This window comes from Moschus berezovskii, chromosome 26 (genome assembly GCF_049115385.1).
Source record: "Moschus berezovskii isolate FMDL1 chromosome 26, NW_MosBer_1.0, whole genome shotgun sequence".
NCBI lineage: Eukaryota > Metazoa > Chordata > Mammalia > Artiodactyla > Moschidae > Moschus > Moschus berezovskii.
This window is the reverse complement of record NC_142485.1, coordinates 40,787,161-40,859,249: the sequence shown is the minus strand read 5'-3', so window position 1 is coordinate 40,859,249 and position 72,089 is coordinate 40,787,161.

The following is a 72,089-nucleotide window of genomic DNA, read 5'->3' as shown; positions in this document are numbered from 1 at the left end:
TACTAGTTTTGCATAGTTTTCCCATCAATGGTGACTAAAGTCTATCTAAGAACCATGAGAAAGTGGTCATTAACCTTTCAGCCGGACACAAGAAGAGAAGATAAGCTAAGGAAAAAAAAAAAACTAAAGAAAGGTATAAAAATGAACTGAATATGGCAGAAGTTCTCTGAAATTATTGAGGTGAGTTAAGAATTGAGAATAATCGAAGACTATGCATTCTGGTCATTCAAGTGTCTCTGTGATTTCCTTGCTGTGGCTGCAGACTTTATGAATGAAGGAGGGTAGAGATTTGTGATCAGATATGCAGACATATATTCTATTTTCTGCTTCTTTTACACGACCTCAGACTCAGTCTGCTCTTCCATAGAATGATGATAATATCTGCCTTCTACATAGTGGGTGCAAATGAAGGGTCAGTATTGCTACTATTTTTATACGTAAAGGACTTGAGATGTTTCCTTAACCCCCAGATATATATACCTGTCTATCCTCAAGTTGTATTTTCTTAATGCTGAAAAATAGTAAAATAGTTCAATCTTCATAAACTCAGTGTGACTTCTCTTAGAAGTCACCTCCAATTCTTCCACATCATGAGGAAAAACGTGCAATGAGAACCCTGCTGTATATGTACAAGATGCTGGAGTGATCCCTTAAGGTCAGGGTTACATCTCACAGGACACCGGACCTCTCTCTGAGTCAGGATTCCTCATTTCTCATTTGAAACCAGGCCACTGTGACATTCAAGTCATGTTAGGGATGCAAAAACATTTTAAAAGTATAAAGATTATTTTTACATTTCTATTTGGAATTATTGCTGAAGAATAGCTTGGCAACATGTACTGGTATAAACCAGTCGGTTGAAGAATCCACTAATTATATAAACTTGATCTGAAAAATAAAACAGATCCAAAGAAACACAACTTCCCCCACAAAACACTTAGGTACTATTTCAAAATTCTCCAAGCCAGGCTTCAGCAGTATGTAAACTGTGAACTCCCAGATGTTCAAGCAGGTTTTAGAAAAGGCAGAGGCACCAGAGATCAAATTGCCAACATCCGCTGGATCATGGAGAAAGCAAGAGAGTTCCAGAAAAACATCTATTTCTGCTTCAATGACTATGCCAAAGCCTTTGACTGTGTGGATCACAATAAACTGTGGAACATTCTGAAAGAGATGGGAATCCCAGACCACCTGACCTGCCTCTTGAGAAACCTGTATGCAGGTCAGGAAGCTACAGTTAGAACTGGACATGGAACAACAGACTGGTTCCAAATAGGAAAAGGTGTACGTCAAGGTTGTATATTGTCACCTTGCTTATTTAACATATATGCAGAGTACATCATGAGGAACGCTGGGCTGGAAGAAGCACAAGCTGGAATCAAGATTGCTGGGAGAAATATCAATAACCTCAGATATGCAGATGACACCACCCTTATGGCAGAAAGTGAAGAGGAACTCAAAAGCCTCTCGATGAAAGTGAAAGAGGAGAGTGAAAAGGTTGGCTTGAAGCTCAACATTCAGAAAACAAAGATCATGGCATCTGGTCCCATCACTTCATGGGAAATAGATGGGGAAACAGTGGAAACAGTGTCAGACTTTATTTTTTTGGGCTCCAAAATCACTGCGGATGCTGATTGCAGCCACGAAATTAAAAGACGCTTGCTCCTTGGAAGGAAAGTTATGACCAACCTAGATAGTATATTAAAAAGCAGAGACATTACTTTGCCAACCAAGGTCCGTCTAGTCAAGGTAATGGTTTTTCCCGTGGTCATGTATGGATGTGAGAGTTGGACTGTGAAGAAAGCTGATCGCCGAAGAATCGATGCTTTTGAACTGTGGTGTTGGAGAAGACTCTTGAGAGTCCCTTATACTGCAAGGAGATCCAACCAGTCCATTCTAAAGGAGATCAATCCTGGATGTTCATTGGAGGGACTGATGCTAAAGCTGAAACTGCAATACTTTGGCCACCTCATGCGACGAGTTGACTCACTGGAAAAGACTCTGATGCTGGGAAAGGTTGGGGGCGGGAGGAGAAGGGAACGACGGAGAATGAGATGGCTGGATGGCATCACCCACTCTGTGGACATGAGTTTGAGTGAACTCTGGGAGTTGGTGATGGACAGGGAGGCCTGGCGTGCTGTGATTCATGGGGTCGCGGAGAGTCGGACACGACTGAGCGACTGAACTGAACTGAACTGAACTATTTCTTGAGTGTTTCCATGGCAACTTACTTTCAAAAATCTCATACTATATACTCACAACATATGCAGTGTTATAGATGGTCAACTTTCTTTTGTGCATGTTCTAAGCGCACCATGGAATTGCTTAGTGTAATATGCAAAAACAACATCACTGTGTGTCCCTGGTAATCACGATAACTCCTACATTATCTTCTATGTGTGTTTGTTGCTCAGTCTTGTCCGACTCTGCAACCCCATGGACTATGGCTTGCCAGGCTCCTCTGTCCGTGAAATTTCCCAGGCAAGAATACTGGCGTGGGTTGCCATTTCCTTCTCCAGGGGATCTTCTGGCCTAGTGATAGAACCTGAGTCTCCTGCAATACAGGCGGATTCTTTACCAGCTGAGCCACCAGGGAAGTCCACACTCTCTCCTGATGCCCCTGCTATTCAGAAAAGTAGGAAAGTTCACAAGATTGCCGGGAGAAATATCAGTAACCTCAGATGTGCAGATGATACCACCCTTATGGCAGAAAGTGAAGAGGAACTAAAGAGCCACTTGATGAAAATGAAAGAGGAGAGTGAAAATGTTGGCTTAAAGTTCAACATTCAGAAAACTAAGATCATGGCATCTGGTCCCATCACTTCATAGCAGATAGATAGGGAAACAATGGAAACAATGTTAGACTTTATTTTGGGGGGCTCCAAAATCACTGCAGATGGTGACTGCAGCCATGAAATTCAAAGACACTTGCTCCTTGGAAGAAAAGTTACGACCAACCTAGACAGCATATTTAAAAGCAAAGACATTACTTTACCAACAGAGATCCATCTAATCAAGGCTATGGTTTTTCCAGTAGTCATGTATGGATGTGAGAGTTGGACTATAAAAAAAGCTGAGCACCAAAGAATTGATGCTTTTGAACTGTGGTTTTGGAGAAGACTCTTGAGAGTCCCTTGGACTACAAGGAGATCCAACCAGTCCATCCTAAAGGAAATCAGTCCTGAATATACATTGGAAGGACTGATGCTGAAGCTGAAACTCTAATACTTTAACCACCTGATGCAAAGAACTGACTCATTTGAAAAGACCCTGAGGCTGGGAAAGATTGAAGGCGTGAGGAGAAGGGGATGACAGAGGATGAAATGGTTGGATGGCATCATCAACTCAATGGACATGAATTCGAGTAAACTCCATGAGCTGGTGATGGACAGGGAGGCCTAGTGTGCTGCAGTCCATGGGGTTGCACAGAGTCGGACACGACTGAGCCACTTAAGTGAACTAAGTACAAACGAGGAAATGGTGAAACTAATTTTTTCAAAGAAAGAGCCATATCAGTTTTGCTTAAATTCTGAGCAAAAGTGATGTTCTGGTGTCATAGGTGATGTCATCCTTCTTAATTTCCATATCAGATGCCGCCACCCTCTAGCAATGAGGTGAGTGAAACTGAAAGGAGAGTGTAACTGAATAAAGATCAACAAACTCAGAGTCATGACACCTGAATTCTGTTCCTGTTATTTGCACACACTGCTTGTGTAGAGTTAGGAGTGCAGACATCTTCATTGCCAAGTGCAGGAAATGACATTTGCTTGCCTATTTCAGGTATTCTAAAAGAATCAAACTGAATAAGGTGTCTCAAAAAATACAGTGTAAAATAAAAAGTATTGCAAAACACAATGACAGCAGATGTCATAAGTATTTTTTTACTAAAATTATCCTTTCTCTTCCTGTTCCCTTCTTTTCTTTTTCTTTTGGGCAATTAATTTGCAACTTTCAGATACTTCCATCTGCTTTCCCACCCCCTCCCCCAAACTGAATGCTGCAATCCCCTAAATTTAACTGTGTGTCAATATATTCCAAGGAAGTAAAATAAATCTGAGTTTGATCCATGGTGCTATATGACTTAAATGTCCATTGTATTGTCTGCCATTAATAAACAGAGCCAGAGTTTTATTCTTGCTAAATGACAATCCAAATGTCATTTAAATCCTAATACTGTAAATCATCATAATTCTAAGTTTATTTTTAGTCAAGAGGTAACTATGTTCATTGTCCTATTCATCCTCAATTTCCTCTGATATTTTTAAATTCATATTCTATATGAATTCCGGAGGATACAAAAAATGGTAATAGTCAACATAAGTGGTCTGTACTTGAATCAAGATACATCATATATGATTAGGCTGGGGATTACAAGACAAGTAACCTGTTTCTGGTTCAAAAAGACTATTAGTAGGAAAAAAAAAAGGCATGAGAAGGGTTAAGATCAAATTTATTTGGAGCAATATACAAAGATGAAAATATAAAGACACTTCAGAGACTTTGCCCTTACTTTTCATTTCAAATTTTATCAATTATATACAATTTCTTACATCTATATTGCAAGGAGATCCAACCAGTCCATTCTAAAGGAGATCAATCCTGGGTGTTCATTGGAAGGACTGATGCTAAAGCTGAAGCTCCAATACTTTGGCCACCTCATGCGAAGAGTTGACTCACTGGAAAAGACTCTGATGCTGGGAGGGATTGGGGGCAGGAGGAGAAGGGGACGACAGAGAATGAAATGGCTGGATGGCCTCACCGACTCGATGGACATGAGTTTGAGTGAACTCCGGGAGTTGGTGATGGACAGGGAGACCCAGCATGCTGTGATTCATGGGGTCGTAAAGAGTCAGACACGACTGAGCGACTGAACTGAACTGAACTGAACTGATGCTTTTGTCAGAATAATTTAATATTTGTTTAAATGATATTGATGCTTTTGAATTGTGGTGCTGGAGAAGACTCTTGAGAGTTCTTTGGGCAGTAAGAAGATCAAATCAGTCCATCCTAAAGGAAATCAATCCTGAATATTCACTGGAAGGACTGATGCTGAACCTGAAACTCCAATTCTTTGGCCACCTGATATGAAGAATTGATTCATTGGAAAAGATCCTCATGCTGGGAAAGACTGAGGGCAAGAGAAGTGGGTGACAGAAGATGAGATGGTTGGATGGTATCAGTGACTCAATGGACATGAGTTTGAGCAAACTCCTGGAGACAGTGAAGGACAGGGCAGCTGGTGTGCTGCAAAGGGATCTCAAAGAGTTGGGCATGACTTAGTGACTGAACAGCAACACATAAATGATACTGCTTTTAACTGCTAGATGTGTCAATCAAATATTTTAAGAACATTCCTCAGTTTGAAGAAACCATATTTCAATATGTCTTGTCCCTTTCATAATTTTTTCATTTGATTCATCATCTCTTCCCCTATATTTAATGTTAATTTGAAAAATGCACTGTGCACTTCTGGGACTAATATTTTGGGTTGATAATCAATTTACTCGGACTTTGTCTCTGATGATCCCATCTAGCAACCATTTGGGGAATCCAATAATTAATTTTATTTCACCATATCCAGTTCTTATTTCATCACTGTGTCTGTAAAATGCATTTTTGCCGCTCTGTCCACTAAATTTATTTTAAGTGATGTCTTGATAGAGCATGACATGCTGGTGTCAAATCGAAGTATTCGATAATTTATACAGCAACTTTAATAATTTCTGGGCTATGTAGGATATGTTTAACCCTAGGTTTTTCTTAGGTTTAATCCAGAAGTTTAAATCCCTTAATGGTCTAACTCTCATATAGTTTTAAATGGTGAAACTTTTGTAATTAAAAGTTAAGTGAAATGTAACTCTTTTCTCTAAATTTTAAGGATTTTTTAAATTACTTACTCTTCAATGATTTCTAAATGTTATATTTGCAAAGACACTTCTCTACAAATGTGACTTTGTGAAAAATAAGAATTATTTTATCTTCTTACTTTTCTGCTGCTGCTGCTGCTGCTAAGTCACTTCAGTAGTGTCCGACTCTGTGTGACCCCATAGATGGAAGCCCACCAGGGTCCCCCGTCCCTGGGATTCTCCAGGCAAGAACACTGGAGTGGGTTACCATTTCCTTCTCCAATGTGTGAAAGTGAAAAGTGAAAGTGAAGTCGCTCAGTTGTGTCCAACCCTTAGCGACCCCATGGACTGCAGCCTACCAGGCTGCTCCATCCATGGGATTTTCTAGGCAAGAGTACTGGAGTGGCTTGCCATTGCCTTCTCCGACTTTTCTGCTACACAATGAATTTATCAGTATCCTCTGTATTTTGGATACTGTCTTCATAAAATCCAAGGTCATCAAAATTTTCTTTTTTAATATTTTCTTTTTATTAAAGGTTTTTGATATACTTCACAATCATTGGCTGTGGAATTTTTCATTTTAGGGGATCATTTATCTGAGATAACTTCCTAAATATGAACCAGGGAAGTGGAGGCAGTGGTTAGGGATTTCCTCAGCCTTTCCTTAGTGGATATTTTCTAACAAGATGCCTGGCAGATTTATTTAAAATATATCAATGAGCTCATCAGTGAAAATAAATGTTGTATTCATTTTAATTTATTTAAATAAATACATTATTTAAACAAATGCAACATTAAAGTAAATAAATAAAGCATTCTGTTTTAGGGATATGAGAGAGATTGACTAGCCAGTCTTCAGGAGTTATGAGATCATTATTTTCACCCTAATTTACTGAAAAACTTCCACTAAGCATGTTTGTGTTAATTACCTATAGATCCATAAAAACTGTATTATACTCCAGGGTGCTTCCCCCAAAGATATTTTGTTCAAGGTTTATAGTCTGAGCTCATGTTTAGACTTCTCAAATAAGTTTAATATGCAGCATGAACTATTCAAATATTAGTTTACTTGTCCTTTCATATTTAGTATGTTTCCTCAAACGATTGTTTAAAACACAGTGAACAATAACAAACATTATGCTTAAGAGTTTTACATGTAGGATGATCAAAATTTAGAATTTCAACATAATAAACTTTTATGAAAAATGTATATTAAATTTTTAAGCCAGTTAGAATCAAAAGCAGCCTATTTTTGTAAGATAAAACATTCTTCTGTGTTTTTTTTTTTTTGACAAAATTATACAAAGTTGACTTTTCAATATGGCACATTTTCCCATAAGGTAACTCATTTGCAAACATAAACACAGCTAATTTAAGTGTTTTAAAAGCTATGCTATGGTCACTTAATATTCTAAATGCTTAGTTAACATTGTTATGGGAAAAAATACACTCCATATATTTCTGTTAACTTCAGTGAAAATTATGTCAGCACATTTGCTGGGGTTTTGTGTAGGCACAAGAAAATAGAATAGCATAACTGTCAACACTTAGCCTGAATGAGGAAGAACACAGGGATTTTCCTCCAGTTACTTGATGGCATCAGGAGTGAGCTGTGAGGTCCAGGCAGGTAACCCGACACTTGACCTGCTTTCAGTGGGACCTGCAGAGGAAGTAACCTCTGCTCATGGCCTTCTTGTCCTGGAGTCCGATCCCCAGGCACCTCCTGGCTCTTTGCTGCCCGTGCCATCTCCTGCTCTCTTGAGTGTGCGGCAAACCCCAGCCTGTCCTGTTGCCTCCCTTCCTCCAGACCCCTCACCTGGAGCATCCCTCTTTAAAGCCCAGGCCCCTGCACGGGCTGCCTGTCACGGTCTGGGTGATGTAATGGGGCAAAGTGCCAGGCGCACAAAAGGCAAGCCGACCAGACTCAGAGCTCTCACGGGACACCTTGCTCTACTCGTGGGAAAGTCAGGACACTCCCTGTGCCTCTGCTTCCTTACCCTTGAAATGGATGAAAATGCTTGCCTAAAAGACATCTATTGACACCGAGTCTGAACATGCTTACAGAGCACTGGGCTCAGAATAAAGACACTCACTGCACACCTACTGTCTGGTAGTTACACGCGTTCGAAAAGACAAATCAGCTCAAATCCTCAGAGTGAACAATGTCACCGGTGCCCTGTTGAGACGAGACGTCTCCTGAATGAAAACTCAATAAGAAACTACTGGCTTAGGCACCCACCCAACAGCGTACCTTTCCACACTCCCATGATAACCCCCATCTGCCTCTGTGTGGCACTGATCACACTGAGGACTATGAATTATGTGTTCTTGTCCTTCCTAAACTAGGGAAACCCCATGCCGAAGACCTGGCTTCTGGGAATCTCAGCTCCACACAGGCCCCCGGGCCACTCCTAACAAATCCAACACCTGTGCAGGGTTCTGCTTCCCACAGTGAGATTATGAAAGAGAAAACGATCCTTCCAGCATTTCTACAGCAGAGCACCTGACTTGATTCAAGTCCAGTAAAGAAAAGCCGCTGTGAGATTGTCATTTCCTTTCTTGTCTCTGAGTCCCTCACTTTAAGAATCTATAAAATCCTAATGCATTGTGGATATCTTATGACTATGGGAAAAATAGCACTGAGCCAGAGAACAATGGTAGGAGAACTGAATTTGCATTTTTATGGAACCATTCATTCCTTCAAGCAATTATTTGGGGTCTGCTTTGGTGATGGCTTTTCAGGGCAAAGGATGGAGAAACTACCAGTCCTGACAACTTACTACAAGCAGGTTATGCTCTTCCATGTAAAGAAGGGACAGGATTAGGGCATTGAACATGGGAAAGATGGACAGACAGACAGATAAATAGAGGATAGAGAAATGGATAGATAAGTAAGTGGATGGATGGACACATAGAAAGCTGACAGGTACACAGAAGATAGAAAGATAATAGATGACAGAGGATACATTAATGATATAGGATAGACCAACTTGTATTAATAGATCCATGATTGCAAATAGATAGTAACTAGGTCATAGACAAGTAGGTAATAGATTATATAGAGATACAATAAAAAGACAGATGGTAGAACAGGTCCACAGGCGGAACCGTGACTTGACAACTCTTGGTATAATTGCTAGGGGCTCACAAAGGAAAGTTTACTTCCTGCTAGAGACAACCTTGTCCCACAACTTTGTGTTCTTGAATCTCCACTTCATAGGAATCTTTGCATTCTCAGAAATGAATGCAGAGAATCAGGCGCAGTCTACTCTGAGGTGAATAGGAGATGAGAAGGGGAATAGAAATTAGACAGGTGAGAGATCCTGGAAAGAATAAATATCAGAACGACAACTCTGGAATGAAGTCTAATGAACTCTGTGTGAACCTCCCAGAGACTGTCTACAGTGGGAAGGGTGCAAGCAGCTCATTAGGAAGGCATTGAGAAGCCCTTCATTCTGGGGCTGCACCAGGCGGGGAGCGAATAGCAGGACGATCTGTCCTTTGCTTCAACCGCAAACATGCAAAGTCAGAAAGCGGGAGGGTGCTTTTTTTCTCTTATTCCATTTTACCTATGCCTTAGAAGAAAGAGGAACTGTCAAAACTTCATTAAACCATCAGTTATTCAATGGACAAAAACCCCTGAGATCTGAAAAATACAGGTATTTGCAGATGTCTTTTCATTTTCCACACCTGACAGAGCCAGGATTGCACAAGCAGATTATAATTACAGCTGGAAAACCACAACTCTGCTCGGGGTTTTCATTTTGGTTCACATCATTGTTCTAGATCTTCACTGGTTGTTGCAACACCCTTATAATTAGCATCCTTAGTATTATTAAGGATAAAAAAGGAGCTGTCATTTATTGAGCACCGACAAATGACAATGTGGAAGGCCTACTGTATGCCAGACATTCCAAATGTGACATCTGATTTGGCTGATGTCGAAACTGTAATTGCATTAGACATGCTTTGTATGGTTGAGAAAAAAGAGTCTTAAGGCAGTTAAATAACTTTTACAAAAGGTAACACAGATTAGAATATAAAGCCAAGGTCTGCCTGACTCGATAACCACCTTATTTTCTTAGGCTACACTTTCAATTTCGTTATAAACGCTAACAAAATTGGCATTTCATCCTTCCATAATCTGACGTAATGGTTGATAAATACCCACAGGACATTTGGAAGTAGATGCCTGCATCCGGGCTTTGAGATTCCAACCTAAGCCACACGATTTTGGAAGAGATTGCTCTAAAGTGCCAACTTCACCTCCTGGCCGCAAAGACTCATAAATAAGACCACAGCAGCTCCCACACAGAGGAGAGCTGGCAGAAGAGGACTATGAAGCTGTTCGCACCAGCAAACACATCCGCCTGGAGGGCCAGGCCCTTGAGATCGAATCTGCTCTTTTGGGAGCTCAGCTTCTGAGGCCCCAAACTTCCGCGGACCTAACAGGTTCGAAAGGAAGGGACTCCTTGGAACCAACTCCATCCTTTACCTGACAACCGAATTCAGCTTCTCTTTCTCCATCTCTCCTACAAACCCTAGTGCCCTGCTCACTGACCCGACTTGCTGCCCTGCTTGCCGTCCCTCTTCATCAAATGCAGACGCACCAGCCCACGCTTGCCAGATGCTCAGGATGCATCAGGGACAGGACGCGAGACGCTAGGAGGCGGGCGGGAGGAGAACGGCACAGTGAGCAGCCACCGATGGCCAGTCCTGCTCCGAGGCCCAGAGAGGGTCTCAGCGCTCAGAGCACGCAAGGGGCTGGGCACGCCCGGAGAGCACCCGGCTGATGGCGCCATGGGCTCTGCGGGAGACAGGTTTAAAGGGCTAACGAAAACATGGCTGTGCTTGATGCCTGCCAAGGACATCAGAAACGGCTTTAGAGAAGAGGTAACAAGAAGAATTGATGCTTTCGAACTGTGGTGTTGGAGAAGACTCTTGAGAGTCCCTTGGACTGCAAGGAGATCCAACCAGTCCATCCTAAAGGAGATCAGTCCTGGGTGTTCATTGGAAGGACTGATGCTAAAGCTGAAACTCCAATACTTTGGCCACCTCATGCGACGAGTTGACTCACTGGAAAAGACTCTGATGCTGGGAAGGATTGGGGGCGGGAGGAGAAGGGGACGACAGAGAATGAGATGGCTAGATGGCATCACCGACTCAATGGACATGAGTTTGAGTGAACTCCGGGAGTTGGTGATGGACAGGGAGGCCTGGTGTGCTGCGATTCGTGGGGTCGCAAAGAGTCGGACACGACTGAGCGACTGAAGTGAACTGAACTAAACTGAATAAGGCCATAAAGAAAAAGTATAAGTTGTCCCTGTAAAGAAGTTGGGAGAATTTGACTCGGCAGAAGGAACTGTGGAACTGTAGGGATAAAAGCAACGAGACAGGAAGGCATCTGGGACTATGGAAAGCACTGGTCATCTACTTGGAGTTCAAAATAGAGTAGTTGTTTACTGAGCATATAGTGTCAGGCACAGCCAGTAACTGCTTTACATATTACGTTATCACGTTTACTTTCGGGTAACAGAAACTCTCCAGTAAATGCCAGCCTGTCCCCATCTCACCGATAGGGAATTAAAGCGGAGAGGGATCAGCCTACTAGGTTCACACATGACAGCGTGGACACAGCTAACCCCGCCCTGTGTCAGAGCCAGCGTGTCTGACCTCCGTGGTAGAAGAAGACATGTTTGTGTGAGGGTGTGTTGGGAGGAGTACATATCTCGAGAACTGCACGCAGTAGATATCAAATAGCTCGGAACTCTTGACGGCTGAATTCCTTGTTCTAGAAGCTTCTAGGCTGGTCCCAGGGAGAATGCCTGGGCCTGTCACGGTCACCATCTCTGATTAAAAATCATCAGCTTGATTCACTTCCACAGGTGGACAGAGAAGTTATCTGACGGAAAAAACCTTCTCGTTTTTATTGGATTTAAATATGTATGTGAGTATTCCCGGATTTCTCATGACCTGAGTAAATTGAAACTTAGCTACCTTGAGCTATCCACAGCAGATAAGTTATTATGGAGAACCTGGTGTTATATTACAAATGGAGTGTATGATTATCAAAAGCAAAGATGCTAAATATTTATAATGGATCCTTACTGTGTAGCTGCTGCTTCTAAGTAGAGTGTTACTTGCAACAGCAAGTGTTCAATCACATCTAGTGGAAGGAAGGTAATGCTTCATAAAATTTAAAGCAACTGTTGATTTACACTGACTTCTGTTGAACAAGTCTGCTTGTTCTGTAAATTGTCAGAACAAGCAATCCCATGAAAAGTTCTTCCAAGTGACTAAAATGATTGGAACCTTCCAATCATTGGGTACCAGGACTAGCTCTCCACTCTAACAATGCTGTATATATTAATAAAACAGTGTACGTGGCTTGGGTTGAATATCAGCAATTAAAGGACCTGAAAGATCCTTCCTTTATAGAGATAATGCCCCACCCCATATGGCTGTTGTTGTTCAGTCACTAAGCCGTGTTCAACTCTTTGCAACCCCATGGACTGCAGCATGCCAGGCTCCCTGTCCTTCACTAAATCCTGGAGTTTGCTCAAATTCATGTTCATTGAGACAGTGATGCTATCTAACTATCTCATACTCTGTTGCCCTTTTCTCCTTTAGCCTTCAATCTTTCCCAGTATCAGGGTTTTTTCCCCAATGAGTCAGTTCTTATTAATAAGGTGACCAAAGTACTGGAGCTTCAGCTTCACCATCAGTCCTTCCAATGAATACTCAAGGTTGATTTCCTTCAGGATGGACTTGGACTGGTTTGATTTCCTTGCAGTCCAAGGGACTCTCGAGTGTCTTCTTCAGCACCACAATTTGAAAGCATCAATTCTTTGGAGCTCAGACTTCTTTGTGGGATCCAATTCTCACACTCATATGTGACTACTGGAAAAACAATAGCTTTGACTACATGGACTTTTGTCAGCAAAGAGATGTCTCTGCTTTTTAATATGCTGTCTAGATTTGTCATAGCTTTTCCTCCAAGGAGCAAGCACCTTTTAATATCATGGCTGAAGTCACTGTTTGCAGTGATTCTGAAGCCCAAGAAAATAAAATCTTCCACTGCTTCCACTTTTTCTATCCATAGCAGTCTCTGGTTTCTCTTCACTACCTTAGGACACAGGAGAGTTTTGCCTTTGGCCCCATTTTTATATGAAAACAATAGCTCCAGGATGCAATATCAAACTTGGCCAGTAGGTGCCACCACCAACCACATGATTTTTAAAATTGAATCCTAGTGATCATCCAATGAATTATTTTTGTTTCCTGTTCATGAAAATAAGGAAAGAAAGCAATGGCTTCTTTTATAAATATCTAAGTCATACAAATGAGTCAAGGATGTGTTATCAGGTGAGTCAAAGCTGTATTTTCAAAGAATAGTACTTGAATATGGTAAAGAGTGGGTGGGTGGGGAATGTTTAGAAGGTAGGCAGCGCAGTATCTGGGAAAGATCGAAGGCCGGAGGAGAAGGGGATGACAGAGGATGAGTTGGTTGGATGGTATCTCCGACTTGATGGACAAGAGTTTAAACAAGCTCCAGGAGTTGGTGATGGACAGGAAAGCCTGGTGTGCTGCAGTCCATGGGGTCACAAAGAGTCACACACGACTGAGGGACTGAACTGAACTGAACTGAACTGAACTGAACTGATTGAACTGAGTGCATGTCATATATGAGGTACTTTAGGGACTGGGGATTAAAGCAGGTAAGAATTTTACCTGATATAAAGAAGCATTATTTTTAGAGAGACACACATACCTACCTAAAGCATTATAATTCACATTCATGTAAGTTCTAAAGACAGTATGAAAAATCGTAAAGAGAATTGAGTAGGTAGATGCCTTATGGAGATCACAGAAGAGGGGGAATTTGAGCTGGGTTGTGGAGGGTCAGTAGGTAAAGAAGAAAAGGCAGGGCTTAGTCCTTGTCCAAAGGAAGGCCACTGTAAGATGAGTTCTGGCAGAGCATGATGATGGGTGGGAAATATCTAGTGGTGGGGAAAGATGGAGGAAGTCACTAGATCATGCGGAAACATAAAAAAGGAAATAGGAGGGGCAAATTCGGGAATGTCTTACACACCACACAAAGCAGTTTGGACAGGATCCTGTAGATGCTAGGAAACTGGGAGTCATGGATTTTTTGAGGCAATAACTAGGATCAGAATGCAGAAGGGACTAAAGAAGGCAGGGATTCAAGTCAGGAGGAACAGAAGGACACACTCATCAGACAAAAGAGAAGATCCAGGGCTGAGTTAGGATAGTGATGGGGGGATGGTGAGGCAGAGCTGTGGTTGATACACCCCTGGGGTGAGACTGGAGAAGACTAGGGATAGGCTGGTCTTGAGGAGCGAAGACTTGGATAGCTGAGCGTCTAGGCAGACTCTGAGGGCAGTAATACAGGATGGACACACAGGACACCAGTGACCAACATGGAAGAAACAAGGGTTAAACCAGTTATCTCGGAAGTGGGGTGGGTGGTGAATGCAGGCTCTTCTATGCTGGATTCGTGATACTTAGGAAGCATTTAGGTAGACAAATCCATGGGAGACTTTGAACCATGAGGATGGCTAGGCTAAGAGGTAGAGATTTTGGTATGATCAAACACAAATTTCATCCTCCAAATTTTACACAAGAGTAACTTGATTTGCTTGGGTGATAAAATTTAATAAATATATATGTGGTACATTTAACAGTTAAAACACTATTTTCTTTTGTCTGTCAGAGTAGATTCCCCTTGATTTTGGTCACTTTTAGTTCAGCATCTACCTACCAGGCAGGTAGGTAGGAGGCACAGCAAGGCCCAACAGCAAAAATTACTCAAAAATGAGTAATTCTCAACATCATAAAATCTCATGGAGGATCCAGATATGCAAACATTTCCAACTCAAGCCAGTAACCAATGTGATTGACTGTTGTGCTGGTTGATTTAAATGACACTTTTTTCTCCCTAATTTTTGGAAGAAAAAGATTATGACAATCTCTGGAAATTGTTTTGTTTTGTTAATTTATTAAGTGCCTTCTAAACATGAAGCATTCTACCCGATCCCAAGCAGGAGTTGAAGAATTAAAGGAGAGGGTGGGTGTCTGTCTTCAAATGAGCTTTCTGTCTATAACCTGAAGCATGCACAAGTCATGCAAGAAGGATGTGCCTCAGAGTTTCAAGTTCCCAGTTTCCATTATAGGTATAATAAGGCTACTTTAAAAGCAGGGTTATTTAAATTGTTAACTGTGAATTGATTCAGGCATTCATTTACCTTCAGGAATTAGATAGGTTAATTAACTACCGTGACTCATTTTTCAAATTATAACACGAAGACTAATTTTCCTTACCTTCTGCCTCTAAGATATTAATTAATACACTTGAGCATCGCACCACTTCCACATCCTATGAAAATTCATATGTGCAACAGTGCAGCGTCTTGCTGGCGGACACTTAGGTAGGATGGTTATCACCACCCTGCGGGAGAGATTTGTCCAAACTCCCCTGAAGTGCAATTCCAAAGGACCAGCGCTCTTGAATAAGGCAGACAGGTAGCATGAATCATGCATATGCTAATTGTAATAAATAATGAAAATATTTAGAGACAGTGAGGTTTGAACTTGAACTTTATGAATAAACGTTGATTAGTATGCAGCACAAGCAGCATCCTCAGCTTTTGTTCTTACTGTTAAAAGGCAGTCATTACTAAATGATGCTTTGAAAGTTTACAGCTGTGCACTCATCTCCCTGTTTCTACTTTTCCAGAGCAAAGAAATCACAGCGTCTCCACCTTGAAATATCAACAGAGAGGTCTTCACCCACACCTGGACTTGCAGATGTGGAAGCATTGATGTACACTGGCCACAAGTGAGTTCTCAGAAGAGAGGATAAAAGGTGGCATCGTCCACTAACAGGAGCACAGGGCAGAGGGGCCATTTCCGACTCTGACAGCAAGATGACCACTGGTCGCACTGTCCACAGATGCCTAACTCAACAAATACTGAAAGGAAACCCTCAGGGATCAGAGATTGACTTTTTCCTTCTTTTAAGACCATTATCTCACTGCCAGGCCTGAATTTTCATGAGAAATGTAGTGGAAAATTGGTAGAATTCATGAAGATGGGGGCTTCCCAGGTGGCATTAGTGGTAAAGAACCTGCGGGAGACAGAGACATGGGTTGGATCCCTGGGTCGGGAAGATCCCCTGGAGGAGGGCATGGCTCCCCACTCCAGTATCCTTGCCTGGAGAATCCCATGGACAGAGGAGCCTGGTGGGCTACAGTCCATGGGGTTGCAAAGAGCCGGACACGATGGAAGCGAATTAGCATGCGCAAAGCCAGAGCGGTGAGAAAAGATGAGGCAGTGAAACAGAGCCCTGGGGGAGGGCGGTTAATTAATGAGGGCTTCACCGAGCAGCCTCATGTCTGATAGACCCAAATGACTTTATGTCTTGAGGAGAGAAAGAGAGACGGACATCTCGCAGATGCTCCAGGAGGCATTGACTGTGAAGGCAGCACATCCGTCTTCCATCCAGCCCAGGAGCCACCGGCAGGAGAGGCAAGAAGGTCTGAAGGTGTGTGAGGGTGGGGCTTGGCTTTGCTCATAACGGCAATTCGTGAAGATGCAGGGAAAGGCGGAAAAGGGGCTTTTACAGCCAGGCCAGGCGCAGCTGTGTGCAGCCTTTCAATGGCTGCTTTTGTGCCATTTCTCACCTTTCTTTAATCTTTTAAGATCTCATGGGAGCCTCCTTCTAGGTTTTAATTCATTGAACACTTAGTGTCAGAGTGTCTGTGGATACCGGTTTCTGCACCCACATTCTTGTTCGTGGAAGTAAGAGTCCTGCCTCAGACTATGCAGTCAAGGAGTGAAGAGAAGAAAACAAACAGCTGAATGCAGGTGCAGGTCCTAGGATCACTGGGTGCAGGTCAAAGCAGAGGAAGAAAAGGGAAGGAGGCATCCTGATGGAGGCGCTTGACAAAAGCAGGCTTCTGGGGTGTCACCGTGCCCCCTTAATGGAGAAGAGCGCCCCTGTTCCTTGAGCCCACAGAGAGGGTAGCTCTGTGCTGAGCCCACTCTCAAAACTCATCAACCGGAGTCTGGGTGGACTGAAAAACGCTCCTGCAAAGCTGCCCTAATTGCATTTATAAGGACCTTCATTTGTTATTATTTTGAAAGTTCTGGCTCTTTTTATTTTAACTTTTAATTTTGTAATGGAGTACAGTGGACTAACAATGTTGTATTAGTTTTAGATGTATATATGATTTAGTTATATATACACATATAACATTATATATATATATACACATATATATGCATGTATTCGTTTTCAAATTTGTTTTCTATTTAGGTTGTTCTATAATACTGAGCACAGTTCCCTGTGCTTTACAGCAGCTCCTTGTTGCTTATCCATTCTAAACATAGCAGAATGTACATGTCCATCCCAAACTCCCTAACCAGCTAGAAGGGACCGTTATTCTCAGAGCGGCGTCCCTCACCCCCTCCAGTGACCACCATGCTGTCAGCTCAGACTAAAACCAACAGGAAAGTTGACCTACCTCCCAGAGTTCAAGGTCGACCAACTCATGCTCTCTGCCGAAACTGAGTTTCCACTAAATACAATGCTTTACGCTCCTTAATGCCTAGAACTCAAGCTTTAAGCTCAGAAAAATCATAAGCTTTATTATCAAGATGACAGCACTTTACACACATTGTGACAGTCCCTGCTAAGATGTTGCTAGCAGTAACTCCACCTAAACAGTCAAATGCAGTGAAACGTCACAGAGTCTTGTCAGGGTTTTATGGCTGTCCCACTTGCAATACAGACCAGACACTTGTACTGACGCCTATACATAAATCATTCCAGCACTTTATTTCTGGTGGAAAAACCAGTAAAATAGTCCCAAATAAAAGTATCTTGTATGGCTACTCTCCCCCTGCTACCCAAGTTGTCCACTTTCATGGTATCTGCACTGGAATCACGACAACCACGTAAATGTGAATAGACTACTTGCCTGTAACATCAAACACAGATCAAAAATAACTGACACTCACAATTCATTTGTGTGACATTATAGTCGCTTCCAAAGACACCTATGACATGTTTGGTTTTATATGATCAGAAGGTAATAGTAAACTAAGATGGAGTGATCAGCCATTTACCGAAGGAACAACATACAAAATGAAATCCCCAGAGAAACAACACAGGAAGAAGTATCACACATGGAATAAAACACAACTGGGCAAGACAGAACTCCATTGCCGACTGAGAGGCAGTGCTCTCTGAGCAACGCCTTCCATGGCAGCTTTTCATTCCAACTGAGTGCGTGTGGGCTGCCATCTTTCACGCTATTTCCTGTGTAGATTGTTTATAGGCTCTTTCCTCCACCGACAGAATGAACTACTTTCATGCTGTGTCTTCACGCGTGCAGATCTTACACAACATAAATTTGGTTGAAGAACTATTAGTAATAATGACCGTGGCTAATAAAAGTAGATGCTGTAAATCAGTGCCCAATATTCGCCAGGTTCAATCACCACCAGCTCTTAAAGTGGAAACTAACTTCCCTCATGTATGAGCGAGAAAAATGAAACAACTTTCTTGGACAGATCAGAAATTTGGTCTTTAACCTGGGAGTCCACCATCCCCTCCCTAAATGCCATTGTCAACACTGCTGTTTTTCCTTTGATCATTTACACCATCAGCCAAGCACTTATGTCAAAGGACTTTTGTTTACTGAAAATACAGCATTTCAAAATAATTGGCATTATCACCTTTATTATTCAACAGATATGTAGATAATGATCAGAGCTTCTCTTCTTGTGAAAGCAAAGATGATACCTTGCATTGATAGAATTCTGGCAAAAAGGAAAAAAAAAAGTGATGTCTCATTTTGCCAGTGCAACCTTTGAAATCGATTAATGTAGCATTTTCCTTAAACCTTCAAAAAAAATATTGACAGTATAAATGCAGACCTATCTTACTTGTAGAACTAATCTGTGAAGATCATGTTTGGAACAAGTGAGCTTCCCAAAGGCAGACCTCTTACTTTTTCTATGTGTTTTATTCTAAAAATAAAGCAAACCCTAGCACGCGTTGGCCCCTCTATGCTGAATGAATGAGCAAATGAGTGAAAGAGCAATGAAGAAATCATGAAATCATCTTAAATGAAATAAAAATCAATGTGTAAATAAGACAAAGATCCACTGCAAACCGTTTAAACATTATACTAAAGTATGAACAAGAGATTTAAGAAACTAATCGAGATCAAAACTAGTAAAGCCTTAACCACGAGATTAAAAAATTATTTGTCTCCTTTCCTGGGTACTCTTTGGAGATGTTGGAAAATGTATTGATAAAATAATGAATATTATTATGAATATATTTTGTCCCTTCTGAGATCACTGGTAAACCTGAAGGAATGCTTCAGGGGAAAGGAGGATAGTGTTCAATCACCCTGTAGATTTCCTGGACACCACCTGTGTCAACACTGTGTTAGGGATGGAAAAAGGTGTAAGTCAGCTCCTGGGCCTCATAGAACATGTACTGTTTTGGGTAAGATAAGCCACATGCAGATGAAAATATTTTCAGCAATAAAAAGGTACCCTAGTGAATATGGGAACTGAGTGGGGTGGGAAAGGGAGCCGTGGTGACTTTCATGTAAATGTGAATGTTCCAGATGGACTGCGTTTTGGCCATTGGAAAGCTATTAGCATTTGCCAACATTCTATGATGGAACTTTCATATTTGACTTTGGTTTAAACTCTTTTCTGCATTGTTTTCTTTTTCTTTTGCCATCTATAGAACTTCTAATTCAAGCCCAATCTTAATGATTTTAATCTCCTGAACTGCCTTCCGTTAATGTTTCATGAGTTGCCTGATGTGACAGATAACTTGAGCAAAAAGCTTCCTGGAAAGGGTAGGGAGTGTTTACCTGTAATCAGCACAGCAGGCAACAACATAGAAGCCACGGACAACACAGAGAATGTAGGGCTCTGCTGTGTGGAAGTAGGACAGCCGCCTACAAAGTCACCACTGGCAGGTGTGTCTGTGTGTGTGTGTGTGTGTGTGTGTAGGGGGGGTGGCACTCCATGTTGTCCAGAGGGATTCTAGCAAGGATGGATTCAAACACCTCTGAACCCTTGTGGCTACCTGGTATTACCTTATGCCTCCACTAATATATTATTATTTCTTTCTTTCAATAAACTTGTGAAGCAGAAATTAATAGTTACATTTTACATGAGTCATAAGTGTATTTCAAAAATGTTCAGTAAGTTTCTCAAAGTAGCATAGCTCCAAATGCAAAGATTTTTCTGTTTTACTTAAGTCTCACCAAAAATGTACTGACAGCATCGGAAAAGACTCTGTAGGTGATGGAAGCCAGGCTTTGTGGGAAACACTCCCCGTGGAGGTGAAACAGAGTAAACAGAGGCCCCTTCCCTTTGTGCTCAGATGGTTTTACAGAGGACGTTAGCACTGTTTTCTGGGAATCCATGATTAGAGTCACCTAAAGAGAGGTGATGAGATGGCTGGATGGCATCACCGACTCTATGGACATGGGTTTGAGTGAACTCCGGGAGTTGGTGATGGACAGGGAGGCCTGGCGTGCTGTGATTCATGGGGTCGCAAAGAGTCGGACACGACTGAGCGACTGAACTGAACTGAAAGAGAAGTGATGCTAATTTGTCATCCTAGGGTTAAATATAAATTCATCAAGTTGGAAAGGTGTGGGGGCTGAGTCAACAATCAATCATCATGCATAGCACTGCATTACCAGTCTGCTTCCCTGGGCAGCATTCTTACCATGACCTTGAGAATAGATAGAGAAGGCAACTTTCCACATACAGGATTAGGAAACCGTCTCCCTAATCAAAAATACCTCATGTGTGGCCTGTTACTTGTGCTAGCGTTTCTATTGTTAAAGATTGATTCCCAAGTCTTGGAAATTATATAAAATATATACATTGGGGAATGTAAAAAAAAACAAAAACTCAAGAACTCTTGGTTGTTTTCAAGTATGTCCATGTTCTTTCCTGACAGTGAACATTGACATTGTAGAACAAAAGAGAGAAAGAAACTACACAAACACAAAGGGAAGAAACAAAGATTTTCCATCTAACCCTTCATCTCTGCAGGTCCAAATTCTTGCCACCTGTCGAGTCTAGGGAAAACGAGCTGCCCGTTTTCATGAAGAATTCCCCACATCTCAGTTAGAAGGAGCTTTAATATTACCTATGTCCCAGAGTTATTTAAGCACAGATTCTATCTAAGCTTCCAGAACAGAAGATTCTGTTTTTCTCACTGTCTACCCCAGGTCTTGAGCTTGCATCTAAAATGTCTCTAGAGAGTGTCTGCTGAATAAATGATACAATAGGAAATGAGGGCATGGAAGTTACTGAAGATGTGATTCCTGTATGTGGAGCCAACTGAAATTCACAAAGCCTTCAGCATACCTCCCACCCAGCTAGCTGTTTCCTGGATGCACCACGGGGGAACTTCAAAAGCTAAAGAACAGAAAGCTGTTCTCCTTGAAACATACCCTTCTTGTGAATCAGCAGGGAGGATGAGGATGCAACTCATTTGACAAAGATAAGCCTAGCGTGAAGATTACACTCACGGCACGCATGTAGAATGCTTCAGTTTTTTACCCATTAGAAAGAAAATGAGTCTGTGCAGTGTTCATATAATCTGACATTGATTTACAAGTTCTATTTTTTCCCATCAAATATGAATCATGTTCTACTATATATGATGCTGTTAAAAAAAAAAAGACATTAATTGTAGCCACCTGGTCATATCAAGTAGTAAACTCTAAGGCTGCATTTCCTACTAAAACTAGCCTTTTTGAACTTGGTGTTTATCTTTACTTAATAATAAAATATTATTATTTAAGTGGATGAGTCTTTGATTGAATCATTTATTGTGGAAAAGATCAGTGGAAAGGGACTCAGGCCATTCCCAAAGGAAATTAACAGATCTGAATATGGATGCTAAAGCTTTCACCCACTGCTTTTATTTTAGATTCTTATTTACTCAGCATAATGCCATCTTTTTGCTCATAATCGCTTCAATCAGCACTCTTTGCAGCTTCAAGGTCAGGACTGCCTGCCGAGACCGCCTTGCAATTCAATAAGCAGCCAAAAGGGGGGTGGGCGCATAGAATTAACTACACAGATTGCACTTTCTGTGTTTCCATTTAACCAGTTCAGTTCAATTCAGTCGCTCAGTCTCAGTCAGGTCTGACTCTTTGTGACCCCATGGACTGCAGCACGCCAGGCTTCCCTGTCCATCACCAACTCCCAGAGCCTACTCAAACTCATGTCCATTGCATCGGTGATACCATCCAACCATCTCATCCACTGTCGTCCCCTTCTCCTCCCACCTTCAATCTTTCCCAGCATCAGGGTCTTTTCCGATGAGTCAGTTCTTCACATCAGTTAGCCAAAATATTGGAGTTTCAGCTTCAGCATGAGTCCTTCCAATGAATATTCAGGATTGATTTTCTTTAGGATTCACTGGTTGGATATCCTTGTAGTCCAAGGCACTCTCAAGAGTCTTCTCCAACAGCACAGTTCAAAAGCGTCAATGTATGGCAAAACCAACCAATATAATATTGTAAAATAATTAGCTTCCAATAAAAAAATAAATTAATTTAAAAAATAAATTAAATGTATGATTTGGCATAAGAGAATCAGAAGCTGGTTAAGTCTATGAGAAATGATTTTTTAAAATTCATAAGAAGGACACCATCTAATAAAGCTGTATTTTCATACCTAAATTGGAAGCAGAATTATGAGAAGTATTTTTATGAAAAATTGCTCTATTGGTCAACTGTGCATTAAAGGAAAAAAATAGAAATGTGAAAAAAAAAGCATCAATTCTTCTTCGGCATTCAGCTTTCTTTATAGTCCAACTCTCACATCCATACAAGACTACTGAAAGAACCATAGCTTTGACTAGCTGGACCTTTTCTCCTAAACAACTCATACCCAAAAAGTTTTCTCAGGAACGAAAATAGATAGTATTTACTCATGAGCAGCCCAGACTCCAAAGACTTATTACTAATGATAATAATAACAATAACAATGTCATAATTTACAATATCTCAATGATAATGAATTTCCCAGGCAAATGCACTGACTGACAAGTTTTCTAATTTTAAAAAACTTCTAAGAAACAGGCCTATTCATTGGTTTTATCTAACTTGGCATTTCCCAAATGGTCACAAGTTCATTTGGAAAATTATAAAACTTAGTAATTGCAATCAGTCCTATGACATTTTTTTAAAAAGTCACATGGATACTTAGGGTTTCCCATGCATACATAGGACATAAATTTTATTATATAACGGCAATGTTTGCAATCATATACATATATACACACATATATAGTAAATATATGATTCTGCTATCATATATATATGATTATGATATATATGTACATACGATTCTCTTACCAGCAGCATATTAAATTTTAATCAACATATTCTAATTGTCACTCACAACAATCATTCCTTCTGAGAAGAAGAGTATAACAAATCATTACATAAAAACTTTTCAGGTACATATTTTTATAATTTCACCTGTCATTGCATTTGATGAAGACTAAACAAGCAATCAAAGGTTTTGGGAATTAAAAGACAAACAGTGGTTAATATGTCAGCTCTTTCCTTGGCAAAGCATTATCCAGTCAGGGCACACACATGCAGACACGATTATCCTTACATAGATTCCTTTTGCTTTTGCAAAGCATTTGATTCAACCGATAATATACAAGTGCAGTCAGCAAGAAAGTCTCATTATGGGGTATTTGATAGATAAATAGATAATATATCACACATATATATTAGCTCTGTGCAAATACATTTAAAATAGATTAATACATGACAGAATAACACTAAAACTCACTGGAAATTAGAAAGCGTGTGCTTCTTTAAAGAGACTATTTGTTGAGTATAAAAAATTACACAATGATTTTTCTTAAGACCCATATTAATTATGTTGCCTAATGATCTGTCAGTGGAAGAACAACATTTGTCTGAAGAGCATCTTTTTCTGATTGGCTAAATTGGCCAACCACAGGCTAAACTCCATGCTTCTGCACCAAAATTTAATTCAACCAGAGTGACTAGAATTCCAAGTTGATTTCTGAAGGTTGCCCTCTGCTGTCTTCTGGAATGTAAATCTAGGGTCCCCACCTATATATAATTAATTCACGCTTAAACTAATAGTGGGTTTGTGCATGGACCATTTCTTTAGTATCTCAAAGAGCATTCTAAGAGAATTACTGGCAAAAGCAATTTATGACAACAGATCTTCTTGCCTACTTAATTCTGAAGAGTGACTCTAATATCACATTAAAACAGCAAAATGATAATATAAACTATTTTTTTAAATGCTAATTTTAGATCAGTTTCGGATTGACAGAAAGTTTGTCATAGATTCCCCCAACCCTAACACCTTATACTTTGCGTGTGTGCTCAGTGGCTTCAGTCGTGTCCAACTCTTTGCAACCCCTTGGACTGCAGCCCGCCAGGCTTCTCTGTCCATGGGATTCTCCAGCCAAGAATACTGGAGTGGGATGCCATGCCCTCCTCCAGGGGATCTTCCTGACCCACAGATCGAACCCATGTCTCTTATGTCTCCTGCGCTGGCAGGCAGGTTCTTTACCACAAGTGCCACCTGAAGTTTTCCCTTAATATTAATTATCTTAAATTAGTGTGGGAATTTTGACATGGTTAGTAGACCAATATTATAACCTTTTATCACTAGAGCCCACCATTTATTCAGATAAGCTTTTTATTTGTTGTCCTTATTTTCTGTTCATGGATTCATCTAGGTTACCGTATCATATTTAGCATTATGTTTTCTTAGAGGTCTCTTGCCTCTGACAATTATCAGGATTTCCTTGTTTTTTTTGAGGAGTACTTGCTCAGGTATTTCGTGGCATATCCCTCTACTAGGATTTTTGACAGTTTCTGTGACATATAAACTGCATACCATCTGACTGGCTAATGTAAACTAAATGTCATTAGTTTTAGTATATTCACATATCTATACAATCACAGGGCTTCCCTGGTGGCTCAGATAGTAAAACGTCTGCCTACAATGTGGGAGACCCAGGTTCAATCCCTGGGTGGGGAAGATCTCCTCAATAAGGAAATGGCAAACCACTCCAGTATTCTTGCCTGGAAAATTCCATGGATGGAGGAGCCTGGTGGGATCCATGGGGTACAATCACAGTCAACTTTAAATTATTTTCATCAACTCCAAAGAGATCGCATACCCTCTACTATCTGTCCCATGTCCCCTCACCATGAAAACCTATCACCCCCACCTTTCAGACCCCAAGCAACCACTAATCTACTTTCTATTTTTGTAGATTTCCCTGTTCTGGCCATTTCATATGAGTGAAAACACATGACATATGGTCTTATCCTGGCTTATTTTGCTTAGTATAGTATTTTCAATATCTGTCCATGTTGTAACATATCAGTATCTCATAACTTTTTATGACTGAATAACATTTGTATGGAGAAAATACACATTTATCCATTCATCCATTGATGAATTACTTTGGTAATTTTGGTCATTTTCACTTTGGGGCTATTATGAATAATGTTCTTTTTATACAGTGATGTTCAAATTGAACATGTGTAGTACAAGTATTTGTGTGTATATTTGTTTTTACTTCTCTTAGGTGTATATCTAGGAGCAGCATTTCTGGGTAATAAGGTAATGCCATGTTTAACTATTTCAGGAACTACTGCTTAATTAAGCAAGGACTGCCAGCCTGTTTTCCCACATGCTGCACTGTATTGCATGACCACGGGCAGTGTGTGAGGGTACCGGTTTCTCCACCTTCTTGCTGACACTTATTACTAACTTACTGTTTGATCCAAGCCATCCTAGCGGGTGTGCCGTGGTACTTCACTGTGGGTATGGTTTGCATTTCCCTGATGAATAATGATGTCAAGCATGTTTTCATGTGCTTATTGGCCATTTATTTGTTTATCCTCCTTGCAGAAAAATTTATTAAGATCCTGTCTCTATGTTTCAGCAGGGTTATTTATCTTTTTATTATTAAAAGATAAGCATTATTTCCATGAACACAAATCTCTTATCAGGTATATAATTTGAAAATATTTCCTCCCATTCTGTGAGCGGTCCTTCTGCTTACTGGATGGTGCCCGTAGAAGCACAAGTTTTAAGATTTGATGAACCAATCTATCTTTGTGTGTGTATGTGTGTGGCTCGTGCTTTTGGTAAAAACATCCTTCTTTTCTCATTGATTGTTGCCAGCAGTTTACTCTCCCTTTCAATCAATAACTATTGCAAGCCCTGAAACCTTGATCACTTTCCTATATCTTTCAATCACTTTACCTCCCACCCCACCTCCTCTGCAGATGGTATGTCTGATCCGATCTGGAGCACTACCCACCTTATCCATAACCTGGAAGTTAAATTCATCTCAGAAATCACCTGATGTCTAAACTCCCCCTGCTCCTCCTCCCTTGAACTGACACTTCCAGGGAATGGAAGTAGCCATCATCCATCTGCCTAATCAAGAACTGTGCTGACTATTTAAAAAATAGCTTTATCAACCGAACACACTTGGAAATCCCCCCTTTAAACACGTACAATTACTGAGCATATTTACAGAGAAGGGCAGCTGTCACCCGGAGAAGGCAATGGCAAGCCACTCCAGTACTGTTGCCTAGAAAATCCCATGGATGGAGGAGCCTGGTAGGCTGCAGTCCGTGGGGTCGCTAAGGGTCGGAAACGACTGAGCGACTTCACTTTCACTTTTCACTTTCACACATTGGAGAAGGAAATGGCAACCCACTCCAGTGTTCTTGCCTGGAGAATCCCAGGGACGGGGGAGCCTGGTTGGCTGTCGTCTATGGGGTCACACAGAGTCGGACACGACTGAAGTGACTTAGCAGCAGCAGCAGCAGCAGCTGTCATCAAAATCCAATTTTAGAGCAGCTTCAACTGCCCCTAAAGAAAGTGGGTACCCATTAGCTATCATTCTCCATTCTTCTCCACCCCTTCCCCCACCTCAGGAGACCATCAACCTATTTTATTCCCCTGTAGACACCCAGACCCTCTCTCTCTCAACATTTAATCTGCCACTAAGATCTAACTTACATGCCTCCTCAGTACATCTCAAATCTATCTACTTTCTTAGTTCAGATTTTCTGTTGTTCTTAGCTGTTTTGCTGCAATTTTCTCCTAACACGGCATGCTGCAAATTTTTCCTTTCCAACCTATTGCTGCCAGAAGAAATCTTGCAATAGTAAATACAGTCATGCCACTCACTCACTAAAAATGTTTGAGATGCCCCACCCTGCCTTCAGAATAAAGGCAAATACCGTCTCATGGCATGAAATGCCCTTCATGGTCATTCCCTGCACAGCTGCCTTGCCACCCTCATGACTCACCCCACCCCTCATGACATCAGATTGCAGCTACCTTCAACCTCTAGTAGTATCCTCCACACAGTGTCTCTCTCCTTTCTAAGAGTCTTCACACTGCTAATTCTCTTGCTAAAGAAAGCTTCCCTGGAGTCTACATCATGAACTGCTGATCCTCCTAACCTCAGCCTGGCATTAACAGATCACTGATGGTATCCTCTGCTCCCCCAAGTTAACATTCCTAAGACTATTATAACACGTGTTCTGGGTATTTATCTATCCACACCTTTTGCTATGAAATCTCCTTGAAGGAAGACTGTTCTCTTATATTTGCCATGGCAAGAAAAAAAATCCTTTCACTTAGCATCCATTTAATAAATACCTGTTGACCAAAATGCATGAATGGAAGTTAATAACAGGTTATGACCGTGATCCCAGAGATAGTCTCTAGGCTACTGTACCACTTTTCTAGACAATACTTCACAGCAACTATACGTTGAAAGAAATGTGGTATTAAGTGCACGGTAGGTGTATAATTGTGAATTTACATACCTATGAAAGCAAACTGGGAAGGCAGACATTTCAGGCTCTGTGGATTCAGGGTTTAATCCTGAAAGCAGCTTGATCCTATTACACACTGCAAACACCCAGGTGCAATGAAGAAAGGAAGTGGAGTTTGGGAGGGGCACGCATGAATCAGTCTCGGCTTTACACCCGTGCTTATGGTAAGGGCAGGATTTAGTATCTGGAGAGGAGAATGGAGGAAATGACATAGGTGGATGTTTGAAAAGAAAACGGGAATGCTAGCTAGCATTTTATGAATAGCAGTAATGGAGAATTAATATTTGTCTAAATTATATACTCACTCAAAATCCAACCACACTGATCCTTAGATTTCTAATTTTTTAAGCTCACTGAATTGAAGGATTAGTGTCAACGCATATAATTCCCCAAATTCACAGAGATTAAGCCTATTTTGCATAAGTTTTCTCAACACTACCTTTTTTAAAGGTATCATCTCAAGCAATGATGGCTTCGCTTGTTTTCAATATACTATCAAAGAAGATTAGGAGATATATGTTGAATCAAATGTTTAAATACAAATGTCTAACGACTTTTTAAAAATGTATTAAATTATTATTTATTGTAAACATAATACATCTCAGAAAGAGTTCTTATCTGAAGGAGAAGAGAGACAGAGAGAAACTACTTTCAGAGTGAGGCGATGGAAAAATACACACATGCATAAAACACGCATAGAGGGCACCAAGCATTAAAGAGTATGGAGGAGAAAGATGAAAGAGGCTGACGGAGCGTCTGAATCGGAGAGAACTACATTGATGGCACAGGGGGTGCAGCGCGATTTTCTGGAGCATGGTGGCTTCTGGCTGGACACGTGGAGAGAATGCGGATGAGCGTCGTGCTGGGGGTGAAAGGGCAGCAGCCAGAGCACAGTGCGGAGGCCGGTCGGGGCTGCGGTTCAGACGCAAGAGGACTCGGGCGGGCTTCAGCAGAGGGCGTGAGGCAGGGGCGCATGCGCGGAGCGGCGTCTGCAACCCAGAGGATTTGGGATGTCCCCAGCCACTGTCAGGACTGTGAGCATGACACTCAATGAGGCGGAAACCTGGCGGTGCGTCTTGCACAAAGGAATAACTTGATCTGACGAGTTCTAGGTTGTTTTAATTTTCTTTTTTTCAAAGAATCGCTGTAGCTATTAAGTAGATGACACACTGTGATTCAGGTAGAGGGAGTACCTTAGTCCCTTCAGGCTGCCATAACAAGATATCAAAATATATTTAAAAACAGAGGCATTATTTTGCCAACAAAGGTCTGTTTAGTCAAAGCTATGGTTTTTCCTGTAGTCATGTATGGATGTGAGAGTTGGACTGTAAAGAAAGCTAAGTGCCAAAGAATTGATGCTTTTGAACTGTGCCACTGGAGAAGACTCTTGAGAGTCCCTTGGACTGCAAGGAGATCCACCCAGTCCATCCTAAAGGAAATCAGTCCTGAATATTCATTGGAAGGACTGATGCTAAAGCTGAACTCCAATACTTTGGCCACCTGATGCGAAGAGCTGACTCATTTGAAAAGACCCTGATGTTGGGAAAGATTGAAGGTGGGAGGAGAAGGGGACGACAGAGGATGAGATGGCTGGATGGCATCACTGACTCAATGGACACGGGTTTGGGTAGACTCCGGGAGTTGGTGATGGACAGGGAGGCCTGGTGTGCTGTAGTCCATGGGGTCACAAAGAGTCGGACATGACTGAGCAACCAAACTGAACTGAACAAGATAGCACTGACTGGGCAGCTTACCAACAATAAAAATTATTTCTTACAGTTCTAGAGGCCAGGAATTCAAGATCAAGATGCTTACAGATTTCTTGTCTGGTGAGGACTTTCCTCTTGTTTCCTAGATGGAGTCTTCTCACTGGTCCTTACAGGGAGGAAGGGGCAAGGTTGTTCTCTGCATTAATCCTTCAAATCCTACCAAAGTCCTACCTTCCAACATCATCTTCGAGAGGATTAGTGTTTCTACCTGTGAATTTTGCAGACACACAAACATTCAGGTCGTAGCATGGGGGTGTGGAAAAATTAAAACTAAGAAGATAAATCAATAAGCTATAGTGGCAACTAGTGAAAAATGATGGTTTGGAAGAAGATGGCATAAAGATAGGGAGACTATGGATACATTGTAACATGAGAGGCAACAAGACATGATATTTAGTAAAAGACTGAGAAATACAGATATCAAGAAAGGCTCCAAGTGTCTAGAACTAAGACCTGGAATTGCTTTTTACTGACTTGAGAAAAACCACAGGGAGGAAGGGTTCAGAGATGTCGGGGCACAGATATAAACATGGCAGGCAACCACATGGAGAAGGTGCTTAGGGCCATGCAGGTGACATCACATTAGGATTTTTGGTTGCTCTAAGAGGTCTCAAGTCTGATCCCAGAGGCTTGAGACTTTCAGAGTTTAGGAAGATAGAAAAAGCTAGTACATGTGAGGGAGACCGAAAAGCCAGAGACTTGAAGGGAAACCGAGGGAGACCATGACCTCTCAGTCAAGTCAGAACACAGGAGTAGGGGACCACCATAAACACGACTGTATGGTTCTCAGAGACCATGTGAAAGGTGAATGGCAAATGACCCTTGGGTTGGACCATGTTTGGGCCACTGTGAACTGTAGTAGACATCACATTTAAAGGTTCCGTGTTTACCATCATGAAAAATGGCATCACCATTTACCAGGTTTATGTGGATAATCAACTGTACATATAAACTGAGCAAGTTCTTCATTTCTTCTGGCCTCAGCTATTTCATCTCCAACATGGGGAGAAAAATGTGCTTCAAAAATGTAACAAATACTAAGAACAGTGAGTGAGAGATACATTCTCAGTGAATGGTGGTTATCTATTTTCTGCTGGTGAGATTATAGTATTTCCCTTAAAATCACTAGAGTCCTCATCCAACATCAATATATATCCAAGACTTCAGTAATCAGTTATTTACACAACCCCCCATGAGAATCAACAGATCAGAGCATCAGATCTGATCATCAGATCAGAACATGCAACTGGATTCTAGAACATTGGTACTGATATCATATACACAGTCTTGTAACATTCAATTACTGCTGACTATTTTACTGAAAAGCATAACTCACATCTATTTTCATCTCATACTCTCATTCATACAAATTTTAGCAACAATTTTGCAGAACCATTTCTGATTTTCACATAAGCAATACTCTCCTTGATATCTCTTCTTGGGGAGCTTGGCAGGATATTTACTTTGGATAAAAATGTGTGTATTTCTCAAATTTGATTCATCAATAATAAAAGCTTATCATTTTCCCTATCAAAATTAATATTTTATACAAAAAATATGGATAACACAATTGATGTATCTGATAAGCATGTTACTTTGTATTTTTTGGAGTAATTTTAAATAAAATATGAAAATCCTTTAGGAAAAGAGAAATTGAATCAAAAAATATTTTTTTTCTTGATTTAAAGTTACCTTTCTAAGACAGGGCAAAAAAAAAATTTTTTTTAAGTAAAGAACAAGTGAAATGTCACTTTTCTTCATAAATGGATCCTAAGAGAAATGTCCAGGCATTATTCAAAAATGATTGATATTTGATTCCATACCTACCTAAATTTGGCAATATTATTATTCTTTGTATTAATAGTGTTTTTATTTCCTGGCCATTAATCTTTCTGTTTCAATGTAACATATAAAATGGCATAATTATAGAGTTTATACAATCATGCATGCAAAACTATATCTGGTTATTTTTTTAAATTAATTGTGTGGGTTTTCATCCAATATCTCAATGATAACATTGTACATAAAAAATGGGCTGAGTTCCAAGTAGCTATTAAAGTACCTAAAATAGAATGTCTATCATTTTGAGGAACACACACATACATACACACATACACATACACACACAATTTGGAGTAATTATGCCAAATCCATGATATATTTAGAATGAAAATCAAAAACAAATAATTACTTTAAAATGTACTCATCTTGCAACTGTTTAAAAATGATTTCTTCCTTCCTGTGCTACCCATAAACTTGCCTAGAATTGCTCAGTGTAATGGACAGGAGTCATTTCCAAAAAATCTGAAGTATATTTTAATTTGTGTATTCTCCTCAGGTAGCACTACAGGTAAAGAACTCACCTGCCAGTGTAGGAGATGTAAGGGAAGCAGGTTTGATTCCCAGGTCAGGAAGATCCCCTAGAGAAGGAAATGGCAACCCACTCCAGTATTCTTGCCTGAAGAATCCCAAGGACAGAGGAGCCAGGTGGGCTACAGTCCATGGGGTCACAAAAAATCAGACACATCTGAACTGACGGAGCACACAGTTCAATTTATATTTGATTTTTACATATGTGATTTTTTTATGGACAGAATCTTCATTACAATTACTTTTTTTCCAAAGTTAATACCAATTTTTATTTTATAGCATCATGAGTTGTTAGCTTTATTAATTTTAAATTTTTATTCAATGGACACCCACAATCAGACATTAAGGATTACAATAAACAGGTTAAATAAAGTTTTTGCATGAGTAAGAGAAACTATCTTGTGATTAAAAAGATTCAATGAATAATTACCATGTGGATAATAAAGATATGATTATTTTTATAAATTGGCTAAAACAAATAATGCTTGCATTCTCTGAGATGTTTCAATTCATAATGAATATCTGAAAGAGGTGACCCAAATGAACTGATCTACGAACAAGAAACTGATTCAAACTGTTCAAGAACAAACTTTTGGTTGCCAAGGGGGAAGGGGAGAAGGGAAGAAAGGACTGGGAGTTTGGAATGAGCAGATGCAAACTGTTACCTATGGGCTAAAAAATAACAAGGTCACTGCATAGTACAGGGAACTATATTCAATATTCTGTAATAAATCATAATAAAAAGGAATATGAAAATATTATACATATGTATATTATATATATAACTGAATCATTTTACAATACAGCAGAAATTAACCCAACATTGTAAACCACCTATAGCCAATAAAATAAAAAAGAGGCAGCCTACTATCTGAAATTTATCCTAAATTCTGAAATTTCAGAATTTACCCTTTACACACAGACACTGGAGGCAAGAATACAGGAGTGGGTGGCCTTTCCCTTCTCCAGCAAATCTTCTCAACCCAGGGATTGAACCCAGGTCTCCCACATTCCAGGCAGATTCTTTACCAGCTGTTCAGTTCAGTCGCTCAGTTGTGTCAGACTCTTTACAACCCCATGAACCACAGCACGCCAGGCCTCCCTATCCATCACCAACTCCCGGAGTCCACCCAAACCCAGGTCCATGAGCCAGTGATGCCATCCAACCATCTCATCCTCTGTTGTGCCCTTTTTCTCCTGCCCTCAATCTTTCCCTGCATCAGGGTCTTTTCCAATGAGTCAGCTCTTCACATCACATGGCCAAAGTATTGGAGTTTCAGCCTCAACATCAGTCCTTCCAAAGAATACCCAGGACTGATCCCCTTTAGGAGGGACTGGTTGAATGTCTTTGCAGTCCAAGTGACTCAAGAGTCTTCTCCAACACCACAGTTCAAAAGCATCAATTCTTCTGCACTCAGGTTTCTTTATAGTCCAACTCTCACATCCATACATGACCACTGGAAAAACCATAACCTGGACTATACGGACCTTTGTTGGCAAAGTAATGTCTCTGCTTTTTAATATGCTGTCTAGGCTGCCTGGAGAATCCCAGGGACAGGGGAGCCTGGTGGGCTTCCGTCTATGGGGTCACACAGAGTTGGACACAACTGAAGTGACTTAGCAGCAGCAGCAGCAGGTTGGTCATAACTTTCCTTCCAAGGAGCAAGCGTCTTTTAATTTCCTGGCTGCAATCACCATCTGCAGTGATTTTGGAGCCCATAAAAATAAAGTCAGCCACTGTTTCCACTGTTTCCCCATCTATTTCCCATGAAGTGATGGGACCAGATGCCATGATCTTAGTTTTCTGAATGTTGAGCTTTAAGCCAACTTTTTTACTGTCCTTTTTCACTTTCATCAAGAGGCTCTTTAGTTCTTCACTGTCTGCCATAAGAGTGGTGTCATCTGCATATCTGAGGTTATTGATATTTCTCCCGGCAATCTTGATTCCAGCTTGTGCTTCATTCAGCACAGCATTTCTCATGATGTCCTCTGCATATAAGTTAAATAAGTAGGGTGACAACATACAGCCTTGACATACTCCTTTTCCTATTTGGAACCAGTCTGTTGTTCCATGTTCAGTTCTAACTGTTGCTTCCTGACCTGCATACAAATTCCTCAAGAGGCAGGTCAGGTGGTCTGGTATTCCCATCTCTTTCAGAATTTTCCACAGTTTATTGCGATCCACACAGTCAAAGGCTTTGGCATAGTCAATAAAGCAGAAATAGATGTTTTTCTGGAATTCTCCTGCTTTTTCAATGATCCAGTGCATGATCTCTGGTCACAAGGAAAACCCAAGAATACTGGAGTGGGTAGCCCATCCTTCTGCAGATTGAGTGAGAAATCGAACCAGGCTCTCCTGCATTGCAGGCAAATTCTTTCCCAACTGAGCTATCAGGGAAGCCCCACATACAGACTTACACAATCACAAATCTGGCAGAACTGGGGCAGCACTCTCCTTCTGCAAAGCATATGTTAATATCACCTAAGAATTATATATATTTCTAAATGTATGCATTATATAAAGTTATGTATATAATTTTTAAATGGAGTATGATATTTTAAATCCAAATTTGCTTAACATGTTACCTAATTCTTGACTTATTTCAATGACATGAACTTAAACAATTCTCATACATAAAAACAGACCTGTTATTTAGGAAATTAAAGTACCTGCAGTTCCACAAAATCTCTGGCTTAGTGTTCTTATGGAAATAACATGTATTGCCTCTGCTTTGAATAAAGAGAAAATCTCATTAAGAATCTTGGAACTTACTGCAATAAAATCAGCAGCTTACACTGAAAACAGTTACTTCATTTTCTTCATGCCTATAATATCTGAAGTAAAACTGGTGGCTTTGAGTAATAAAAAAAAAAACATTTTGTTGTGTTTTTTTTAAAGTTCCTACAAAAAAATGATGTAACAACACATTGGAGTATCTTTTGGACAATATTTTTATTATCCCCAAAATTACCATCATTAAAGTGACTTCAGTTTCCATTTTAACATAGATCTAAATACAACGAACATCAATTTGCAGTTCTTTTTCTGATAGAAGTTAGATGGTCTTCCATCAACCCCAGTTGCTCTACTGCAGATCTTCTGCACAGTCCGTTCATAGGAAAAAGAACAATGCTACCCTAAAAAAAATAAATAGAGGTCTTTCAGGTGGCTCAGGTTGTAAAGAATCTGCTTGCCAGCTCAGGAGACCCAGGATACCAGGTTCAAGCCCTGAGGCAGGAAGATCCCTGTGTGAAGGAAATGGCAACTAAGCTCTGTATTCTTGCCTGGAAAATCCCATGGACAGAGGAACTTAGCAGGCTACAGTCCACGGGGTCACAAGGAGTCGGACATGACTCAGTGACTGAGCACGCACACAACCAAAAACAGAAGCCTATTTCACACACTGACCAGGTCTTAAGAGGGTTCAGTTGAACAATAATTCTTAATTTTTATGTATTTTAGGACTCACTGTTTTCCATTTAATTTTAACTAAACTATATCATGAAGTTGAAAGAAAAATCACTGTGAAAAGCTTTAATGCTCTTGTGTCGATCATTTGAAATTCTTGCCCCCACAATGGTTTCTGTCAGTTTATATTTGCACAGGAAATCCTTGAGATGTAACATAACAGCAACAGCTAAATTGGAAAGACTGGCATTATGTTATATTATGTCGCTCAGGTTTTGACACCTGGATGGTTCTAAGCCTACACGAACCATCAATAACAATAATCCAGCTGTGCTACCAGTTCAAAGTGATTAGAACTATGTCACCCTAAACTGCAAAGTTCATAACATAGGTGTAAGATGGCATATTGGCGACAAAGGTTCATATAGTCAAGGCTATGGTTTTTCCAGTAGTCATATACGGATGTGAGAGTTGGAGCATAAAGAAGGCTGAGTGCCGAAGAACTGATGCTTTTGAATTGTGGTGTTGAAGAAGACTCCTGAGAGTCCCTTGGACAGTAAGGAGATCAAACTAGTCCATCCTAAAGGAAATAAGCTTGAATATAATTGGAATGACTGATGATGGAGCTGGGAGCTCCAGTACTTTGGCCACCTGATGCAAAGAGCTGACTCACTGGAAAAGACCCTGATGCTGGGAAAGACTGAGTAGGGCGGAGAGGATGAGATGGTTAGAGAGCATCGCTGACTCAGTGGACATGAATTTGAGTAAACTCTGGGAGACAGTGAAGAACAGAGGAGCCTGGCGTGCTGCAGTCCATGGGATCACAGAGTTGTACATGACTTAGTGACTGAGCAAGAGGGGGATGGCCACTCTTTCACTTCAAGTGAAAAACCTTCCACAAAACGTCAATTTATCAGACTTTCTTAAACTCACATGAATTCTCTTTCTCAGTTCTTAGTCCTGCTGCAAATACCGTATGCATCTAGTCACCTGCTTAATTCTCCAGGCATTGTACCCACACGGACAGAACCAAAAAATGATGACCTCTGTCTTTGAAGAGTATCTCCTGTGGATATCATTTTCTTAATTGCTCCTCTAAGGTAATGCTGACTACAGAGCCTGTTCTATTCTTTTTTCTTTCTTTCTTTCTTTTTTTAAAGTCTACTTTTGAAAAGACATCCATTTCTCTCTCTTGTTTATGCTAGACACTCTTAATCCCCTCAAGACGAGCACTATACTTGACAATTGAGTAAATGGAAGTCCACAGAAGCTATTTCTCCAGGGGCACATAACTTACCTGTGCAATAGCTGAGTCAGAACTGAAAATGGCATTTCCTGCTTTTCCTTTACCAAGATCATAAAGAAATGCATATAAACAAATATTTAAATAAAGAAATACATGTAAATAAAAGTTGCAACATGAAAATGTTAATAGTCAACCTTCCATCTAGTTTCTGTTTAGTTATTAAAAACATAAGGCAATGAATGAAAAGTGAAGGATATATATTCCAACAATTCAGAATCCTTATTTTTTACGATTTTATCACTGTAACTTTATCGTCCACAGAGACCCTTTACATTCTGTGGCCTTATCATTCCTTAATATGTAATGTAGTGAGTAGTATAGAGATTTTAGATGCTGGAATTATTAATAATAACAATTAGTTCTCTGAAAACTTCAGTTGTTCATTTTTTTCATTCAAAATAAACCATTCTTAAAACAGATTTGTGAGAAATTTAAGAAAATAAAATGAGCCCTATAACAAGTGGACCCATATCTTCACTCTCATAATTACTCTCACCATTATTACAGCTGAATCTTTTTGGTGTACCTTTCAAACATCTTCAAAAGCTAGAAAAATCTGGAGTTGTCAAGTGCTATGCAAATTGATGTGTCCTATCCTCAAATAGCTTCTGGAAAATGAATGGCCCCACTGCTATGTCTTGTCATCAAAGAGCATTTGATTAATATTTTCCCTCCTTACAAAGATGACCAACACTTGATTATATGAGAGGTATTACTAAGTACAGAATCTAAATATATCCTATGTAAATGGAGACATCCCAATGAGGTAGAGTTATTTATAGGCAGCAATTATCTGAGGCCATCACACTTTCTAGTTGAGCCAAACACTGATTTCAAATTTCTTTATTTTTGCAAAAGCAAATTGCTAGTGATGGTCCCACAGCAGCCATAACATGGCTTTTTTCATAGATGCTGTATTTTACAGCCACCTTGCACTTAACTTTATTATGACAAAACGCAAGCTTGGGTATAGAATGATGGTGCTGAAGGAAGTTACAGGTTGCACTGTGTTGGTTTATGTGTATGTAACTTCTCAAGGATAATGTCATACTAATGACTGACACTTTGTTTTTCAGTTGCTTAAAGGGAAGTGCATTACTGATCTCTATAAAAAGTGGATTGACTTTGATATACTTAACTGATTGTATGCCATCAATCCTGCATGCACTTACAATATTGCACATCAAATATACTGTCACAGACCTTGGGTGTGACTCTCCAGCTAAGACCTTACTACCAAGACGTGTGGTAGTACAGGTATTTCCAGGATTTGTAATCCTTTAAATTCAGTTTTCAAAAATGGCTGGCTATGTAAGAAACTTTGGCAAATAACTGCTTTCTTGTGACTTTCACTTTGTCTCCTAGACCCAGAGAGACAGCAGTAAGCAGGATTATCCAACCAAAGTCTACTCATCTGCAGAATGGGAGAATAATGGGCTGACAAAGAGGTGAGTAAGTTAATATATACATATTGCTTGGAGCAACATGCTTGGTCCTAATTTATATGTTAATATTTATTAGTAGTCATTTAATATTAGTGTTAGCATTAACACTTTCTTATCACTATTATTAAAAAGTCAGTCATTGTCATTAACTTAAATTGAGAAACCATAAATAAGGGCCCAATAGTCTACTTACTTCCAAGACTAATTGATAACGTGTACCTAGGAATCGGGCTTCCCAGGTGGCACTAGTGGTAAAGAACCCACCTGCAATGCAGGAAACATAAGAGGCACGGGTTTGATCCCTGGAGGAGGGCATGGCAACGCACTCCAGTATTCTCGCCTGGAGAATCCCCATGGACAAAGGAGCCTGGCGGGCAACAGTCCATGGGGTCACACAGAGTCAGCCATTACTGAAGTGACTTACCATGCACACAGGCACCTAGGAATAAAAATACAGCTAATAATGGGGTGTGTTGGTTGAAAGCATTGGATGCGGTACCAGTCAGAACTAAATTTGAAATCAGTGACAATCAGATAGTAGCTGTGCAATTCTGTAAAAGCAGTAAAAATCCTTGTTAAAAAATTACTCTGTGTGTTAGCTCCCCTGAAAAATAGAAATTGATACTATCACTGATTCAAGACAGTTTTTGAGAGGGTTAAATGAGATAATACTTGCAATTTTGACACTGAGGATTCTGTGAAGAGATGTATCTATGTTCATTTATACAGGTATCTAGAGAAGGCAATGGCACCCCACTCCAGTACTCTTGCCTGGAAAATCCCATGGATGGAGGAGCCTGGTGGGCTTCAGTCCGTGGGGTCTCGAAGTCAGATACGACTGAGCGACTTCACTTTCACTTTTCACTTTTATGCATTGGAGAAGGAAATGGCAACCCACTCCAGTGTTCTTGCCTGGAGAATCCCAGGGACGGTGGAGCCTGGTGGGCTGCCATCTATGGGGTCGCACAGAGTCAGACACGACTGAAGTGACTTAGCAGCAGCAGCAGCAGCATATAGGTATCTACACATTATAGATATCAGATTGCAAATACTAACTGCAGTCTGTATTTTATTATATAGTAGTACATGTCACTTTGAAGTGCTGAAACATGTTTCCAGTTGCAGAAAAGAAACAATCTTATGTATCATTTTTATTTAACTATGTGTGTATGTATGTGTGTTAGTTGCTCATTCCTGTCTAACTCTTTGATATCCTTGGACTGCAGTCTACCAGGCTCCTCTGTTCATGGGATTCTCCAGGCAAAAATACTGGAGTGGGCTGTCATTTCCTTTTCCAGGTGATCTTCCCCACCCAGATATCGAACCCAGGTCTCCTGCATTGCAGGCAGATTCTTTACCATCTGAGCCACCAGGGAAGCTCCACTTAAATACATAAATATTACCAAATTTGTGGCCCAGAAAATACTTACCTAATAAGTTAAGTGCTAACAATTTTGCAGACCCGTATAGCTTAAGAACTGTATTTTCTTACATACATATATACACATATATCACACACATACCATTAACTCCATTGTGTTTTTTATACACTGATGGAAACCAAGAAGAAACTAATTCTCTAGGGCTACTGGATAGCTTTCTTGTAAGTTAATACTCCATCTGTTTTAATTACTGTATTACACATCAGTGAGGTAATTGACTAAATTTTCCTTACCAAACAATACTTAGTAATCACCAAATTTTAAATGAAAGCATGTGTGTGTGTGTGTCTTAAGTCACTTCAGTGGTGTCCGACTCTGTGTGATCCCGTGGACTGTAGCTCACCAGGCTTCTCTGTCCATGGGATTCTCCAGGCAAGAATACTGGAGTTGGTTGCCATGCCCTCCTCCAGGGGATCTTCCCCTCCTGAGGATTGTACCTGGGTCTCCTGCACTGCAGGCAGATTCTTTACCATCTGAGCCACCAGGGAAGCCCAAATGAAAGCATATATCTATACATATAATAAACTCAAGATGGTTGGATATCATTCATGTATTAATATGTTCTTAGTTCATGGTTCTTATGAAAAGTTGCAGTTTTGTGTTAAATGTTGCAGTTTAGTTAATAATTAAAAGACAAACCAAAACAACAGCAGCATAATATCCTGAATTTCTCATGATCATTTCTTTCTGCCTGTACAGATACTTAAGAAAACTTGGGAAGCATAATTCTCTCTCTAATTTTTTTAAACTGTTAAAATACCTTTTACATTCTTGGAATAGAGAATAAACAAAACCAAAATCTTTACACTTGCTTATTTTTGCCTATTATATGTTATAACTGGTCTTTATCATATTTTCTTTATTTTCAATGAGATGAGTTCATTTTGCATTTAGAAATCCTAAAGGACAAAGACAATTCAGTATATTGCCATAATTTTGAATGGTTATATTATTGCTTAACATGATATTTAAAAATTGGAGGAAATGCAGAATGTGCCTCAGTCTCTAACGACAACTGCAAAGTGTCTCTCCTGTGTGCTACACTGAGGTCCTCAAGATTTCTGATAAATAAAAACAATATTCATTGTTTCAGGGTCTCTTGATTTGGTCATATATTTTTACTTAATCAAACTACCCACGCTTATCGCAAAATTATTTATACATTACAGAATTTTGCAAACTGAATTGTGAAAACCTCCTTATTCTTTTCTAACCTTAACTCCTCAACCCAAGAGTTAAAATTGGTAATACCTTGTACGTGATGTATCCATATACCACCTTACAAAACTAGGCTTCAGTCACATTTCTATGAGTTGTTGGTTATCTCATTTAATAATATAGTTCAGCAACTCAACAGAGATATAACTCAATTTCCTTAAAGGATACACAGTATTCCACAGTTTAGGCACACCAAAATATATACAGTCAGGCACTATTGTGATGGTATTGTGATGGTATCATTTAGAATGATATCATCGTAAATTCAGATGTAATTTAAACATAAGCTGATGTGTGTATATGTATAATTATATGTAAGCATGCCTGCTAAGTCACTTCAGTAGTGTCTGACTCTTTTTGAGACCCTATGGACTATAGCCCACAAGACTTCTCTGTCCATAGGGATTCTCTGTGCAAGAACACTGGAGTGGATTGCCATGCCCTCCTCCAGGGCATCTTCCCAACCCAGGGTTCCTACTTGTATCTCTTATGTCTCCTGCATTGACAGGTGGGTCTTTTACCACTAGTGCCACCTGGGAAGCCCAATTACACACACACACACACACACACACACACACACACACAGAGTAGGTACATAGGAAGTTAGAACTTTGATAATTTATATTATCTTCAATAGATTTTGGTGGATAAATCTTCCTACAAGCTTTAATTTGTCCTCTTTGATCTTTTTTTCTGTTCTCTTCCTTCCTCCCTCCTTCCCTTTTTTCCTTACTGAGGAAATCTGCCTGGATGTTAGGAATTCATAGCAAGACCTGATGCCCTTCTTTCCTTCACTGTAAGATGCAGTGTGCCCTGAGATCTTGAGTCTTCTCATCCCTTTCTTGTGTAGTAGGATCCTAACAACTCAGATTAGATCAAGCATAAGAATCGTAGTAGAACAAGCCTTACACCCTGTCATCTGAGGATACACAAGTTCATTGACTCTCTAAAATGATCTGGCCTTGGCATATGTGACAGTTGTTTCACACTTTGGAATTTAAAAGTGACCTGTTTTCTTCTACAAAGCCATTATTTCACTGATATGAATTATTAAATGTAGGTTTTATCTTGCATTTGATTTACAGTGGCAAGCAATTTACATTTGTTTTGATGCAAAGACTCTCACTGGAGCGACTCATGAGATGAAGCTTCGGCATTTGTCTAGCGCCATCTACTGTCCATGTCCTGAAGAAGCATGGCTCTCACTCCCGTAACGAAGCTGACAGTACCCTACAGTCTAGCTTCAATAGCTGCCAACAGGACACGACTGGAAAAAGAGAGTGTGGAAGCAAAAGCTGGTCGGGGGAAGCTAAGTAGTGGTAAACAAAGCAGAGAAAAGAGACTAAAACACTCACACAGGCACGGAAGTACACTCGACCATGAACTTAGATGTTAGGAAACACTAAGAAATGGTTTTTTGTGCATATAGACATTCACAAACACACACACATCACACAGTCTCAAGGGATCAATGAAAGCAATTCAATAAACACCTAGCAAATCATTTTTTTAGGTTACAAAGAAGAAATTACTATTAGCAGGGAGCCATATTTTTGTATTTCTTCTGAATAAGTGTTATTATTACAGTAAAATATTAATATTTCCATAAAAAAACCCAATCTATTCAAATCCATTAGAAAAATACCCCATTGTGGTTTTTCAGCCCTCAGTCGTGTCCGACTCTGCGACCCCACGGACTGCAGCGCGCCAGGCTACCCTGTCCTTCACCAACTCCCGAAACTTGTTCATACTCATGTCCATTGAGTCAGTGATGCCATCCATTCATCTCGTCCTCTGTTGTCCCCTTTTCCTCCTGCCTTCAATATTTCCAAGCAACAGGGTCTTTTCAAATGAGTCAGCTCTTTGCATCACATGGCTAAACACCCCACAGTCTAATGATTATAATACAAAAAGTACAGTCAGTTCAGCTTGGTTCTAGCAATGGCAAAAGTAGGGAATACAAACGGTTGCTGTATCTATTCCCCTGTTGGGTAATAACAGGAATTTAACGAAATATGCAGGCCACTTTTAGAACTCAGAGTTCAAGTCTTCTATTCAGTTCAGTTCAGTTCAGTCGCTCAGTCGTGTCCGACTCTTTGCGACCCCATGAATCACAGCACGCCAGGCCTCCCTGTCCATCACCAACTGCCGGAGTTCACTCAAACTCATGTCCATCGAGTCGGTGATGCCATCCAGCCATCTCATTCTCTGTCGTCCCCGTCTCCTCCCACCCTCAACCCCTCCCAGCATCAGACTCTTTTCCAGTGAGTCAACTCGTCGCATGAGGTGGCCAAAGTATTGGAGTTTCAGCTTTAGCATCAAGTCTTCTATTACTTTGACATAAATTTACCTTCCACTACAAGATAATTCATACATGTCCACTTGCTGCTTCTTTAAAAGGGAGTTACATTAATAGGCAACACAATTCACTGAGAATGCATTAAAAAATACAGTTAATCCCCTACCTACAATCAAATTCCATTTTGAGAACATGTTCGTCAATCCAATTTATCCATAAGTTCAACAAAGTTAGCTTAGGTATCCGACTAACACAATAGGCTATACGCCTGCATGCTCAGTTGCGTCAGTCACGTCCAACCCTTTGCAACCCTGAGGACTGCAGCCTGCCAGGCTCCTCTATTCATGGGATTCTCCACGCAAGAATACCGCAGTGGGTTGCATGGCTTCCTCCAGGGAATCTTCCCCAACCCAATGATCAAACCTGCATCTCCTGCGTTTCCTGTATTGCAGGTGGGTTCTTTACCGCTAGCGCCACCTGGGAAGCCCAGTCGGCTGTATAGTACTGTTCTGTAATAGATTTTTAATGCTTTTCACACAAATATTACATAAAAACACTAAACAAAGCAATAAAGAAAAATTTTAATCTTACAGTACAGTACCTTAAAGTACGACAGTAGACTAAAACACCTGGCATATCGGGGCCGGAATCAAGTGAAGAGGCAAGAAGAGCTGCTGCCTGGAGGGGGCAGAGGAAGTGGGAGGTGGTGGAGCTGCAGGCTCACCAGCAGCTGCGGACGGGGCGCCAGCTGCAACTTCACTCGCGCCTGAGGCCGGCGGCGCAGGTTCTTCTTGCTGGATTCAATTCTATCTACTCTCTCATTTCTGAACACCCTGAGCTTGAAAGAAAGATAGTTTACCACTGTAGTCTATACAGTACTATACAGAAAAGTGCAGAAAAGCACAACAGCTTGTAGAGGATGCACACACGTAACAATGTGAGCCAGACATGTGAACTAACACGTGACCGAGCATGAGCGCACACATTCACGTATTTGAAAGTTCGCAACTTGCTGACTCACATGTAGGAGACTTACTGGAATTGTGGAAGAACTCACACCTCTTGGAAATACAGAGCAGGCTGCCAAAGATATGCAAGTGGCCTGTTTTTTGTTAGGATCTCTATTTCATACAGATTAAAAACACTCTTTAATAATAGTTATGCTTAGTTTTTTCAACCAGATTTCTTGAACCAGATGATGTGCAAACTTTGAAAGAAATCAGCATATTTTAATGCTTTCTTCATTCTAACTATACAAGAATGCTTTTTGCGGGCTTCACAGGTGGCAGTAGTGCTAAAGAACCTGCCTGCCAATGCAGGAGACCTAAGAGACACGGGTCAATCCCTGGGAAGATCCCCTGGAGGAGGGCATGGCAACCCACTCCAGTGTTCTTGCCTGGAGAATCCCATAGACAGAAGAGCCTGGTGAGCTACAGTCCATATGATCATAAAGAGTCAGACACACAAGCGACTTAGCACACACACACACACGCACACCCGGACCACCAAGGAAAATATTTCCATCTCTGGAATGCTTATTTATATATGCCTTTTTAAAACCTAGCAAGCCAGCTGAAAACTGATTAGTTAGCAAAGTTCAATGAAATATATTTTACATGTGTTTATATTGGTAAATTCTTCTGCTGTGCAAATTTTAAAGACTATAATTGTGACCATTCTCCTCTGGGCTGAATGAACCAGTTTATATTTGACTCATTTCTCATTTTCTGGAAGCATTTTTTTTTTTCTTTCTCACATCTAAACTAGTTGAAGCAATAGGACTTAAGAATAAGACACAATTAGCACCACTGTAGGAAAAGATGAACAGAAAAGTAAAGAATAAATTACTTTGAGAAGGTTGGCTTTTTCCTAATTCACATGCCCACCACAAAAGTGCTTACACACGTTATATAAACTCAGGACAAATAAAAATAAAAATTGCAGAGAAAAGATCAAAGAGTTTCACGGAAAAAAATAAAAGCTCCCCTCTTTATTTGGAGATTAATTTTAACAGCTCTGTTTCAAATTTACTGTGCTGTGACTTCCATTTATAGAGAATTAAGTTTTTCTCTTTATCATCCTCTTGTTTATCACACCACATTCTTTACACTCAAAGCTTTGTCTGCTGACAATGGCACTTGAATAAGAGAGGAGTGTAGCTAAATAAAATACGAAGCTAAATTTACAGAAATGTGCACAAAAAGATTTCAACGTGTAGCCAGAATTTTGATGAGTATAAGAGAACCCATTGCATTTTCTAATCCTATAGGAAGGAAAGTTCAAATAAGTCAGGTTTCTTTACATTTTCTCTTATCTCAGGAACTACAGGAAAAAAAAAGAATAAGCAGAATCATCTGCAACCATTTAAATACTTTCTTCAAAAAAGAACCCCAACTGGCTATGTGTCTGAACCTCACAAGGGTTCAATTCAACCTCCATAAAGCACAGTCTAAAGATGTGGCGCCTCAAATCTTTTAATGAACATATCTATCTTCTTTGCTCCAAGTAAAAACCTGTAAACAACCAAACTGTTCTAAACAATACAGCTTTAGTAATGAGAGACCATTGCATTTAATTGAAAAAAGGAACCACTTCAGTAAAGAAGAACTGAAATCCACACAGCCATACACACCCACACACACACACCCTGTCTGCATATACTCATGCCCTGTTCAAAAATATTAAGACTACCTGTTAATATCCTATTAGAGCATAAACAAATCATTTCATTTCTGTAGGTGACAAATCCCTAGAAAATGCTATCATTGTCTGAGAACAGTACCAATTATTCTTATGAGTCCTGCAAGTTCCCTCCAAAGTTGGGTCTAAGAAAGTTATTTGTGAGTAAAAATTATCTGCAAGTAAAAATTATTTGCAAGTAAAACTATTCCAAGTAAATAGATTATTTTGGAGGTGGTGCTGCAAAACTGTACAGAGGAAGGGCCAGGTGAGGGAAGGAGATAAAGGGGAGAGAAGAAGCAGATGCATGGTGATTATTAAGTAGCTCAACCCTGCGGGCAACTCGGGCTCAATCTCACTAGGAAACTGGGAAGAGAGTAGGACTTCCACCCCCGGGTCATCCTGCTTGAGAGAAGTCTAACAGCTATATAGATAAAGGCATCTTCTACTTTCTAAAAAGTACCAAAAATACATAAAAAGTAACCTCTGCAAGAAGACAGGTAGAGGGAAGATGGTGTGGAATCAATATTTCTTATTATCTTACTGACTGCGTGAATGCCTTTCGCTCTTTGCAACCCATGGACAACAGCACACCAGGCCTCCCTGTCCATCACCAACTCCCAGAGCTGCTCAAACACATGTCCGTCTAGTTAGTAATGCCATCCAATCATCTCATCCTCTGTCGTTCCCTTCTCTTCCTGCCTTCAATTTTTTCCCAGCATCAGGGTTTTTTCCAGTGAGTCAGTTCTTTGCATCAGCTGGCCAAAGTGTTGGAGCTTAAGCTTCAGCATTAGTCCTTCCAATGAATATTCAGGGTTGATTTGCTTTAGGATGGACTGGTTTGATCTCCTTGCAGTCCAAGGGACTCTCAAGAGTCTTCTCCAACTCCACAGTTCAAAAGCATCAATTCTTTGACTCTCAGGTTTCTGTATGGTTCAACTCTCACATACATATATGACTAATGGGAAAAACCATAGCTTTGACTAGAAGGACCTTTATTGGTAATGTCTCTGCTTTTTAATATGCACAGGTTAGTCATAGCTTTTCTTCCAAGGAGCAAGTGTCTTTGAATTTCATGGCTGCAGTCACCATCTGCAGTGATTTTGGAGCCCAAGAAAATAAAATCTGTCACTGTTTTGATTGTTTTCCCATCTATTTGCCATGAAGTGATGGGACCGGATGCCATGATTTTAGTTTTTTGAATGTTGAGTTTTAAGCCAGCTTTTTCACTCTCCTCTTTCACTTTCATCAGGAGGCTCTTTAGTTTCACCTCCGTTCCGTTCCGTTCAGTCGCTCAGTCGTGTACGACTCTTTGCGACCCCATGGACTGTAGCCTACCAGGCTTCTCCGTCCATGGGATTCTCCAGGCAAGAATACTGGAGTGGGTTACCATTTCCTTCTCCAGGGGATCTTCCTGACCCAGGGATTGAACCCGGGTCTCCCGCATTGGAGGCAGACGCTTTAACCTCTGAGCCACCAGGGAAGCCTTAAAAGTGAAGTTTCACTTCACTTTCTGCCATAAGGGTGGTGTCATCGGCACACCTGAGGTTACTGATATCGCTCCTGTGATCCTGATTCTGGGCTGTGCTTCATCCTGACCAGAATTTCACATGATGCACTCTGCATATAAGTTAAACAGCAAGGTGACAATATACAACCTTGATGTATTCCTTTCTCGATTTGGAACCAGTCTATTGTTCCAAAGGAATTAACTAAGTGGTAGTTATACAAATGATTCCCCATAGAAGAATGGACCGTTCTCATCACAAGTTAGAGAAGCTGTTAGCAGTGTTTTGGGGTAATTTTCTTTACTTGTGTAAAGTCTTCACTTCTGGGTTTTATACATTTTTAAAATTCCACATAGCACACTGCATGTCTTTCACTTAGGGAATAATCAAGGTGAACTGACTGATTTTAAGTTAAAAGCTTGGAATCTGTTAATATGTCACAGGAATCTGAGGATGAGAAGACATGACCTAGTACATCATGCGAAATGCCAGGCTGGATGACTCACAATCTGGAAATAAGATTGCTGGGGGAAATATCCACAACCTCAGATACACAGATGATACCCCCATAATGACAGAAAGCAAAGAGGAGCTAAAGAGCCTCTTGATGAAAGTGAAAGAAAAGAGTGAAGAAGCTGGCTTAAAATTCAACATTCAAAAAACTAATATTATGGGCATGGGCATCTAGTTCCATCACTTCATGGCAAATAGATGGGGGAAAAGTAGAAACAGTGACAAGTTCTTATTTTCAAATTGTGGTGCTGGAGAAGATTCTTGAGAGTCCCTTGGGCTACAAGATCAAACCAGTCCATCCTAAAGGAAATCAACCAGGAATACACATTAGTAGGTCTGATGCTGAAGCTGAGGCTCCAATGCTCTGGCTACCCGATGCAAAGAGCTGACTCATTTGAAAAGACCCTGAGGCTGGGAAAGATCGAAGGCAGGAGGAGAAGGAGACAACAGAGGATGAGATGGTTGGATAGCATCACCGACTCGATGGACATGGGTTTGAGCAAACTTCATGAGATGGTGAAGCACAGGCAAGCCTGGTGTGCTGCAGTCCATGGGGTCCCAAAGAGCTGGACACGACTTAGTGACCGAACAACGACAAGACACAGAAGAGAGCACAGATGCTCCAGGAAGAGGGAATGATAACTGAAGGGAGGGCTGATGAAGGCAGAGTGTGCTCTGACGGGCAGATGATTCGTGAAATCAGATGACAGGACGTTAGGGTTTCAGAGTAGAGTTCAAACGTTAAGGTGATGTGATTTAATATTGTAGACACCAAGCAAGATTTATAAACAAGAATATAATGTAATATTTATGCTTTGGAGTATGGTGACCACATGGAAAATATACTCAAGGAAAGAGAAAACGCAAGCAGGGAGAAACTGACGAGAAATCTACTGTAGTATTTCATGAGAAGAGGTGAGGATCTCAACTAGGGGAGTGATTAGGGAGACAGGATATAGGAAGTACTTTTTAAGAGATATGTATGAGATGTATTTTGGTAGGATATAAAAGGCAATTAAAGTCAGAGAATGAGGAGGAATAGTTACGACTAACAGAACGATCCAGCATGGGTAACTAGTTGGATCATAGGGTTAACTGGATGAGGTTACAGGGGCTACCACGACATTGGGCTTCCCCGGTGGCTCAGACGGTAAAGTGTCTGCCTCCAATGCAGGAGACCCAGGTTCAATCCCTGTGTAGGGAAGATCTCCTAGAGAAGGAAATGACAACCCACTCCAGTATTCTTGCCTGGAAAATCCCACGGATGGAGAAGCGTGGTGGGCTACAGTCCATGGGGTCGCAAAGAGTCGGACAGGACTGAGCGACTTCACTTTCTTTCACCACAACATTGGAAATGTGCATTTGCAAGTCACGGTGGATGGAAGCAGAGAAATGCACAACTGGAATTTGTTTACAAGGATCTAAGTTTAACTTCCAAGGAGGGTCTATAAAATCAGAAGCAAGTAAAGGGAAAGTCTGAGTCCAGAAGAGCAACATAATTTAAAGAACTAGTATGGGTAAATCTGGCCAAGAGAAAAGAAAGTCTGGACAGAATGAAGTCTGAGTTAAAGCAGCATCTGAAAAGGCGTCTGGGGTCTGTAATGTTACAGAATACAGACAGCTTATGGGATGGGGTCAGGGAGGCCAAGACGAATGCATTTAACAAAGAGGAAATCACTTACTGTTCTCAGAATTCTGGTTCTTATCTTGGGGACTATGCAAATCAGAACCGACTTTTTGTTGAGACTCATGCCGTTTGATTAAAAAGTAATATATATCTGAAATCACTCACTGACAACTTATCCTGGGATTCAAAATTAACGTTTTACCTTCCTGTAGGACTTCTTAGTTTTAGTAGTTGCCATCCTATTTATAAGGTCTAAGAAACTGCTTCTTCCTGTTTGAAGACAGTTCGATACGTTTCCTAGGCGCACAATTGGGCTGAATTCCTCTTTCAGGAGAGATTTAAAAGAACACACTGCTATCACTTTTTAGAGCTATCCATTCAGGGAAGTGTTTCCCAAAGGATGGAAAGATGAGGTGAGCGCTGAGGACCCCACACAACACACTGATTCAATTGCAAATTCATCAACAGCACAAAGAGAGCCAAATTTACTGCCCCTGAGCAGCAAGCCATTGGCTTGCTTTGGAAAGACCGAGAATTAGAATGCTCTCTGTCCCTTTATCAACATGCCTGGTGCGTTGATGATGTTGCTTGAAAAGAGAGCGGCTTCCTGTGGTGTTGCTGCACCAGTGCATTCTCCTACACAGAACTGCTGCCTTTAAATGCCACCTTTCCTGCCTTTGCCATCGTCTGAAATCCTCTTTATAAAAGAGACACAGCCTCTTGTGTTCCCAGTGCTCCCACTGTCTGTACTGGATTTCAGATTTGCTTACTTTGAAGTGTTCTAGGACAATAACTGGAAATGGAGATGGAAAGGCTCTTTTCTGTTCTGCCTGTGGTTGCTGCTGAACTGTCTATAAATATCCCACTTGTATCTATGGTAAGACAATCTGAAACAATTTTGTCTTCAATGCATTCATTTCTTTTGTGGCACTTCCTTCCTGCAAGCGGAATTAAGTTTTAATTTTTGTTGTCATCCTTGTTACAAAAAGCCACTCCTTATTTACTATCTTTGCCCTCATTAAGCACCCTTAACGAGCCAGGAATCTCTTCTTTTCCCGAAACCGATAATAAAGTCCTTCCTTGCCCTTCCATCTGTCCAAACATTACCATTTTTCAGGGTTCACGCCCCAACTCTTTTCCTAGAGGACTTTGCCAGCTACAATGACCCATACTGTTCTACCCCTATTAACAGCATCACTAGCATTCAGAATTTAAATTAATTACATTAGAATTTAATCACATGTCACTTTTGCTCTCTAGATTCAGCAGTTCTCCTTGTGTGCTATGTGAATAATATGTTGTGCACAGGCCCTGTTAGTAATTCTCAACACATTATCAGTATTTATATATCTCTATGAATTCACTATTAGACAGCTCATTCCATGAGGATGGTGACTATATAACTTTTATCTTTGAATGCACAGTAATTAATATACTATAGGTACATGACAGCTATTTAGAGAGCAGGCAAATGAATAAATAACTCAGTGTATCTAGCATGTATCTCTGTATCTCTATATCCATATGTCATCTACCGATCTGCCTATCCATCCATCCACACATCAGATACCTATTATCTAATCATCTACCAACCATCTGTCTCCCTATCCATTGGTCCATCCACACATCTGAGATATCTGCCACCTGTCTATGCATCCACCCATCCATCCATCCAAGCATCTACTTAGTTATCTTCCCTTCCACCTGCAGTCGAATTTTGCTTACATTCTTAGGCTATCTGATGTTAGAAACCAGATGGTCTATTATTGTTTTTAAAATCTCATCCGTTCCTCAAAAGGACACTTTACAAGCTCAAACTTAATAAATTTATATTTAATTGCTTGATTTTACTGGTGAATAAATCAAATCTCTAGATGAAGCTCTACGTAAATAAGGTATCCTTTAAGGTCTCCATCAGCCCACCTCACCCATTTGACATCTGGAGAAAGGGGCAAGGGCAGTGGTGCGCATTTCATTATACCTCCATAGTCCACATGCTTGATGTCCTCAGCTACTTCATTGCCTACCTGCATGTAGTAACTTTATTTGGGACCTATGGTTAAAAGACAAGGTGTTGCAATTTGAGCATCTGTTTTGTTATTTTTCAGTAAGTTTTAGGTGGAACAAGAAACATTTGATGTTGGATAATTGTACTTTTTTAAGGTGAGGATCAACTTTATGTCGTTTTGAGTTTGAGCCCAACTGTTGCATTTCAAATTCTTTTGTTGACTATGATGGCTACTCCATTTCTTCTAAGGAATTCTTGCCCACAGTAGTAGATATAATGGTCACCTGAACTAAATTCATCCAAACCCATCCATGTGAGTTCTCTGATTCCTAAAATGTCAATGTTCACTCATGCCATCTCCTGTTTGACCACTTCGAATTTACTTTGATTCATGGACCTAAAATCCAGGGTTCCTATGCAATATTGTTCTTTATGGCATTGAACTTTACTTTCACCACCAGACACATTGACAACTGGGTGTTGTTTCTGCTTTGGCTCAGCCTTTTCATTCCTTCTAGAGCTATTTCTCTGTTCTTCTCCAGTAGCATACTCAGCACCTACTAACCTGGGGAGTTCATCTTTCAATGTCGTATCTCTTTGCCTTTTCACACTGTTTAACGTTTTGTCAGAACTCCCCACCATGACCTGGCTGTCTTGGGTGGCCCGACATGCCATGGCTCATCGTTCCATTCAATTAGACAAGACTGTGATCCATATGATGTTTCTAGAACTAACACCAAAAGGAGATGTCCTTTTCATCATAGTGGACTGAAATGCAAAGAAATACCTGGAGTAACAGGAAAGTTTAGCTTCAGAGTACAAAATGAAGCATGGCAAAGGCTAACAGAGTTTTGCCAAGAGAACACACTGGTCATAGCAAACACCCTCCTCCAACAACACAAGAGAAGACTCCACACATGAACATCACCAGATGGTCAATACAGAAATCAGATTGATTGTATTCTTTGCAGCCAAAGATGGAGAAGCTCTATACAGTCAGCAAAAATAAGACTGGGAGCTGACTATAGCTTAGATCATGAACTCCTTATTGCCAAATTTATATGTAAGTTGAAGAAAGTAGGGAGAACCATTCAGGTATGACCTAAATCAAATCTCTTATGATTATACACTGGAAGTGAAAAATAGATTCAAAGGATTAGATTTGATAGAGAGTGCCTGAAGAACCATGGATGGAAGTTCTTGACATTGTATAGGACATGGTAATCAAAACCATCCCCAAGAAAAAGAAATGCAAAGTGGTTGTCTGCGGAGGCCTTACAGATAGCTGAGAAAAGAAAAGAAGTAAAAGGCAAAGGAACAAGGAAAGATATACCCCTCTGAATGCAGAGTTCCAGAGAATAGAAGGGAGAGAGTAGAAAGCCTTCCTAAGTGAACAATGCAAAAAGTAGCAGAAAACAATAGAATTGGAAAGACTAGAGGTCTCTTCAAGAAAATCAAAGATACAAAGGAAGCATTTCATGCAAAGATGGACACAATAAAGGACAGAAATGATATGGACCTAACAGAAGCAGAAAATATTAAGAAGAGGTGGCAAGAATGCACAGAAGAGCTATAACAAAAAGATCTTAATGACCCAGAAAACCACAATGGTGTGATCACTCACCTAGATCCAGACATCCTGGAGTGTAAAGTCAACTGGGCCTTAGGAAGCAACTCTATGAACAAAGCCAGTGGAGGTGATGGAATTACAGCTGGGATATTTGAAATCCTAAAAGATGATGCTGTGAAAGTGCTACACTCAATATGCCAGCAAATTTGGAAAACTCAGTAGTGGCCACAGGACTGGAAAATGTCAGTTTTCAATTCAATCCCAAAGAATGTTCAAACTATTGCACAATTGCGCTCATTTCATTACATCACTAGCAAGATAATACTAAAAACCCTTCAAGCTAGGCTTCAACAATACATGAACCAAGAACTTCCAGATGTATAAGCTGGATTTAGAAAAGGCAGAGGAACCAGAGATCAAATTGTCAACATCCACTGGATCATAGAAAAAGCAAGAGAATTCCAGGAACACATCTACTTCTGCTTCACTGACTACTTTGAAGCCTTTGACTGTGTGGATCACAACAAATTGTGGAAAGTTCTTAAAGAGATGGGAATACCAGAACACCTTATCTTCCTCCTGAGAAACCTGTATGAAGGTCAAGAAGCAACAGAACCAGACATGGAACAATGGACTGGTTCCAAATTGGGAACCAAGGATGCATATTACCACCCTGCTTATTTAACTTCCATGCAGTTTACCTCATGAGAAATGCCAGGCTGGATGAAGCACAATCCAAAATCAAGATTTCCCGGAGAAATATTAATGACCTCAGATATGCAGATGACACCACCCTTATGGAAGAAGGTGAAGAGGAACTAACAAGCCTCTTGATGAAGGTGAACGAGGAGAGTGAAAAGACTGGCTTAAACTCAACATTCAAAAAACTAAAATCATGGCATCCAGTCCTATCACTTCACAGCAAGTAGATGGGGAAACAATGGAAACATTGAGAGACTTTATTGTCCTGGGCTCCAAAATCACTGCAGATGGTGACTGCAACCATGAAATTAAAAGATGCTTGCTCTGTGGAAGAAAAGCTATGACAAACCTAGACAGCATATTAAAAAGCTGAGGCATTACTTTGCCAACAAAGGTCCATCTAGTCAAAGCTATGCTTTTTCCAATAGTCATGTACAGATGGGAGAGTTGGACCATAAAAATGGCTGAGGCGTCTAAGAATTGATGCTTTTGAACTGTAGTGTTGGAGAAGACTCTTGAGAGTCCCTTGGACTGCAAGGAGATCCAACCAGTCCATCCTAAAGGAGATCAATTCTGGGTGTTCATTGGAAGGACTGATGCTGAAGTGAAAGTTCCATTACTTTGGCCACCTGATGCAAAGAGCCAACTCATTAGAAAAGACCCTGATGCTGGGAAAGATTGAAGTCAGGAGGAGAGGGGGACAACAGAGGATGGCATGTGTTTGAGCAAGCTCCAGGAGTTGGTGATGGACTGGGAAGCCTGGAGTGCTGTTGTCCTTGGGGTCACAAAGAGTTGGACTCAACTGAGCGACTGAACAAGAACAGCAACTCCGTGTAATGAAGAGAACATGGCTTTGGGGGCCAATCAGACCTGGAATGAAATCTTGGCTTTGTGAACGTTTCTGTCCATTTATGGGCAAGTAGGAAATGGCAATCCACTCCAGTACTCTTGTCTGGAGAATCCCATGGACGGAGGAGCCTGGCAGGCTACAGTCCACGGGGTCGCAAAGAGTCGGACACGACTGAGCTACTTCACTTCACAATCCTTCTAAACTTCTGCATCCTTACTTAAAAAGTAGAAATAATAAAAGTCCCATGTGGCTATATTATTTTCAGGTATTAACTAGATTATGCTGATAACAAACGTGGAGTTATACGTGCGTGAATTCTCTCGGTAACCTTCGGAACACGGTGGATTTCTAACACTTATTGGGCTAGGTATCCTCAACTGTCCTTTGGATCAGTGCCAGTACAGCCTCTCCATGACCTTTATAATGAGGCAGAATGGATTCTCTGACTCCAGCTTCGAGTTGGCTTGGACCATGTGGAACACTGAGGTGTCTGAAGACTGGGGAGGTGCGTTGAGGGTTTTGTTCCTTTCCTTTCCCTCCTGGAGGGTTTAGAAAGGACAATGCCCCCCTCAAAGGCAGTGGCTCCTGCCAGTGACCTTTCTTCTTGGGCGATGTAAACTCACCTTCCCTCTGACCCTCAGCCCCAGGACAGAAAAGGACTACAGGGAGCATCCCACTGTTCCCGTATTTCCCACGCGCTGCATACAGCCTTCTGGGCTCTCTCCCAAGGTATCCAGTCTCACTGTGTTGTCTGTTCCCAGGGAACCAGAGTAAAACACACTTATAACAGAATTATAATCGTTGTGGTTTTTATATAGAATTCGCTGGACCAGATCCTCCCTCCTCTTCTTTAAGAAACTTTTTTCATATTCATTTGGCTAACATATCTGAGATTAAGAATTTGGAGGAAGGAAGGAAACACTTTTCACATCCTTTTGACTCAAATATCTGAGATTAAGAATTTGGAGGAAGGAAAGGATGAGGAGGATGATAGTTTAATGGGAAATTCTGTGACTAGATTCAGTGAAGACAGCTTGTGAGCCAGCAGAGTCAGCTCCAATTAAACTTAAAACAAAACAACAAAAAAAAAAGCAGAACAGAAGGGGGAATGACAATTAGCTCAGAACACTTTACAATAAGATGGCAACATCTTCTGTGAAAGTGCTGTGGATTTCTTGGGAACACTATCATATGAAAGACTTTACAGTAAAAAATAAAATTTTTAAAAATCAATGTTACATGTGCGCACTGCCATTTATCCTTGTAAAAGAATGCATAGTTTTGTCTTATAGAACAGTTGTGGACTGTGACATCCACCAGATCTTTGGTATGGTGGCTTTTAATTATCAGATAAAAAGGAATGGTGACATTCAACATAGATAAATGATAGAAAGATGGATAAACTTATGGATATATGCATATAGATATATGTATAGAGACATAAAGAGATACCATGACATTTTACATAGAAACAATTAGATCGAATTCATGTACGACAAAACTCGCCCTTGTAAAGTGTACTCTTCCACAGCTCTCTGTGTTTTGAGAGTCACACCATCAGCGTCATCTATCTGTGAACATATTTAGCACCTGAAAAGAACCCAAAACCTTCAGCGGTTATGGGAAACTTCTTTCCTCCTCTCCATCCAGCCCTTGATAACCACTAATATATTTTCTGTATCTATACATTTGCAAGCTCTGGACATTTCTTATAACGGAATCACACAACCTAGGGTCTTTTGTGACTTGGCTTCTTTCACTTCCAATAATGTTTTTTCAGGGCTCATCCATGTTACAGCATGTGTCAGCTCCTCTTACCCTTTTACTGCAGGATACTTTCCAATCTGCAGATACACCGCATGTGTTCATCCAGTCACCAGTGGATAGACAGTTGTATTGTCCCCACATTTTGGCTATTATGAATAACATAGCCACGACTATCCATGTACCAGTTTTCTGTGGACATATCTTCTCATTACGTCTCATAGATACAAAACCCAGGAGTGAAAGTCTGCCTCACATGGTAACTTTAGGCTTAACACTTTGAGAACCTACCAGACTTAACACTGTTCTGCTGCATATTCCCACTAGTATTGACTGAGGCTTCCAGCCTCCTCACATCCTGGGAAACTCTTGTTATTACCTGTATTCTCAACACTGGCCATTGTGATAAACACCAGGCGCTTCTCATTATGGTTTCATGACTGAGGGACCAGGCACGCACACACCCCCTTCTCACTCAGAGCACAGTCTATTCAGATATCCATCTGTGCCCTTTAAAATGTGCTTGTCTTTCTGTTGGTGGGCTGCAATGGCTATTTGTATGCTCTAAATAATTACAGTACAAGTCTCTTCACAGATACATGGTGTGCAAAATCCTGCATACCATGAGTTGTCTTTTTCCTTTCCTTATGGTGCCCTTTAATGCACCAAAGATTTTAGTTTTTATGTAATCCCATTTATCTCATTAAAAATCTGTTTTTCGTTTGTTGTTTGCGTTTTTGCTGCTTTATCTGAAAATAAAAACAGAGTATCACTGCTTTTCCCATGATCAAAAAGATTAATGATTGCATTTTCTTTGTAAGCCTTACACTTTTGGTTCTGATATTTAGGTGTCTGGTCCATTTTGCATTAATTTTTGAATATTCAGTTGGGTAGGAATCCAACTTCATTACATTGCCTGTGAAGTCTAGTTTTTCCCACACTATTTGTTGAAAACACTATTACTCCTCTCACTAAATTGTCTTAGCAGGCATAAAAATCAATTGACCATAAATGTGAAGGTTTATTTTTAGACTTTCAGCTTTATTCCTTGGACCAGTATGTCTACCCTTATGTCAGGACAACACTGTCTTGATTACAACAGCTTTATAGTAGACATGGCAAGTGTGAATCCCACAAATGTGTTCTTCCTTTTCAAGACTATTTTGAGTATTCTCAGTTTCTTGAATTTCCACATGAATTTCAGGATCACCTTGGTAATTTCTACAAAGAAGTCAGGTGGAGTTTTCACGGGCACTGCATTGAATGCGTGTGTGTTCTCAGTCGTGTCAGACTCTTTGTGACTTCATGGACTATAGCCTGTCAGCTTCCTCTGTCCATAGGATTTCCCAGTCAAGAATACTGAAACGGTTGCCATTTCCTTCTCCAGGAGACCTTCCAGACTCAGGGATCAAACCCATGTCTCTTGTATCACATTGGCAGGCAGGATCTTTACCACTGAGTCACCAGGGAACCCCATTGCACTTAACTTGTAGCTCAATTGAGGATGTTCCCTTCTTGACAATATTCACCCTTCTGATCCCAATTATTTATTAATTTTTAAAACTACATTTCTTGATTTCCAGAGTTTAAGTTAGAACTTCTTTCATTAAAAGCATTACTGAAGTTCACACTTCTCACAAACCATTGTAAATGGAATTGTGTTATTTAATTTTATCCTCAGCTCATGACAATGTACGGAAACTCCATTTATTTTTGCATTTTTATCTTTCCTCCTGCAAGCTTGATGAACTTGATTCTTAGCTCTGGGTAGACAGACCATCCTGTAAGGAAGAACTGAATAAAGGAGGAAGCTCCCTGGTCTCTCAAATACAGTAACAAGAATATAACATCCAAAATTCAGAGCAGGGGGAAGAGCAATGTTGGTGGCCTGTCCTCCTAGTGAAATTTTATACAGTGTGACCGTGACCTGGAGACAGATGGAACCCATATTCTTGGCCATACTTATTCAGTGTGAAAGTGAATTTGGAGGAGAGGGTGGACTGTCACTCAAGTGCCACAGACTCGATCTATTCTTCACACGTAGATATTCTTGAGTAGATGTTCCTTCATTTTATGTATGCATTTAGAACAATTTCCAACAACTCTGGAGAGTTTTTTGCTTTGGTTTTGATCATTTATGCCAGATATGATCGTTTCACTGAGGGGGCAGATCCATGGGGTTTTTCACACCCCCATGACAAAAATGAAACTCTGGTGGCAGTAGCATTTTTTTTCTTTTAAAAATAGACTGTATTTTTAGAGCAGTTTTAAGTTCACAGCAAAACTGAGCATAGAGTACAGAGAATTCCCACAAGCCCTCTTCCCCCATACATGCATGGCCTCTCTTGCTGTCAGTATCCTACACTACATGGTATATTTGCTACAGCTCCTGAGTCTACATCCACACTTCATCATCCAAAGTGCTTCATATGCCTTGGGGCTCATTCTCGGTGCTGTACATTCTATGGGTTTAGGGGACTATATAATGATATGTATCTACCATGACAGTATCATAAAAAGTAGTTTTCTTCCCTAGGGGTACCCTAAGCTCAACCTATTCATCCCTCCCTCCTCCTTGACCCAAGGCAATCACTGATCTTTTTATTGCTTCCACAGTTTTGCCTTTGTCAGAATATCATACAATTGGAATCACACAGCATAATCTTCTTGGATTGGCTTCTTTCACTTGGTAATACGCATTTACGTTTCTTTCATGTCTTTTCATGGCTTGATAGCTCATTGCCTTTTAGTGGTAAGCAATATTCCATTTTCTGGACATACTGCAGCTTATTTATCCACTTACCTGCTGTAGACTTTGGCTGCTTCTAAGTTTTGCTAATTATGAATAGAGCTCCTATAAACATTCATGTGAGGGTTTCTGTGTGAACAGGTTTTCAACTCCTTTGAGTAAATACCAAGGAGTGCAAATGCAGGATCATACAGTAAGAGTATCTGTAGTTCTGTAAGAAACTGACAAACTTTATTCTAAAGTGGCTATACTGTTCTGCATCCTCACCAACAATGAATGAGAATCCCAATTCTGCTATGTCCTTACCAGCATCCCGTGTGGTCAGTGCTCTGAACTGGTCATTCTAGTCGGTGTTCAGTGGCATCCCATTGTTTTAATTTGCATTTCCTTGATGACACACGTGCTGTGGAGCAACTTCCCATATGCTCACTTGCCACCTGAATGTCTTCTTTGATGAAGTGACTGTTCAGGTCTTTTGCCCATTTTTAAATCATGTTCAATTTTGGCTAACTGACAACAATCTTTTAATATGTAAATATATTTAAAGAAAAAAGTGATATGGCACTGATAGTTAAATGTATGGTCTATGAATTTTTCATAATACAATTAAGACATTGAGATGACAAAATTTAGAATGAAAAGTGATATATTTTAAATGTGGCAGGAGTTTCAGTGTTTGAAAAAATACACAAGGAACATTATTGAAAACAAATCTGGCAATAAAAAAGTGACTTTTTTCCATAATGGGCTTAGGAGAGGAAATAAAATTTTTATGGTTGAGAAGACATCTATGTTTCACTTACATAAATAAGCATCGTTATGTAAGTGACAGAGTTATGTAAACATAATCATTACATTATTCTGTTAAATCAACAGATGTGAGATCTCTGGGAAAAAAAAAAGAACCTCAGGATGTTGTAAATTTGTGAAGAAACTATCATACTTCTGGTGTGATTACATCTCTAAGGGAAGATATAATTCAAAATCCTTTTTAAATGGCTGGATTAAAATATCCAACAAAACTATGTACAGCTCTTTTTTGACCCATAAATTCCACTTCTAGCAATTTACTCTGAAGATAAACAATATGCCTAAATATGCTTTCCAGGTGGCATTGGTAGCAAAGAACCTGCCTGCCAGTGCAGGAGACTTAAGAGACATGGGTTTGATCCCTGGGTCAGGAAGATCCCCTGGAGGAGGGCATGGCAATTCACTCCACTATTCTTGCCTGGAGAAACAAATGGACAGAGGAGCCTGGCGGGCTATGGTCTTATGGGGTTGCACAGAGTTGGACACAACTCAAGTGACTAAGCATGGCAGCATGGCATGGCACACTTAAATACTATATATTGAGATATATAGATGTATGTATATGTATATATATATTATCCTCGGACAATGGTAAGTTAGGGACAAAGTTACGGACACTGACCCATGGCACACTCAAAAACCATTTGCAGTCAGGCCCCCAGCTATAGCTCCACAACCACAGATTCAACCAACCACGAACTCGATAGTATGTTCTGTTTGCTATTGAAAAGCATCTGCATATAAGTGGACCTGACATTTCAAACCCATGTTGTTTGAGGGTCAACTGTACACAGTTGCCGTTTATGGAAAAAAAAATAGAAAGTTAGTGAAAAGAAAAAAAATAAAAATGATAAACCAATAGCCAATGAGAACGGTTATCTATACAGACCTGCTGGGAAAAGTCAGAAAGAATGTCTGAAAGGACTAGAGTAGAAGAAGGGATGAGCAGAAAGATACATTTCTCTGACTATAATTTCTTCAATAGCTGTAACTTTTAGTGTTACAGTAATATTTCACATAAGTAAAAATAATAAAACCAAAAAATATTCAAGGACAGCCCAGATTGGAATACAAAGCTTAACAGATGAAACTTACCGTATCATAAACGTATAACACAGTTATAAAGAGGACGGATGGAGAGTTTAAAAAAAAAAAAAAGGAAATAAACTAACTAAAGTAACTTGAAAACACTATTTTGATTTAGACGCTAAGGCTAAAAATGAAGTCCTATAGACAAATTTCTGTACTCTCATCAGTACATTTATTTTCCACCAGGGTATAAATTAGCCATTCTTAAACTTCTTTATGCACATGTTAGAAACTATGCTCTATATATGCACATGTTAGAAAGTATACTCTGGATGAAGAAAAAGGAATTAAAATAAGGAAAGAAGGAAGAATAGGATGAGCCCCGTGGTGCTGTCAGAGGTATCAGTATGAACTCAAGGTTGTATAGAGATGTATGGATAGATGGAAGGGTAGACAGATTAAAAATATGCAGTGATTTTTTTTTTGGTTATATATATCTATAGCCTAATGCTATCTGCCAAGTGAGTCTAGAAGCACTGACATCCTTGTAGCAAAGAGCACATTAGCACCCAGATCTTGATTATAAACATCTTTCTTCATTAAAAAAAAAGACAAACAAAGAAAAAAACAAAAAAACCACTTCCTTGGGAAAGTGACTGATACCATGAGAAGTGAAGTGAAAACCTGAGACATCTCTTAAGGCCAAAAAGTAAGAAAGTGTTAAAAAAAAAATTAGGAAGATGATCTCAAGGACAAAGGAACCAATCTGAAAGAACTCCAAATGGATAAAATTGACACAATTAAGCAACAAAATAAATAATGTTAAAAATGACTTGTAATTCATGCACTAAAAGAAGTATCCATGGATCTGTACACATATAAATTAATTCATGAATAAGTGGAGAAAAGTAAAAAACGTTTTAAAGTAGAATTCCAATAAATATATTCCAAAGAAATGATGGAAACAGAAAAAATACCACCATTTGGCAAACACAATGGTACTGATTTTTCAGATAAGAACCATCAATGTCAAAGCCAATGGATTAACGCTTAATATAAAATAATGTATTTGCAAAATCTAAAATTTCAGTTCAGTTCAGTCGCTCAGTTGTGTCTGACTTTTTGCCACCCCATGGACTGTAGCACCCCAGGCCTCCCTGTCCATCATTAACTCCCAGAGATTATTCAAACTCATGTCCATCGAGTCAGTGATGCCATCCAACCATCTCATCCTCTGTCATCCCCTTCTCCTCCCGCCTTCAATCTTTCCCAGCATCAGGGTCTTTTCAAATGAGTCAGTTCTTCATATCAGGTAGCCAAAGTATTGGAAAAGTACAGTTCATATTTTCATCAATTGCAAAGAGAAACAATATTAATCTTAGAATGGAGACATCTCACAGACACACTTTAACCAAGCGATCAAAACTAACACCACCAGTGATGACACATGTCAGCATCACAAACCCTGGTAAACAGTACAGTAAGAAGGGCCCAGCACCGCAGTGTCACTGCGATAAACGCAGAGCCTACATGTAACCATGAGGAAAGAGTAGATGAATTCAAGTTGAGGGGCACTCTACAAGATAAGTATTATTCCAGTGTGTCAACTACTTTTCTAAGTTCAGTTCAGTTCATTTCAGTCGCTCAGTCGTGTCCGACTCTCCGCGACCCCATGAATCACAGCACGCCAGGCCTCCCTGTCCATCACCAACTCCCGGAGTTCACTCACACTCATGTCCACAGAGTCAGTGATGCCATCCAGCCATCTCATTCTCGGTCGTCCCCTTCTCCTCCCCCCCAACCTTTCCCAGCATCAGAGTCTTTTCCAGTGAGTCAACCCGTTGCATGAGGTGGCCAAAGTATTGCAGTTTCAGCTTTAGCATCAGTCCTTCCAATGAACACCCAGGATCGATCTCCCTTAGAATGGACTGGTTGGATCTCCTTGCAGTACAAGGGACTCTCAAGAGTCTTCTCCAACACCACAGTTCAAAAGCACTTTTCTAAACATACATTTAAATCATTAGAGCTTTCCTGCTGGCTCAGATGGTAAAGCATCTGCCTGCCGTGTGGGAGACCTGGGTTCGATCCCTGGGTCAGAAAAATCCTCTGGAGAAGGAAGTGGCAACCCACTCCAGTACTCTTGCCTGGAAAATTTCATGAATGGAGGGACCTGGTAGGCTACAGTCCATGGGGTCGTAAAGAGTCAGACATGAGTGAACGACTTCACTTTCTTTTCTTTCTTTAAATCATATTTATTATGCAGCAGGATCACTTGTAAGTGATTCACGTGTATTTATTTACTCATGGAATGATTCGATCAGAACAGTGATCCTTGCAATTGAAAGAATGCATTAAAAGTTAGGAAAACTTCCTGCAATAATTTCATATCAACTTCTTAAAAGGCAAAGAAAGGCTGAGGGACTTTTCCAGATTAAAGAACCCTGAAGAGTCAGGACAACAAAATGGGTTTTATCCTGGCTAGAAAATTTGCCAACATTTGAAGAAGCTCTGTAGATTTTGTAATAGTGTAGTATCAGTTCTGGAAATTCTACTATGATTATATAAGGTGTCACCATTAAGATAATTTGGACAAAGGGTAGTACAGTGATTAATTGTATTTTGCAAAAGCGTATGAGTCTAAAAAGTTAAAAATAGCAAAAAAAAAAAAAAAGAATTGCTTAAGGCTACCAGTAGAAAGAAGGGACTATAAATACGAGGTTGCTTTTAAAACTGACAGAAAAGTAAGTAAAAGCAATGAAAGGAAATTCATCTTAACTATGTCCTTGGATGTTTAGACATCTTGTATTTCATGTATTTGTTCCATAACCCTAATAAGGAACACAGGAAGCATCTTCCGAGTGTTTGTGGCATTTAGACTGGAGGTTATAACCACAGCAATCAAAGCTGCTGTTGTTACCTAGTATTTACAGATGATGCACAGAGAATCACTATGTACAGTGACTGGTTCAGTTCAGTTCTAGACGAGTCCTCTTTACTGACAGAATCCATGACACACACCTACAAAGCAAGTACACACACACACACACACATTGTATACTGGTATCTGAACCAACAAATACATCACATGGCACACTGTCCCACAGTGTGCTAAATCATTTTCAGCTATCTCCTAAAATGGTAACTAGTTCTAATAATGCAAATGTGTTGGATGGCCTACACAAAATCTCATTTTCCCTTAAATTCAATTTAAAGAAACCCCTAGACATTTGAGCTAAAATGTCATAAATAGGCTTGGTCCCTGCTCACACTAGAAGTATGCCCACGCTCAGGTAGCTTATGGTTTAGTCAGGATGAAGTGGAGTGAGTCTGGTATGACAAGAAATACAAATACACATCAGGAAGGTAGACAAGAAGGGAGAGAGAAGATTCAGGATCCAGTGGACTGAAGCAAGGAAGACTGCCTGGAGGAGGTGGCGCTTGGGTGAGCCGTGCAGAGGAGAATGGACTTCTCCCCACCTCCCGCTATTGCTTTCATCCCTGGCAAACTCCTGTTAATAAACACTTGGACAACACCAGGATGTGTTTTGGTTATAGTGGTTAATCATATTGTCTCAGCTCTAAGAAATATAATTTCTGCCCCACCCTCCAACACATTCCTCAGTCCTGGTCACAGGGAGAAAGCCCTGTGGGTAAGGGGACCTGCAAAGGGAAAGAATCAAAAGGAAGGTCTTAGTGTTTTGCTTGATTTTACATCAAGAAAACATGTTTTAAATTAAGAAACCTACAAATGAATATGCTGGTGGGAGCAGTCCTATTCATTAAATATCCATAATAAGAAAATTAACGCTGTGAATGAAATGCTTCTTTCTTGAGAACTCAGCAAAACCTTCTCCCCAAGCTGTCACTTATGCCATTTTAGGCTTGCTATCTCCAAGTTGATGACTTTTCTGAGAACATATCTGTAAATGTGACAATTCTGTTTCACTATCAAGAGCAGCTAAAAGTACAATCATATGCCTTATGGAACAAGAATCTTTTAAGCTAAGACACTAGCCTAACAATATAACTTCACTTAAAAGGCAGGTATATCAGAGCAATTTTTTTAGTCTAGATCATTTTATTCATTTTATTTATTGAATAAAAACATTTGTTCAGGTTAAGCTTTGAATATTATAATTTATCCTACTGCGTGTGAAGGTAAGTATATAACTGTTTTTATTATAAAAAAAGTTTACAATTGAAATAAATAGAAAGTGTATTACTAAACTATATTTCTCTATGAAGCTTGCCTTGAAAATCACAGCATTATACAATTTATTCATCATCTTTCTTAGGAAAAGTCTCAACCTCATAATCACTTGTCTTATTGAAAGATGCTGAATTTAAATTTCTTAAAATTGTAAACTTAATATGTCTTTCCTTTAGGGCTTCTGTCAATGCACACAAGTCACTTGAACAGTTTTCAGGGAAAAGACCACGTTATTTCCAAATCCTGCCCACCCCCCCACCAAGGTATGTGAATCAAGCAATTAATTAGTGATCCACGAAATCCAAGTTAATTAAATGCAGTTACATTATTTGTGTAGACACAATCTTGTATTGTCCTTTGATTGCAACAGTTGCCATGCACTCTTTTATATTCTATTTTAGCAAATAAGCAGATGGAAGGTTACAAAGAGGGGAAACAAAAGATGGCCTTCTGAGACTTAAATTCCAAAAGAGGTAGAACCAAAAGAGGTTTGAAACACTGTGATGACGGGGTTTAAACACCGCCATATGTAGAAATAAACATTCTGAGTCAGTAGAAAGTGAAGGAGGTACGAAGAAATAGAACTTGCTATTTTCTTCTTCCCTGTCACATGTGAACATTTGTTTTTCACTCCTCATCTGCAATTTGAACAAAGTAGTTTCATTTAGACATAGTTGGAACAACTTTGTGAGATCCTTTTGAGGCATTAAAATACACTGTCAATAGAGATCAGACTTGTGGTTGCCCATGGGAGGGGAGGGGATGGATGAACGGGGAGTTTGGGGCTGACGGATGCAGACTATCACACATAGGTGGATAAGCCACAAGGACCTGCTGCGTAGCACAGGGAATTCCAGTCATATCCAGGGATAAACCATAATGGAAAAGACTATGAAAAAGAAGGTGTATGTATACATAACAGAATCACTTTGCTGTACAGCAGAAATAAACACAACACTGTAAACAAATTATACATCAATAAAAGAAATTTAAAAGTGCACTGTCAATAAAATATTGCTCTTCCAATTTCATGACAGTGCTTGTACATGCAGGTGTCCCTTTATTTTAATGATAAAGAATCAAACCTATCCACTGATTTTGATACATGTATTATTTTATTTTTCTCTTAGGTGATGAAATTCATGTTTCCTAACTGATAAGCATCATAACTACTTGCCAAGGCACCCTGACTACCCCAACCCAACTTACCTTGTTCTCTGTACCTTCCTCTAACAAAAGAGAACTCTAATTCTTAGAAGGGACGAATGAGCAGTTATAAAGAGATGATCTTACTATGGCAGCATTTAAAAACCAACTGTTTACAGAACCAACAGGCATTGCCTCTTTGCAAAAAGAAAAAAAAAATACAGACATATATAAAGAAACAAGGAGAAGTCTTTCATTACGTCCTGTCTTACTACTGCCTGATTTTGCTCCCTTTATTCTGCTCCACAGTGCATGGGTCTCCATCATAGGATGAACTGCTGTGTGCTCTTCTGTGGCATGAGAGTACCTTTATTTAATAAGTCTTCTGTTGAAAGGCATGGAGACAGCTCTCCCTTTTGATTTGTGAGATATTAATACATATTACATGTTTCCTTTTACATATATAAAGCAATACTGTGTAAGCTTTTGTCAGGAGTAAAATTGCTTGGTGTAATATTATGTGTGTGCATTTTAAATGTGCCTAGTTGCTGTCAAGACTCTTCCAGGAATGAATGCTGTCAATCATCCTTTCCATCTTCTGCCACACTGGGTATTATCTCTCTTTTTAATTTTTATCAGTGTGATGGCTGGAAATGATCATTTATATTTTTGGTCTGTTTTTTTTTTAATCAGGTTTATTACCTCAATAAAATGTGTGTATTGGTATCTGAATTTCTTCTTTCAAATTTCCTGGCTATATTTAGATATATGGTTTCAATTGATTAGCCTTTTTCACTTGAACAATAGAAATGCCTTATATATTCTGTGTCGTGATTGATTTTACATAGATTTAAATACTTCTCCCCCATCATTCGTTTTTAACTTTGTTTACCATGTTTCTGCTAACACATATTTTATGTTTTTATTGTCAAATTGGTAGGCAGGTCTTTTTCCTCCTCTGTAAGCTTTTAGGATGATTCTCTGTGTTTATCATTCTGAAATTTCACTAGCATATCACTAACTGTGGGTCTCTTTTCATTCATACTTTCCAATATTCCATTACCTTTAATCCGGAGATTTGAATTTGTCTTTGGTCCAGGGAGTTTTTGTTCTGTGTTTCTTCCTGATTTACTCACTTGGGCTGTTTGTGTTTTTTCATATGGAACTAGTACTAGGCAAACATTGAGAGCTCTGACCTGAAACTCGCTGAACGTCAGTCTCATACTGTTCATCTCTCTGTCCTTCGCTGTACGACTGGAGACTTCCTTCACCTAGTCTTCCTTGCCACCGTCCCAGCCATCAGCCAGGTCCTTTCACTGTTCATGCTGAGTCCCAGTGGGAGAATGGAAACTGTTTATACAGTAGGAACTGTCTCCAGGGGATTGATGACATAGTCATGGAAGATGCAAACCACCAAGCCTGGGATGGTGAGCAACCATGCTCGTCTAAGCATCAGTAAACCTTCCACTCTGAGAGTGGAGGAATAAAGGGAGGAGACAGCCACAGACTGACAATATACAGCCTTGACGCACTCCTTTCCTGATTGTGAACCAGTCGGTTGTTCCATGTCAGGTTCTAAGTGTTGCTTCCAGGCCTGTATACAGGTTTCTCAGGAAGCAGGTCAGGTGGTCTGAAGAATTTCCCACAGTTTGTTGTGATCCACACAGCCAAAGGCTTCAAAGTAGTCAATGAAGCAGAAGTAGATGTTTTTCTGGAATTCTCTTGATTTTTCTGTGATCCAACGAATGTTGGCAATTTGATCTCTGGTTCCTCTGCCTTTTCTAAATCTTGCTTGATCATCTGGAAGTTCTTGGTTCACGTACTGTTGAAGCCTGGCTTGGAGAATTTTGAGAATTACTTTACTAGTGCGTGAAATGAGTGCAATTGTACAAAATGCTGGCTGGAAGAAGCACAAGCCAGAATCAAGATTGCTGGGAAAAATATCAATAATCTCAGATATGCAGATAAGACCACCCTTATGGCAGAAGGCAAAGAGGAACTAAAGAGCCTCTTGATGAAGGTGAAAGAGGAGAGTGAAAAAGCTGGCTTAAAGCTCAACATTCAGAAACCTAAGATCATGTCTCCAGTCCCATCATTTCATGGCAAATAGATGGGGACACAATGGAAACAATGAGAGACTTTATTTTCTTGGGCTTCAAAATCACTGCGGATGGTGACTGCCGCCATGAAATTAAAAGATGCTTGGTCCCTGGAAGTAAAGCTATGACAAAACTAGACACCATATTAAAAAGCAGAGACGTTACTTTTCCAACAAAGGTACACATAAAAGTTATGCTTTTTCCAGTAGTCATGTATGGATGGAAGAGTTGGACCATAAAGAAGGCTGAGCACTGAAGAATTGATACTTTTGAACTGAGGTGTTGGAGAGGACACTTGTGAACCTTCTTGCACTGCAAGGAGATCCAACCAGTCCATCCCAAAGGAAATTCAGTCCTGAATATTCATTGGAAAGACTGATGCTGAAGCTCCGGTACTTTGGCCACCTGATGTGAAGAACTGACTCATTGGAAAAGACTCTGATGCTGGGAAAGATTGAGGGCAGGAGACAAAGGGGAGAACACAGAAAGAGACAGCTGGATGGTATCACCAACTCGATGAACACGAGACTGAGCAGCCTATGGGAGATGGTAAGGAACACGGAAGCCTGGCGTGCTGCACTCCACGGGGTCGCAAAGAGCTGGACACCACATAGTGACTGAACAACAAGAAGACACAGAAGAGAGCACTGATGCCTGAAATTTCGTGCCTGACTCTGGGTCTTTCATGTAAATGTATTTATGATCAAGACAGAGTGACCTCACCTCCAGCGTGCAGATGATGACACTGTATAGGGTCAGAGGTGGTAGAATAAAAGCCACATTTGGTCCATCTTATTTCTACTGTGTCAAAATCCTCTGATACTGTCGAACAAAATGTTAACTGTCCATTTAGAATGGGAAAAAAAAAAACGGATAGCAAAGAAGGTGGCATATACAGACTTCTACCAAGCATGACATGCTTTCTGTATTCCACTGCCAAGGAAGGTACTTACAGAATCCACCTCAACAGGATAAGGTTAAAGTTAAAATGAGCATGACTTGCTTAGGAAACAAGAAAATAAATAACTCTTCTCTCCATCCTGATAGGAGCATTTTTTTTTAATTTGCTTGTTTATTCAGCTGTGTGGAATGTGTTTCCCAACCAGGGATCGAACCTGTGCCCCCTGCATTGGGAATGCTAAATCTTAGCTACTGTGAGTCCCTGGGAACATCTTTAAATGATACTGTAGACACTGGTTCTAACCTCTGATTTCATCTTAACTTACAAATTAAAGAGTGCATTTGGTGATGTCCAATAGAGAATAATGTGTTACTCAGTTTGCAAAATCATTCCTCATAAGTACAGTTTTAAGTCCACTCTTTGCAATTAAGTTAGTGCTTAATGATATGGCACTGCCTGCACAGAACTTTCATAGAAGAATAAGAAATTGCCACTCAAGACTTGTTACTATGTTGCATCACTCAATTTACTTTGAGAATTAAACTCACAGATAGGTAGACGGATAGATAGGTAATGAGATTGATAAATGGATAGACACATAGGCATGTGGATACATAGGTGGATGGATTGATGGATGGATGGCTACATAGATATATGGGTACATGGATAGATCAATGGATGGATGGATACATAAATGGATGGATGGATGGATAGAAAGACAAAATAGTGACTTAACTAAGTTTTTATTGTACTAATGAGATGAGAACAAGAATCCAAATTTTGGAGTCTGTACATACCAACTTAATATTTTTAGCTTACTTTGTAAGAACTCTGATTGGAATCATCATCAACCCTTTGGAAAACAATGGCAGGCATGACTTTTGTTCAGTGACAACATTATATTTCTTGGCATAATTCTATTTTTCATGATACATTTAGTTTCAAATTATTTCAGAACATGCTATTTTTGCTCTCTATTGGAAGAACAGGTCCCAAGTTATAAAACAAGAAGGAAACATCAAGGAAATTTTCTTAGTTGGGAATATATAGGCATGGCTTATTTGTAAAATAAATAGACATATAAGTAAAACATTCTCCATATATATATATATGCCTTTTAAAATTTGGTGGAGGGACCCAATCTGCATCTCAGTAGTGCAGACTGAAGCACTAAAATACACCCATGCACAGAGGGTCAGGGTCCTTAGATTGCCTGTCAGTCTCAGCCAGAAATAAAACGCCCCAATCGTATTTCATCAAGACGTGTGTCACCAGTGACAGTGTCCATGATCTAAAACTGTGTCGTAACTTTTAGTTCACATGCCATGATTTCTGAGTTCAAGAGCAGCCTTCCAGGCCCCATGGTGTCTGTGTGACCGACACATGAGGGTCGTACAGGCATGGAAACAGAGGGAGAGCAGGCCAGCACTCACCGTGCCCTCCCCTTTCAGCAGGACGATAAAGCGTGTCTCTACTCCTGTGTCCCGTACATGCAGGGTTGAGTCCTGCTCACAGCACACCCCATAGTGCTTCCAATGGCTAAGAAAGACAGGCACATGAATGAAGATATTTATGAAAACAGTTTATGAAAATTGTCAAAATATACAAGCAGGAAAGTTGGAGAAAAATGAAACAGAATAGATTTTATTATAGTCCTTCAAAACTGCTCTCTGAGCAGTGTTAATTCAGTTCATTGTTAGAAGGGAAGTAGGAGGTCAACAAAGGAAAACTGAATAATAAATATTTATGGTGCTGCTGCTAAGTCGCTTCAGTCGTGTCCGACTCTGTGCAACCCCATAGAGGGCAGCCCACCAGGCTCCCCTGTCCCTGGGATTCACCATGCAAGAACGCTGGAGTGGGTTGTCATTTCCTTCTCCAATGCAGGAAAGTATTTATATTTTATATCAACACTATTAAAACCTTTAACTGAATAGTTCAGTTCAGTTCAGTTCAGTTCAGTCGCTCAGTCGTGTCCGACTCTCCGCGACCCCATGAATCACAGCACGCCAGGCCTCCCTGTCCATCACCAACTCCCGGAGTACACTCAAACTCATGTCCACAGAGTCGGTGATGCCATCCAGCCATCTCATTCTCCGTCGTCCCCTTCTCCTCCCGCCCCCAACCTTTCCCAGCATCAGAGTCTTTTCCAGTGAGTCAACTCGTCTCATGAGGTGGCCAAAGTATTGGAGTTTCAGCTTTAGCATCAGTCCCTCCAATGAACATCCAGGATTGATCTCCTTTAGAATGGACTGGTTGGATCTAGTAGAAATGTTTTATTTATGAGAAAAATAGATCTAATATATATTATTCTAGGAATGCAGTTATTAAATTGTTTTAACCAGGGATAACCATGTCTACTTAAAAACAGAAAACTAAGAATTCTACATTAAAAACAACTGCTAACAAACACATAAAAAGATGCTCAACATCACTCATAATCAGAGAAATGCAAATCAAAACCACAATGAGGTACCATTTCCCACCAGTCAGAATGGCTGCTATCCAAAGGTCTATGAGCAATAAATGCTGGGGAGGGTTTGGAGAAAAGGGAACCCTCTTACACTGTTGGTAGGAAAGCAAACTAGTACAGCCACTATGGAGAACAGTATGGAGATTCCTTAAAAAACTTGAACTAGAACTGCCATACGACCCAGCAATCGCACTTCTGGGCATACACACTGAGGAAACCAGAATTGAAAGAGACACATGTACTCCAACGGAGAAAGCAATGGCAAGCCACTCCAGTACTCTTGCCTAGAAAATCCCATGGATGGAGGAGCCTGGTAGGCTGTAGTCCGTGGGGTCGCTAAGGGTCGGACACGACTGAGCGACTTCACTTTCACTTTTCACTTTCA